The sequence below is a fragment of the Dromiciops gliroides genome, chromosome 3 (genome assembly GCF_019393635.1).
Source record: "Dromiciops gliroides isolate mDroGli1 chromosome 3, mDroGli1.pri, whole genome shotgun sequence".
NCBI lineage: Eukaryota > Metazoa > Chordata > Mammalia > Microbiotheria > Microbiotheriidae > Dromiciops > Dromiciops gliroides.
Genome location: NC_057863.1, coordinates 386,271,206 through 386,343,294, shown reverse-complemented (window position 1 = coordinate 386,343,294; position 72,089 = coordinate 386,271,206).

Here is a 72,089-nt window from a genome sequence, read left to right as displayed (position 1 = left end):
TTAATTTGAAGAGCCTTCAGGAGTTCTCAGAATCTGAAAAAAAATCCATCAGCTTGAAGTCAGTTGGTGACAAGCTTCTTCAAACTTAGTGAGGCTGGTGCTTGAATATTAGACATAAAGTCCATCACCTGAACAGTCCTTGAAGCCCATCGCACTTTGTAAGGCCTGACAGAGCTTGAACTCTGCTTTGACTATCCATATAACAATCAAGAACTAGAAGAGCATCTTCTAGTTCAGGAATAACAACAATGATATCAGGAGTAGCCTGGATTCCCTCCAAATGTACTATAGAGGATGTCTACTTTGCTAAAATCTAGTGGAAAATCTCTGGAATCAGAGAACCTAGGTTCAAATACCTCCTTGTATACTACCTACCCATGTGACCTTGGGCAAGTCACTTAACCTTGATATTTTTTGATTTCCTCATCTGTAAAATGAAGAGTTTGGCCTGGATCGGGGGTTCTTAATGTAGGTACACAGAGGCCCTCACTACCCCCAGCACACAAAAGGGTCCTTGGAAAGATTTGGAGAATCTGTGAATATGGATGGGAAAATAGTACTTGTTAATTTCACCAGACTGCTAACGGAGTCCATGATACAGATAAAAAGCTTAAGAACCCTTTAACCAGAGGGTCTGTGAGGTCTCTTTCAGCTCTAGGCACAGAATCCTATGACATACTTCCACGTAAGACTGGACGTTTAAGAGGCCAGCCTACCTCATTCCATTAAAGGCAGGACTAGTTCAGAGCTTCCACCAAATACAAGAGTGTCTATTGTCACCCACTTCACACCTTGTCATCAGAAAGCCCCAACAACACATATGAAGTCTGCTTTTCTGACAGAGAGTGAATCAGGCTAGTCTGCTTCTCATTAGCTGCATTGCACCATTGCTACAAAGAGATCAACAGGGTATCTATCCTCAGAAACACAGCTTCTTGCCTTTGCTTTGTAAAGAAATGCATGGCTCCAGGAAATTCGTCCTCTAGGCCTAGCCTTTGATGGGCGTTGGTGCCCCATGCAAATGAGACTGAGGTTAGCCAGCACCTTCCATAAATAATTTTCACTTTGCAAATGATGTGATCATATGTGGCTTCCAGAGCCAAGGGCCCAGATGTAGGAAGTGAGTTCGATGCCAAAGACATTCCTTAAGCACATGGTGTGCAGAAGCACAATGTGCTGGGCATTCTTTGGGAGATGAGTATATCACACAGCTCTCTATCTTCACTCCTAGTCTATGGTCAGTCTAGAGAGAAAGGAAAGCAGGAAGTCAGTACTAGCTCAGTAGGACACCTTGAGACCATGGCCCTGTATCCTGATTTCAATGCATCCCAAAGGGAGTGGGGGGGGGGGTATCCCGTGGACCAGAGATGATCATTACTACCATTAGTCCTTTATTCAAAATTTCTTGCCTCTTATCTTTACCTATTCAAGTAGAACCAATGATATTAATGTTATAAATGAATTAGTTAGTCAATAATCATTTATTAAGCTACTACTAAAGTTCCAGGCACTATGCTAAGTGATAGGAATACAAAGAAAGGTTTAAAAAAAAAAAAACAGTCCCTGCTTTCAAGTTCATAGTCTAAAGGAGAGGCATGTAAAACTATATACAAACAAGATATATGCAAAATAAGTTGGCAATAATCAACAGATGTAATGTACTAGCATCAAGGCGGGTAGGAAAAGCCTTTTTATAGAAAGTAGCATCTTAGCTGAGACTTTAGGAAGGCTAGGGAAGCCAAGAGGCAGAGATGATGAGGGAGAGTATTTCAGGCATCAAGGGAAGCCATGAAAAAATGCCTGGAGTCAGGAGATAGAAGCAGCAAGAAGACCAGTGTCACTGGACTGAAGTTTGTGGGAGGTGTAAGGTGCAAGAGAACTGGAAAGGAAAGGGGGTAGGTTAGGCAGGGTTTTGAATGCCAGAGGATATTATATTCGATTCTAGAGGTGACAGGGAGCCACTAAAGTTTATGGAGTAAAGGAGTGACATTGTTAGACTTGTCCTATTAACAGGAAAGGGATTGTTACTTATCTAAAATTTTTTACTATCCCAGAGTGCCTGGAATAATAGTGCTCTGCATCCAATAGGTGCTTCTGTTTGTTAAATGGAAGTCTCACTGAAGCTTCATTACTCTTCCACACCTGAAAATCCTGAACTTCAAGTCAGGAAGAACTCTGTCAAAATCCCATCTCTGGTTTCTTGTGTGACCGAGGGTACGTCGCTTAATGTCTCTGAGACTCAGTTTTTCACTTGTAAAATGAGGATACTATGACTAGGGAGTACATGACTTAAGCAGTTGCTAAGCCCTTGGCAACTCTTAAAGCACCATGCAAATATTAGTCATCACTATTATTCCCATTCTCTAAATAACTAATAGTCTTGTCCTCTTTTAAGTCGTACCATGGGCCACCTCCATCTGCTACAGGACTTCTATCAGGAAAATAAATAATTATGGAACTGATTCTAATGAAAGTGTACAACAGAACATAATGCTTTGTTATATTCTGTCTCTCATTGTTCTCAAGTAGTTTCACCTGTGTAAATCTCATCTTTCCCAACTAGATGAGAAAGAAAAGGAGAAAGAAGAAGAGAAAGAGGAGGAGAAAGAGGAAAGGAAGGAGGAGAAGGAGGGGAAGAAGGAAGAGGAAGAAGAAAAAGAGAAGAAGGAGGAGAAGAAGGAGGGGGAGAAAGGGAGAAGGGTAAGTGGCAGAGAAGAGGAGCAGGAGGTGAAGGAGGAAGAGAAAATGGAGGAGAAGGAGGAGGAGAAGCATCTCTTTAAGTTTTACAAAGTGCTTTACAAATTTCACTTTATCCTGGACTTTAAGTTCCTTCAGACTAGATCATATAGTGAAAAGAGCACTGGATTGGGGGTCCTAAGATATGTTTTAATTCAGTTTCACCACTTATACTTTATGTCATCTCAGTCAAGTCACTTAACCTCATCTGTAAAATAAGTAGGTTTTGCTAAAGTACTTCTAAGAACTCTCCTAGATATAAATTCTATCATCCTGTGATCATTTACATTTCTCCTCTATCTACACGGTCCAGAGCACTGAGTTTGGCTATTTTGTAAACAGAGGCTCCCATGTACCCAGTTGTGTGACTACTTCATTGAAGTGTTGTAAAGGTGAATAAGAAAAAGTATGCCATTTCTCTTTCCAGTTGATAGAACTCTGGACTCACAGTCAGAAAACATGAGTTCAAATCATGATTCAATCATTTGCTAGGTGTGTGATCATGGCCAACATCTTTAATTTTTCGGTCTGCTTCAGTTCTCTCATATGTAAAATTGGGATAATAATAGCACCTACCTCAACAGCAATGTTGTATGCACTAGTTGTGTGACCCTGGGCAAGTCACTTCACCCTGTTTGCCTCAGTATCCTCATCTGTGAAGTGAGATGGAGAAGGAAATGGCAAACCAATCCAGTATCTCTGCCAAGAAAACCCCAGATGGGGTCACAAAGCATTGGACGTGACTGAAAATGACTAAATAAAGAGAGATACATAGATATAGATCTGTGCAGTACATAGGCACACATATATGTATGTATATCTTTATAGACATATATCGCTTTGGAAAAACATAAAGTGCCATTAAAATCCTAGCTATTGTTATTTTTAATGTTTTAAAAAGATGAAATACTGATCCTGCTTCCAGCTAGAGACTTCTCAAAGAGTGAGAGATGACAAAAGGTATTGTTGGATACCATAGGCCTCACTTTGGTCTATGATTCTCTTACATAATTGAAATAAGTCCCAGGGTTTCTTGCTTAGGAAAGCTCCCTATCATGCAAAAGATCAATGAACCGTTCTCTCTTCTCCTCCAGAAATTCCCATTAATTTATGTTGCTGATTTCCTACTGAAGTGTAACTCAGTCTCATTAATTTTTTTTAGATGACTCCTTCTCTGCCCTCCCCCTCTCCAGCCCAACTAAGTCCCTCCCTTTCTTCTTTATGTTATTTCTTTTCTTTCCTGTGTTGGAACACAGCCTTTTCAGAGAAGGTATAAAAACTGTGTCTGTGTTTAAACAAACAAACAAGATCTGACCTGATGGATTCAGGAGAGAGGCAAGGGGTCAATAATCTCTAAAGGTCCTTTCCAACTTTTCTCACTCCTATGAGGACCTAAGTAATAAAATACTAGAGTGAAAGTCAGGAGACCTGGGTTCAAATCTCAACTCCAACACTTACCAACCAGCTGTGTGACCTTGGGCAACTTACTTCATCTCTCTGGACCTCAGTTTCTTCTTTTACTAAATAAAAAAAAAGGTTGGATTAGAGAACCAGGATTTAGCACAAGTGAATGCAGCTTAAGAGTTATTCATTAGCTTGTCAGTCACCCAGTCACTCAGCTAACTGTCAAACTGATGCTCCTTAAGCACAAGCCTGAGCATCACCTTACCCTTCACTCCAGTGGCTCCCTATTACCTCCAGTGGCTCCCTATTATTTCCAGGATCAGATTTTAAATTCTTTTTTTGACTTTGAAACCCCTTCCTCACTTTTCTAGGCTTCTTACACCTTATTCCCCTACCCTATCCGTTACCTCCTCTTCAATGCAGTAACACTGACCCTCTTGCTGCTCCTAGCCCACATCACCCAATCTCCCAATTCTAAGAGGTTCTTTTATTGACTATCTCTCTTGTCTGAAATTCTCTTCCTCCTCATCCCTGATTTCTGACTTCCCTTGCTTCCTTCCAGTCTCATATGAAGTCTCACCTACTACAAGAATCCTATCAGCTCTATTTAATCTTAGCGTCTTCCCTCTGAAATAAGCTCCAGTTTATCTCACATTTATTTTGTTTGTACATAGTAATTTACAGGCCAAAGCAGCTAGATGGCTCGATGGGAGACAGAGGATAAAAGTGGATAGACCGCTGAAAGCAAGACTTGGGCAAATCATTAACCTCTTTGCCTCAACTGTAAAATGAAGATAATAAGAACTACCTCTCGGAGTTGTTGTAAGGATCAAATGAGATGATATTTGTAAAGAATTTAGAACAGAGTCTGGCACAAAGACAGCTTGATATAAATGTTTATTCCCTTCACTTTCCCTTCCTCTGTCTCCAACACACACACACACACACACACACACACACACACTCACAAGATTATGAGCTCCTTGAAAGGAGGGATTATGTTTTGCTTTTCTTTGTATTCCCATGACATAACACAATCCCTGGCATAGAGTAGGCACTTAATAAATGCTTGTTGATTTACTGGCTGACAACAACAAGCATTTATCCAGCACCTATTATGTGTCAACTGCTATTCTAAGCACTAGGGACACAAAGAAGAGCAAAAACTGATCCTGTAGCCTGGGAACTCATATTGATTAAAACCATTAGGGAGAGACAATGTATCTCCATACATATAAGTATATACAAGGCCTATACAGGGTAATTTGGAAGTAATCTCAGAAGGAAGACACTAGCATTAAGGGGGACTGGGGAAGATTTCTTAAAGAACATAGGCTTTTAGCTGATTCTAGAAGGAAGTAAGGGAATTGAGGAGAAAGAAGTGAGAAGAACATTTCAGGTATAAAGGCAGCCAATGAAGCAGTGCAGAGTCTGGAGTAAAATATAAGAAGACTGGCAAGGGAGGCAGGTAGGTGATACAGTGGATAGAGCACCAGCCCTGGAGTCAAGAGGATCTGAGTTCAAATCCAGCCTCAGACACTAGCTACATGACCCTGGGCAAGTCATTTAACCCTAATTACCTCCACCCACCCACCCCCCAAAAAAGAAGACTGGCAAAATAGGAATGGGTCAGGTTGTGAAGGGCTTTAAGAGTCAGAGAGGAGTTTTGATTTTTTTTTTTGATTCCATCAAGAAGAGAGAGACCATCACTGTAAAAGGCTACAGAGAGGTTTTTAAAAAAAGGATTAGGATTAAGAAAAAAGTTGATTAGATTTGGTAGTTAAGAAGTCATTAGTAATTTTGAAGAAGGCAATTTCAATTGAATGATTAGGAGACCAGACAAGCCGTTTTTAAAGGATTATTATGCTCTAGGCATTGTACTAAGCCTTGGGGATACAAAAAATGGTAAAACATTGTGGTTGCCTTCTGGAAACTTGACACTCAAACAATTGAAACAGCATGCAAAAACTATGAGCACCCAAGTTGCATATACTATACACTGAACATAAATAGCCTTGTATTTTGAAGGTCTTTATCCATTAAAGCCAGGAGGTTTGGGGGTCATATCCTAATGACCAAATTTAAGGAGTTTTTGGAAATAATATGACTCTAATTTGAATACAGATATGATCTTTAAAATTTCATTCATTTATCCAGAATGACTTCACCTACTGTCTCATTGTGTAAAAAAATTATTCCAGAGCAACAAAAAGTTATAAGACCTGAGTTCAAATCCCAACTCTGCAATTTTTTTTTGTGAGGCAATTGGGGTTAAGTGACTTGTCCAGGGTCACACAGCTAGTAAGTGTTAAGTGTCTGAGGCCAGATTTGAACTCAGGTCCTCCTGACTCCAGGGCCAGTGCTCTATCCACTGCGCCACCTAGCTGCCCATATGTAATTTATTTTTAAATAGTATTTTATTAGATGTAAAGACAGTTTTCAACATTCATTTTTGTAAAGATTTTGAGCTCCAAATTTTTCTCCCTCTTTCCCTTCCCTCCCCACTCCTGAAGCCAGCAAGCAATCTGATATAGTTTATATGTTACAATCATGTTAAACATGTTACCACATTAGTCATGTTGTGAGAGAAAAATTGGAACAAAAGGAAAAACACTAGAAACAACAACAAAGAGCAAAAGTGAAAATAGTATGCTTCAGTCTCTGCAATTTATTAACATGTGAATTCAGACAAATCGCTCTCTGTAGACCTCAATTTCTTCATCTGTAAAATGAGGGGTTATAGGATTCTATTCTATATTTAGAGCTGGAAGAGACCTAAATTAACCCCTTCCTTTTACAGATGAGAAAATTGAGGCCAATCGAGATTGAGTGATAGGCCAACGTCACAAAGATAGTGAGGTACCAGATCTAAAGCTAAGATTCTGCCCCAAACCTACCTTCCTCTGAGTCATGACTAAGTAATGGGAACATTTAGGACTACCTGCTGAAAGAACCCTGCTTAACTCATCATGGGGAAAAAATGAGATTACAGCCTTTTTAATGATAAACTTATTTTATATAACAGTAAATGCTCTTCTAAGGAGAACTAGCCAAGATAATAGTTTTCTTTTAGAAATGGAGTTTCTACAGCAAGCCATGCATGAAGTTTGCTAAGCTTTGTGAATTTTCTATCAATTCTGGGAGTAACACATTTTAACCTAAATAAATATATCTGTCTCAATAGCAAATGAAAACTAGACTCATTTATAAGCTTGCTTTTGGAGGGGAGGTGCAGGTAGGAGCAAATTAACTTTAAGACACACACACACACATAAGCTTTCAGTTCATTGCAAAACTCTGAACATAATACAATTTGTGTGTATCTAAGTAACAACAGTACAATGAAGCAGTAAGGAGGGCAAGATCACACACAGTGCCCCCAAAGAATCTGTTTGCTCCATGTTTATCCACTGATACGAAGTGCACTCTCATGTCCTCCTTATACTGTTTCCCCAAACTAGATTTAGACAGGAAAGCATGCGTGGCACAATCCAAGTTCATCCCCACTACTACAGAAATAAAGTGTATATTTTCTAATGACAGAGGATGACTGTCTATGCTACATGGGAAGCCATATATACCCACTCCACTACTGCAGAAGCCTCCCTGCTATACTCTCCATCTCTTCCTGCACCTCTACTCCACTGTGCACACCACCTCTAGATTAGTCTTCCCAAAATGTCACTTTCATCCAGTCAACCTCTGCTTTAAAAACTTCAGGGGCTCATTTACTTGCAGGACAAAGTCCAAATTCCTTAGCGTGAGCTTCACAATCTGCCTCAAATTCTTCTGGGATGATGGTGGTGTCTTTCCATCTTTAGTTACCACTACTCTCCAATATAAATTCCTCCACCTAATCCAAATCATTCTCTTTTGATTTCACCTTTCAATGTTCTGCCTCCATGCTCTTGTTTCCCTGTCTGGAATTCTTCCTCTTCTTATCATCTTTCCAAATATTACCCATATTTCCAGGCCAAACTCTACCCAGCCTCCTTCATGGAATCTTCCCTAAGCTCTCCAATCCACAGAGACCTCTGCTCTGTCCTTTCTGACTCTAACCTTGAGCCCATACATTTCATCTATTCTGCTCATTAGATTTGTGTGTGTGTGTGTGTGTGTGTGTGTGTGTGTGTGTGTGTAAGAGAAAGAGAGAGAGAGATAGCCTTGTGCCACAAGTTAGGATTAAACTCTCAGTCACAGGGCTTATGTCTTATATCTCACTGTATCCCCACCAGCACCTTGATGGTGACAAGCATATTATAAGCTCCTTTTAGGCGTAGATCATTTGTTTTGTTTTGTTTTATCATCATATCTCCAGATAAAATGTGACTTGCACATAGTAGGCGCTTAACAAATCTTTGTTGAATTCAATTAAATTGAAAAAATGTTCAATGACTTGATTCATACTTAACTCCCAATCCTTACCAGCTGCGTGTCAATGAAAAGCTCTCAATGGTCAAACTTGATGAAATGCATTTTCCACAAAAGAAGTTGCACGTGATCTGAAACATATATGACCTTTTTTGTATGGGCAAAATAGCTTGTAGAAGCCAAACTGAGGAAAAGAACCTTGAGAGTTCATCTAACCCAGTAACCATGTGAGCTCTAGCTATAGCCCTGCTTAGCCTACTTAACACAAGGAAAAAGCTAGAGAAAGAAGGTGGGAAATTCGGGGATGCTTCCTTCTCTTGATTTGTGTTAGGCTTGGAAAGGAACAATGAAAGCTAAATTTAATCATTCATTTTATCATAAGATGAGCATAATTAGGAAGCAAAGGGGAATGACAGCTAATAATTATCCTCTTTTTTTCCTAATTAAAGTTTAATGACTGTATTTCCTCAGTTACTGCCCAAAGTGGCAGTCGGCTCTATTTGTTCGTTAGGTTAACATTAAAATGCTGCCTAATTTCATATATGGCTGAACACAACCTAGATCAGATATGTGATTTATCAATAGACATCTCTGCCATTCTAGCTTCTACCACTAATAGAGCAGTGAGAGATAAATTTGGATTACGTGGATTTGGCTATCAGAATGGTTGAGGGGAATGAGTTCTCTATCTAGAATCAGAGGTTCTGAATTCAAATCACGCTTCTGCTATTTATTATTCTATGTGACCATGGACAAATTACTCTCAGCCTAAGTTTCCTCATCTGCAAAAGGAAACTTTTGGACAAGATGACCTCTGAGGCATTTTTCACCTTAAAATATCTGCTTATATAAAATGATATGGTTACATCAATAATAAGCATTGTGGGAAGTATTCAAATCCAGATCCTCTGTCTCTAGGGCCAAAATTCTTTCCAATAAAGCATTCTGAACCTGGAGTCAGGAATACCTGAGTTCAAATCCAGCTTCAGATACTTACTAGCTGTGTGACACTGGGCAAGTCACTTAATCTTTTTTTTTGCCTCAGTTTCCTTATCTGTTAAATGGAAACAATAATAAGACCTATTCTTGGTGTTGTCGTAAGGCTCAGATGAGATATTCATTGTAAAGCACTTAGCACAGTGCCTGGCACATAATAAGCATGAAATGAATGGTAGCTATTATTATTAGGATTACATTACCAAAGGCCATGAAGTTAGAGAAGGTTGGAATTGATACTGTAGGAGGCCATCTTGGGATCTTAAACAGAGGAATAGCAGAATGAAATCAGTGTTTTAGAAAATTAACCTGGAAAGAGGGTTTAGAAGAGGCTGAAGGGGGGGCAGCTAGGTGACGCAGTGGATAAAGCACCAGCCCTGGATTCAGGAGTACCTGAGTTCAAATCCGGCCTCAGACACTTGACACTTACTAGCTGTGTGACCCTGGGCAAGTCACTTAACCCTCATTGCCCTGCAAAAAAAAAAAAAACCAACAACAACAAAACAACAACAAGAAGAGGCTGAAGGGAAAAGAGACTGGAAGCCCAGAAACCAACAAAACTAATTTTGTACTAATCCACACAAGAAATAATGACATACTGACTAAGAGTTGGAAAATGCAAGAGGAAAATCAAATGCAAATGACATTTCTAAAGGAAAAGAGAAGAAAACTACAGATAACATTGAGTAAATGAAAGACAAAAGATAAAGCTAATTCCAAAGTTTCTACCTTGAGGCACTGGAAGAATGTTAGTATCCCTGACAGAACCAGGCAAATTGGGAAGGTCACATAAGATGAAGAATTCAGTTGAAGGGGGTCCCCTACAGCTGAGGGCCATTTTGATTTTTACTTTGATATATCGATTGCCATGTCCAAAGAATTACTTACCAATAGGCTATCCTAAAGGTGATTCACTTTTCCATACTCAACCAGGCTGATCCTTGGAAAGTAGATTGAGTTTGTCACCAAAACAATATACTTGAAGACTGGGAGTTTTCTTTGGCAGGCTCAACTTGTTCTCAGTTCTTTCAAGAAATCATCACATGGCATAATTTCTAAGCATTCCACTATTCTGGTCACTTTCCTCTCCGTATCTTCAAGTTTGTCAATGTCCAAAACTGTGACATCCAGAATGAAATATGTTTCAGATGTCCTCTGCCCAAGACAGAGTGATCATTCTAAATTCAAGTATTTTACCACCATGTTGGCTGACATTGTATGAACAGACCAGTAAAACAATCAAAGATTTTAAACATGAAATTTTTATTATGTATACTTTTCCCATCCAATACTTGTGAAACACATATTAAAAATCCATACAGAACTTGACATTTATCCTTTACGTATGCATTTATCCTATGTTTTGGAAAACAATAAAGGCCATTGAATTCTTAGCTCTTCAACTGAAAAGACTTAAGAGAAAATTAGAGGGTGGGTCTGACTAGCTATCCACAGTCATGCTTGTAGAACATGTGATGATGAAAAATTGTTGAGGTCCAATTATTTCCCATGCTAAATTATTATAGACTAAACTTTGTTCTTCATCCCTCATCAGACTCTTTCTATAGCTTGTATTCCTGATTTTGACCCCTTCACTTTCACTTCAGACACCACCTGCCACCTCTGATTCTTTCAGCTCCATAGCTCATCTGCCTTATTATTCATGATCTTCACATTATTCACTGCAACACAGACTGCTATTTATACAGGAATTTCTCAGTTATAACAGTTGGGAAATGCATATTAACAATTAGGTAGCAGAAACAGAAACAAATTGTCCACAGATGGAATTCTCAGGACATGGCCACATTTGACACTCTTGGTATCTCAAAAAGATAATTCTTTGGCAAGTCCAGGACCTGACATGCAGTTTCAAGTTGAGCAGTAAGTTGTGTTCAGTATACCTGGGTAGAAAAATGATGTTAACAGTGATCCTATGACAACTGGACATTGGGCACAAGAAAATGAATGAATAGAAAAGGTAGTGCAATGGTCAAAGGATGAGGTTATAGATCCACAAACTAATGAATTTTAGAGAATAAGCAGCAGGAAATATAGAGAGAAGTAAGAGAAACATTGTTCCAATATCTAACACAAAAAACAAAGAGTTGTGAGTTAAATTGCACATCATGATGAGATAAATAGATCTAGGAAGTCAAGGACAGCCAAACAACCAATCAACAAATATTTATTAATCACCTGCTATGTGCCAGAACTGCGGATGCAAATACAAAAAGTGAAAATAATCCCTATTCTTAAGGCAGGGAGACCAATTAGAAGGCCACTGAAATAGTCCAGATGAGAGGTGATGAAGGTTTGAATTGTGGTGGTTACTGTGTGAGAAGAGAGAATACTGCTATAAAAGGAAAAATGGCAAGATTTAGCAACTGATTATATATGCATAGTGAGGTGAAATAGGTAGTAAAAGAGGTTAGGAGCCTGAGAGACAGAGTGGTGGTACCTTTTACAGATGTGGGAAGTTTGGAAAAGGATTGATTTAGAGGCAGATAGATGATGAGTTCTGTTTGGGTTATATTAAGATGTCTCCAAGACATCCTTTTGGAAATGTCCAAAAGGTAGTTGAATAATTCAGGATTTAAGCTCAGGGAGAGATTGAGGTTGAATATATAAATATGTGTCACCTACAATGGAGAGAACAATTAAACCTTTAAGTACTGATGGGGCTATGAAGAAAGTAAAAAAGAGGGGAAAGAAGAGGGTCAATGAAAAACCTTAGGAAAAGCCCACAGTTGACATTATTATATGGATGGTGAAACATAAAAGAAGATGGGGGAGTAGTAAGATGGGTAAGAGAAAGCAGTTTATCAAAAACTCAGAGAAGAGACAGTATCCATGAGAATAGCTCAAAAAGGATGAGGACTGAGAAAAAACATCAGTTGGCAATTAAGAGATCACAGGTAACTGGAAAGTTTCAGTTGAATGATGACTTTGGAAGCCATGATGCAAAGGGCTGAGTAGAGAATGAGAGGGCAGGGAATGGAGGCAGTGAGTATAGATAGTTCTTTAGGACATTTACTGAGAAAGAGAGGAGACATGTAGGGAGATAATTTGAGGGGAAGATAGACTCCACTGGAGGCACTAAGGAATGAACCAGTAGATAAGGAGAGGTTGACAGAATATAACTTAATGAGAAATTTATATTCTCACACACTGACAATTTAGCCTTTTTACAGGTGCATTGACTAAACACATGCTCACATTCCTTAAGAAGAAAATGTTTGTTGACCAACTGATTCACATGTAATTTGGAATAACTGCCAAGAAATACTAGGCATCATAATATAATTGCCAGAGATTTGTCAAATACTGTCCCATATTGGTGATTCTAATCATAATACTAGAAAGATCTTTAGGGATAACTCCATTTAACCCTCTCCATTTACATATTCATCCATTCAATAAATAACTATGAAATATCAAATTAGTACAAGATCCTCTTAGGGACTGTGAGGTCTAACAAATTGAACAGATGTGTTCCCTGCCTTCATGAAGATTACAGTCTAGTAGAAGAGATTCCTTATCTCCAAAATGAGAGACTAGACTAGATGACCTCTAACATCTCTTCAATTCTCAATCTATCATCTTCTGATTATATCACATATGTACAGAAATATCATAAAAGAGGAGTTGTATTAAGAGAAGAAGGAATTAAGTACTATGAAAATTAAAAGTAATGTCTCACTTGCTACCAAATGGAAGGATGAAGGAAAGACTGATGGAAGAGCTATGCTTCATTCTGGGCCTTGAAAAAATGGAAGGAGTCTTAAGAGTTGGTGATGGGGAGGAAATGGAGTTAAGTGATTTATCCAAGGTCACATTCACAGCCCTCCCCAGAATGACTCCAATTTAACTAAATAATATTATCTCATCTCCCCATCTCTCCCTTCATATATTATACACTGTGGCCAAACTGGTTGTTCTGTCCCCCATTATCATTTTGCTCTCACTTTTCTCCATGGCTCTGTTCACACTATTTCTCATATCTGGAATGGACTCCCTGAACTATCTCCTATCCATCTATTGAAAGTCTTTGAAGTCCAACTCAAGCACCATTCTCTCCATGAAGCATTTTCTGATCTCCTATGATAAAAGTATTCTCTTCTTGCACAAATGTCTCATTTCACTTTATTTGAACCTCTTCTTTACACTTATCTCACCCTCCCTTGGAGCATAGTTATTTGTGAGCATATCAATACCCCCATTAATTTGCACTTGAGAGTAGGATCTGTGTCCTGATCTTTATATCCACAGTGCTTAACACAATACCTTGCACACTGTGGTGTCTATTTAATAAATGTTTGTTTAACTTAATTTCCTAAATCTTTGAGAATCTTAATGCTGGTTCTAATGAGTGCAATGTGCATATGTTCTTGACCACCAAACATCTGACCAGCCCTCATATAACTGAATGAAAGGCTTCAGATGAGTCCTGGAGGAGCTGTAAAGAGGGAAATAAAATTAAAAAGTCTAGACATCCTCCTCATGTTATAAATGTCATATCACTCTGGAGCTTCATCAACAAGGGGACACATTAGCATTGTTTTAATCATTCTCCTATTGGAGCACAAACATTGCATGTATAATTATACTGCTGTATTGTATTGTACAAATAACCATGTAATGACATCGCTGGAATTTCGTGGTTCTTCATGGTAACGCCAAGTATAATTACCATGTAATCTGCCGAGAGCAAACAAGGTTGTAATTATTCTGTAATCCAATCTAATTATGGGGCAACTAGATTGTTATTTGTGCTCAGGAAAAGATACATGCACAGAAAGGGAGTCAGAGCAATACATTAAACCCATCTGTGGATATGATGAAGTGGGGGGACTTGGTCACAGAGATCTACAATCGGCCAGTGTTATAGTTAGCTTTCAGAAACATTGACAGAGATGATAAAAATGCACTTTCCATGAATTTGCACCATGAACGTATAAAAGGTTGGGATGCCATCCTCTATGCTGACCTGGTTTTCTTGGGTGACTAATCACAAAGGAGCAAAGCAATAGCTAAGAAAACAGAAGCTCGAAAAGTAGCCTACCAAAACAGAAATGCAAGTAAAAACAGTACCTAGAAGTATATTAAGTAGAGGGCTTTCCTCATGTTGTATTTTGAGGAGTAGAAAAAGGTCTGACCTGCTAGGAAATATTTTCCTCACTATGAGGCTACTATTTTACATGACAATTTTATAGTTAGGCCTCCTAAGGTCTTCTACCTAAGATTTATTATTTTATGGGGTGAATCTTGGATTATTCTAGGCTATGCCACAGGAAGGCAAGTTCTGTACAGTCCCACTAAGGTAGAAAGAGCCAGCTTTGCTAAATTGGAAGTAACTCATCACCAAGTTGGATATAGGCTACTGAATTCATTGTTTGGCCCAAGCAAATTTCAAAGACTATTTACTGAGACATAGAGCAGTGGTAATCAGAACTAGTGGAGACAGGATCCATACCAATGAAATTTTGAAACCTCAAAGAATTGAAGAAAGCATTATCATTGATATGTTATGCCAATTGGCATGGATTAATTCATAAATTCTCTAACAAGACCTGGGGCTTATGAGATGTGGAATAGAGCCTGAAAAGTTTCTGTTACTTGGGAAGGGTAATGTTCGTTCATTCATTTGAGTCATAAGCAAGTCATTTTATAGTCTTGACCCTGAAGTTAGGTCAAATATACATTACTCGGGGCAGCTAGGTGGCGCAGTGAATAGAGCACCAGCCCTGGAGTCAGGAGTACCTGAGTTCAAATCTGGCCTCAGACACTTAACACTTACTAGCTGTGTGACCCTGGGCAAGTCACTTAACCCCAATTGCCTCACTAAAAATATATATATATATATATATATATATATATATATATATATATATATATATATATATACATTACTCACTACCCTTGAATCTTTGTCATTTCTGCCATGCCAATCTTTAAATCTGGATCATTTTTACCAATTGTCTTTTGTAATTCTATGTCCATATTACAAACTGTCATAGAAAGAGTCATACCAACTGCATCTACTGCAAATTCAAATTATGTAATCTCAACTGGGTCCTCACTACTGCACAGCAATCCTTTTAGTCTTTCATGAAATAGCTTCTCCAAAACTTTTCCTCTCTTAAGCCACCTATGCCTTCTCTACTTCATACCACACCTCTAATCTCTGCAGATGATAGCAATTCCTACTGTGCTAAAAAGATCAAGTTCATCTGTCATGAGCTCCCTCATTTCCTTTCCTCCACAGTTCTTTTCCTTTAATCCCATCTTCAAGGAAGAGACTCTTCTCCTTGCAAAAGTACTTGACATTATTTTCCCCTAGTTCCTATAGGAGGTCGTCTGAGCAATTATTCCCTCCCCATGAAGAAACTATAATCTAAAAAAACAAACTATAATCTGATCTAGACTGTAAGGTACCTGGCTCAATTAACTTTTGCTTGAGTACACTACAGAAATAAGTCAGGGGATGATAGATTTAGAGCTAGAAGGGATCTTAAAAATCACCAAGTCCAAACCTCTCATTTAAGAATTGAGGGAGGGGCAGCTAGGTGGTGCCATGGATAGAGTACCAACCCTGGAGTCAGAAGGACCTGAGTTCAAACCCAGCCTCAGACACTTGACACTTACTAGCTGTGTGACCCTGGACAAGTCACTTAACCCCAATTGTCTCACCAAAAAAAAAAAGAAAGAAAGAAAGAAAGAATTGAGGGAGCTGAAGCCTACAAGGGGTAAGTGAGTAACTCAGCTGTTAAGTGTCTGAGGTAAAAGCTAAATCTGGGTCTTCCTAACTCCAAGTCCAGTTACATACCCACTATATACTTCTCTTCTGGCTCCACTCCTGATTCTCACCCTAGAGATTCTTCTACCCCTATGGACCCCTCCACTGAATGACAAACTCCTTCCAAGAATAAAAACCATATTTGAAATTAATTTCTCCATGTGTGCTTGATTTTCAATTCTAGATATGGAATGAAGGGGATGTGTTTGGGGTTGCATTTTAATATCGAATTAATATCTACATACCATTTTCTCTTAGGGAAGAAGTCTAAGTAAAGAACATTTTAAATGGATTGTAGAAAAAGGTAAGAGAGGTAAATTGGCAGAATAGAGGATTTGAATAAGAAACAGAGAAAGCAAGAAGAAAATCTGAAATAAAATTAATTTCAGTGGAGCAAAAGTAGTATGAAAGTTGAGCTATAGATAAAGAGAGAGGTAGAGTGGTAAAGTGAAGAATTCACTGGTCTGAGTGAAGAATCCACATGTGACCTAGGCTTGATTCTTGGACTCTCACTTCTGCCATGAACCATGTATGTGATCTTACACCAGTAAATTTACCTTTCTATAACACCATAAACATAACTTTAGATTTAGAGCTAGAGGGGCTATTCAAAATCATTTTGTCCAAAACTTTAGATGAGAAAACTAAGACTAAAAGGAAGTAAGTGACTTGCCCAAGATCATACATTTACTAACAGCAGAGACTGTATTTGAAGGTAGACCCCCTTGACTTCAAATCCCAAGATTCTTCTACTACACCATGCTTGTGTCTGGCCAAATTACTTTTCTAGTCATTGATATCCCTGATAATATATGTTGTCCCTTCTTACATACAAATTGTTGGAAATATTCTACAGCCTACTTAGATCTATTGTGCATATTTCTAATTTGGACAATAAATTCATAAATGTAGAGCTGAAAGGGACCCTAGAGATCAACTAGTTCAAACCCCTTGTTTTACAGATAAACAAGTCCCAAAGAGGATAAGTAACTTGTCCAGTTCACACAGATAATAAGGAATGAAGCTAGGATTTGAACCTGATTCTTTTAAGATCATTGTGATTTGCTACCTAATGTCATTGTTCAATATAACTAAAGAGTATCATTTATAGAATATTAATGTAGGAGAAGGTTTCTAATAACACCAAAGCTGCTATAATATATCTAAATTGCAAAACTGGAAGATTAATTTTTAGATTTGTCCACCTATAACTGATCCAACCATTCTGGAGAGCAATTTGGAACTATGCCCAAAAAACTATAAAACTGTGAATATAATTTCACAGAGCAATACCACTACTAGGTCTGTATCCCAAAGAGATGAAAGAAAGAAAGAGAGAGAGAGAGAGAAAGAGAGAGAGAGAGAGAGAGAGAGAGAGAGAGAGAGAGAGAGAGAGAGAGAGAAAGAGAGAAAGAAAGGAAGGAGGGAAAAGAGAGAGAGGAAGGAAGGAAGGAAAATGAAAGAAAAAGGACCTATGTAGACAAAAAATATTTATTGCAACTCTTTTTATGGTGGTAAAGAATTGGAAATTAAGGGGATATCAATCACTTGGGGAATGACTGAACAAGTTGTGGTAAATGATTATTATAAACTACTATTGTGCTCTGAGAAATGGAGAGTAGGATGTTTTCAGATAAACCTGAAAAGACTTATATAAACTGATCCAAAGTGAATAATCAGAACTGGAAGAACATTGTACATACTAACAGCAACATTGTGTGATGATCAACTGTGAATGACTTAGTTGTTCTCAGCAATACAAAGATCTAAGACAATTCTGAAGGCCTTATGATGAAAAGTTCTATCTACCTCCAGTGAAAGAATGGATAGAGTCTGAATGAATAATGAAACATACTATTTTTCACTTTGTTTTTTTATGTCTTTATTTTGTCTGTTTTCTTTCACAACATAACTAATATAGGAAATATTCATACATATAACATATCAAATTGTTTGCCTTCTCAATAAGTAGGGAGGGGAGGGAGAGAGTAGGGAATTTGGAACTCCAAATTTTTTAAATGAATGTTTAAAATTGTTTTTATACATAATGAGCAAAAAAAACCCCAAAATAAAGTAAATGCTGACCAAATAAATAAATAAAATTGCCCACCTAAATACAGTGTTGTATAGACACAGTATTTGAAAACAATTAGAAATGGAGAGCAAATGGATGCTATGTAAAAAGAGATATTTCATTAGTTTCAAAACAAGGACACTAGAATGGGAACATACTATTTTGAATAAATTCATCCCTCCTATTATATTGTTAGATGTCCTCAACCAAACTTGACATTTTCAAAATATTGTGTTAGTGATTTATTAAATAAAATTATGGCTCTGGGGGCAGCTAGGTGGTACAGTGGATAAAGCACCAGCCTAGGATTCAGGAGGATCTGAGTTCAAATCCAGACTCAAACACTTGACACTTACTAGCTGTGTGACCCTGGGCAAGTCACTTAACCCTCATTGCTCTGGGGGGAAAAAAAAGCCTATGGCTCTAGGTTTTTTAAAAATGTGTCTTGGTTTAGGTTTAGGTATATGGGCTGCAAGCTGTGGAAAAACTGTTTTCTCTAGATAGAGGAAACCTTCATAGAGGAAATGGGACTTAAAAAGACCTAAAAGATAGGAAGGGATAGAAAATGTAGAGATTTCAATAGATAAGAGCATTCCCATAATCCCCAGCTTTCCTTTCCCTGGTGAACTTGATGACTAGAGGTGGAGTATCAGCCCCCAAACTTCTGGCAACTTCCCCATTTTCAGGTAAAATACTCCTGTTTGATCTCCATGCTAATGGTAGATGCCGGAGATGATGGCCTTAAGTGAATTGGACATAACGCAAAAGGACTTTACCAGTGAGTTCAGGGTAAGGCTCAGTGTGCACCCTGACTGATGGGAGAGGGCTTTGCAAAAAAGGCTTTGAGGTTGTCTTTAAATCCCAAGTTTCAAACCTGAGGGAAATCTTGATCTACCAGTGAAGGAGAGGGCACTTTGTTTTGGTACTGACAGAAGAATGCCTGAGACAAAACATGGAGACAGAGATATATAGGCCATGAATGATAGTATTTCCTGGGACAAATTTATGTTCATGAACAAACACCACTCTCTTATTCCTTCAAAATAAATTATAAATAATATTCTACTTCCTAAAGAAAATGATACAGAGATCATCCTATTAGAATTATGAATTTTTATAATTTTATACCTGGAAATGGTCTCTGAAGTCCTCAAATCCAACTCCACACCCAATGGATCAATCCTGTCTACAACCACCCCAACAAGAGGTAAAATGGAAGATCAAGCAGTAAGCTAGGTGGTGCAGTGGATAAAACACCGGCCCTGGATTCAGGAGGACCTGAGTTCAAATTCGGCCCCAGACACTTGATATTTACTAGATGTGTGACCCTGGGCAAGTCACTTAACCCTCATTGCCCTGTACCCCCCCAAAATGGAAACATCATCCCAACTATCCTGCTTGTAAGTCAGATGGCTCCCCTTGTCTTAGATCCTGTTAGGCTGGTCTTCCCTAGTGGTAACTACCTTTCTCACCTAACATTAGATATTCCCCACTGCTCTGAAGTTCCCTTTGAGAACAAGATGAAAAATCATTTTATGAAGCAATATTTAAAGGCCAACAAACAATAACAAGCCTACACCATTGCTTCAATAATTTCTATTTCTGGAAAAAATGTTTAAAAATCTATTTAGGAGGATGGATGTGAAAAACTTTTTATGGCTGATATTGCTGGATGATACTTTTGATGAATAATGTAGAAATGTCTAAACTTTGGGATAGAGGGCTTATAATCAAGTGTGTGCATACATCAAATATGGTGTAGCTGAAGACCATCCTGGGCCTATAATTCACAACAAGGGAGGGTAACCAAGTAATTCAGTTATCTCTGTTTACACATCTATTTATAATCTTCATCCTTCAGGCTAATTATTGGTTTATTTAAGGAAGAGATGCTGTCTTGCCAAGAGAATGTATCTTTGTACTAATATATCAGAATTGCACAGTGTCTTAAGGGATAAAATTCTAGCTAAACTGTCTAAAATATCTAATGAGTGGTTGCCAATAAATTATAAGCTTTAGCAAGAGTTAGACTTTTAAGCATTTATTAAGGAGAATAAGAATTTGCTAAAGAGAGAGAGAAAGGCCTAGATTCCTATCTATTAAAGGGAGAGCACATTTCTAGCTCCCCTCTCCACCAGAGTCCAGAGGAAAGAGCCCGAGAGCGAGCGCCAGTCTCTTCCTTCCTCCTCCCACTAGCCCGCGTCACTTCCTGACGCCAAAGAAAAGACTCCTGGTCTTGCCCTCAAAGACCTTCGCTTCATGGGCAGAACTCTTCTACAGTAAGTCTCCAGCAGGTGGCGTCATTCCAATCGTTACATGTATTTTTATAAAGGAGCGAGGATAAGCCAATATCTTCATATGCTCACAGGAAGGAGCCAGGATGAGCCAATACTTTCATGTGTTTACAGTCTCACTAAGGAGTTTGAAGTTAAACTAAGATAAGCTATTATGAGCATATAAAATTTATTTTTGCTTAAATAGTGGGCTACTTGTTTGATTACATTTCTCCCTTCAATTTTTTTCATAGCATTTTTTGCTTGTGTATTTATATCATAGTTATTTTTTTGTCCTTTCTTCCATTAGATTGTAAATTCCTTGAGGTAAAGAACCTGTGTACTATCTTTGGATCCTAAATACCTATTCCTGTGCTTCACACATAGGAAACTCATAAGGCATTTTGAAGCAAATTAGACAATAAGATGACATCAGTAGTTTAACCAGCATATCACTATGATCAGGCAAGGAGGGCAAATGAAATGTAGGTGCTTTTGTCAATAGTTCAAAGGCATCAACTTCTCTCCCACTCTGAAGCTGTTTATAGGCATGGAGGGCCTGACCTCTGGGCTAATGTTTAATGTAGTCTACAGTAGGAGAATTCTAAGTATTGAAAAGAGGGAACTCAAGAGATTAATCTGAGATTTCTTGCTAGCAAATCAGATGAATGGAGGAGGAGAGAACATTTTATAAATACTATTCTTATTTAGCTGTTTCAGTGAACAGTTTTCCTTGGAGCAAAGTCTATCTATTTATTGATTATTGAAAGCATATCCATGAAATTTCTTATCAGAAAAAAACAGAATGGAAAATAGATAAAGGAAGATTTATTTAAGAATTATTAGACTTCCTTAAAGCCATGATCAAATAAAAAGCCTAAACATCATATTTCAAGAAATCATCAAGGAAAACTTTCCTGATATCCTAGAACCAGAGAACAAAATAGAAATGAAAAGAATCCATGAATTGCCACTTGAGAGAGATCACAAAATGAAAACTTCCAGGAATATTATAGTCAAATTCCAGAGTCAAAGGAAAAATATTTGTAATAGCCAGAAAAAAGCAACTATTCAAATACCATGGATCCACAATCAGAATCATATAAGATTTAGCAGCTACCATAGTAAAGGAGTGAAGACCTTGGAATATGATATTCCAGAAAACAAAAAGACCTAAGATTACAACCCAGAATAACCTATCCACAAAACTGAGTATAATTCTTCAAGGGGAAAAATGGATACTTAATGAAATATGGGACTTTCAAGCATTCCTAATGAAAATCTCTGAGGTGAATATAAAATTTGACATTCAAAGAGAAGACTCAAGGGAAGCATTAAAAGGTAAACAAATAAGAGACATCATAATGGACCCAATAAAGTTAAACTATTTACCTTTCTATATGGAAAGGTGATACATATAACATCTATGAATTTTATCATTAACTCAGAAGTATTCTACATGGAAATATAGTATGATAATAAGTTGGATATTTTGTGATGATATAAAAATGGATAGGTAAGAACAAAAGTGCTGTGGGAGAAGAGGAAAAGGAGAGGAAGAATGGGGGAAATTATCTCACATAAAAGGTTGTATAAGGAAGAGCTTTTTAGTAAAGAGAGAAATGGGGGGGCAGGCAATGCTTGAGCCTCACTTGTATCTAAATTGGTTCAAAAAGGGAGGAAATATACACTTACACACACATTCAAGTGGTAATAGAAATCTATCTTACCTAACTGGGAAGTACTAGGGAAAGGGGGGAAATAAAAGGGAAAGGTGATTTTAAAAAGAGAGAAGATAAAAGAAGGCAGTGGTTAGATGCAAAAGAGACTTTAAAGGACAGTATAAAGAGAGAAAGATAAGGATAAGCAGAAGAAAATAGAATGGAGGGAAATGCACAGTTAATGATCATAGCTATGAATGTGAATGGGATGAACTCACCCATAAAATAAAAGCAGATAGCAGTATGGATTAAAAACCAGTATGCAACAATATGTTGTTTACTAGATACATATTTGAAACAGAAAGGCACACACAGCATTAAAATAATGTGCTAGGACAGAATCTATTATGCTTCAGCTGAAGTAAAAAGACAGGGGTAGCAATCATGATCTCAGACAGAGCAAAAGCAATTAAAAGAGATAAGCAGGGAAACTATATCTTGCTAAGAAGGAAAATAAATAATAAAGTAATATCAGTACTAAATATATACATCAAATGCTATAGCATTCAAAATCTTAAATGAAAAGTTTAAGGAATTACAGGAAGAAATTCTGGGGCACATCAACTTTCTGTTCTCAGAGTTTGATTAATCTAAGCATAAAACAAATAGGAAAGAAAGATATAAATAAAATTTTAGAAAAGTTAAATATGATAGCCCTCTGGAGAAAAGAAATAGTATACTTTTTTTCTCAGCTATACATGGCATCTTCACAAAAATTGACCATGTGGGGAGCAGCTAGGTGGCACAGTGGATAAAGCACCGGCCCTGGATTCAGGAGTACCCAAGTTCAAATCTGGCCTCAGACGCTTGACACTTACTAGCTGTGTGACCCTGGGTAAGTCATTTAACTCCCATTGCCCCGCAAAAAAAAAAAAGAAAAAATTGACCATGTGTTAGGGTCTAAAAACCTCACAACCAAATGCAGAAAAGCAGAAATATTAAATGCACCTTTTTCATAATGCTACAAAAATCATATTCAATGAAGAACCATGGAAACAGATTAAAATTAATTGGAAACTAAATAATCTAATACTAAAGAATGAGTCAAAGAATAAAATATAGAGACAATCAACAATTTCATTAAAAAGAATAACAATGAAAGAACAATCTAAAATTTGTGGGATGTAGCCAAACAATACCAAAGAGAAAAGTTCTATCTCTAAATATGCATTTCAATAAAAGTAAGAAAGAACACATCAATGAACTGGACATACAACTTAAAAAAAAAAAAAAGACTAGACCCAGCAATTCCATTACTAAGCCTGTATCCCAAAGAGATTTTTTTTTTTAAAGAAAAGATACTGTTTGTACGAAAATATTTACAGCAGGTCTTTTTGTGGTGGTAAAGAATTAGAAATTGGTGACAGCTAGCTGGCGCAGTGGATAAAATACCAGTCCTGGATTCAGGAGAACCTGAGTTCAAATCCGGCCTCAGACACTTGACAATTACTAGCTGTGTGACCCTGGGCAAGTCATTTAACCCACATTGCCCCACACAAAAAAAAAAAGAATTAGAAATTGAGGAGATGCCCATCAGTTGGGGAATTGCTGAATAAGTTGTGGTATGTGATTTTGATAGAATACTATTGTGCTATAAGAAATTATGAGCAGGGTCATTTCAGAAAAAATTGGGAAGGCTTATATGAATTCATGCAAAGTGAAGTGAGTCGAACCAGGAGAACATTATACACAGTAACAGCAATATTGTAAAGATAATCAACTGTGAAAGAACTACTCTGATCAAGATAATGGTCCAAGACAATTCCAATGGACCCAGGATGAAAAATGCTATCCACCATAAGAGAGAGAACTGATCAACTCTGAAAGCAGATCAAAGCATACTTTTTCACTTTCTGTAACTTTCTTGGGTTTTTTTTTTTTTTGGTCTGTATTTTCTCTTACAACATGGCTAATATGGAAGTGTTTTGCATGACTTCACATGCATAATTGATATCAAATTGAATGCCTTCTCAAGGATGAGGTAGGGGTGAGAGGGAGGGAGAGAATTTAGAACTCAAAATTTTTAAAGTGGTTGTTAAAAATGTTTACATGCAATTGGGAAATATTTAATAAAATAAATGAAATATTTTTTTAAAAACTACAAAAGAAAGTAAATCCATCAGTGAGCACTCACAAGCTGTAGTTTTAGGAGTACATACACATTTATGTATCCCTGAACTTAAAATAGAGTTAAGTTCTTCATCCCCCTCCCCAAGAACCAAGCCTGAAAATCCATAAAAGTTGAGTTAGAGATAGCCCACAAGGGGTCCTACACATTTATTAATAACTTGTGACCCTGAGTCAATCACTTTACTTTTCTGAACTTCAGTTTCCTCATCCCTGAAACAAGGGGGTTGTACCTAACGGCTGCTAAAAAGCATTTCTAACTCTAAATCTATAATTGTATTGGTATTTTTCTCATTTCATTTGGGTGAGGATTTATTTTCTCTTCCTCTCACCTCCTTCTATAGAAAAAGGAGAGGAGAGGAAAGGAGAGGAAAGGTGAGAGGAAGGGAGGGGAGGCGAGGAAGGGGAAGAAAAGCAAATCCCCACATTGTCCACATCCAAAAAATATATGTCATATTGACCATATTGAGTCAATAACCTCTCTGTCAGGAGGTGGGTAAGACTTCATCACTGGCTTCTGGAATCTACAAGACTATTATAACATGGAGTGGCCCTCTCTCACGTTGAGTCAATATGAAGTGGAGAGCACATGGTGTAACAAGGGAGTAGCCAAAGAGATCAGTCCTTTTGAATAAGCTCAGAGCTTCAGTGATGTAATCCACCATGTGGAAGAATCTGAGGAGTCCACTTCAGAGAGAGTCATCATAATATGTAATGGAAGTGCCTTGGAGAGATTTGGAGCAAACACAGGCATTGTGTGACTGGTTCTGGCCTGCTAACCACATGGCGAATAGGAGCTGCTTTGATTGTCTGTGGTTGTCTAGCCAGTGCTGGGGGCGGGGGGACTCAAAAGTTGATCTCATCCTCTCCTCTCTGTTTGACATTTTTTGGATGGTGGCATTCTAGTGAAAGACAGTGCCATAAGTGGAGTTAGGACTTGATGTTTGTTGTTTTGTTTTAGATTAAAGAAGTTGGAGATGACTGTGGCCTTATGAGCTTAGAGGGATCAGGAGAGATCTGCTACCATCAGATCAGGGTATGAAGTTCATGAAAGGGTTTGCAGGCAGCTGGCCCAGCTTTAAGGCCCAGAGGAGCAAGGACTGATTTCCAGGATCCAACCCAGCTGTAGCTAAGACAAGAACTTATTCAGCATCAATACCACATTGGAATTGTATTGAACTTAGTGAGACCAATGCTATGTAAAAGTTGTTTAAGACTGAGTCCAGTATCCCCAGAAATCAAGGTGTAGGGGAGAATGTGCCCCAAGGAGTAGTGGATAGAACTGTACTGTATCTTCAAAGTAAATATCTTTCTAAAGACTAATTGATGTTAATGGGTTAAATGGAATAAGGCTAGTAACTGGTGGCTAACAGGGAAAAGGAAGGTATACCAGAACTGAGAATCAAGCTGATAATATCATTAGAGAACAAATACCCCAATTCCTCAGGGGTACCCCTAGATCTTGAAGAGGAGCTGTAAATGGCCATACTCTGGGAGGGTATTCATTAAACTATGATCTTGATTATTTATTCCATCACTGTCACAAGTGAAAAATCAGATGCAATTCTATAACCTTGATGCTGAAACATCATAATAACTATTCATTTCAGCAAAGAATTCAGTATAAAGCAGGTGTGTTTTAAACATGTCCTACCCCTATCCCAGGAAGATTTTTTTAAAAAAACTTATTATCAAAGAGATTCTATGATAATGTTGACTCATCAGTTAAGGTATTTGAGAGTACAGACAGTAAGGATTTCATTGCAGTGAGAATCCAACATATCAGTGGTTGAAAAATAACAGGTTCCCCAAATCTATACTCTTGAATTCGTGATGTAGTTACAATGGAATCTGGCCAAGAAATATCAAATGTTCTATTTCCAATTTAATGCACCTTTAGGAAGCTAAAAGTCAGTAAAGAGAATTAGATTCACTCCTTCAATAGACCATTATTTAATAGCTCATTATTTCCCTTCCTAGATCTCTCTATCTTCTCCCATTTCAAGAATATATGTACATCTCACAATTTCAGACTCAGACTGAAGAAAACTTCTCACACCTATTTTTCCTATAGCCTGTTTTCTTTGAAAGAAAGAAAAAAATTCCCCTTGCTCTCTTTTTTTATACATCCCAAAGGCCATTCCCTTCAAATATAGATTATGGTATAATTTTATACCTATATATTACTTTAAGCTTTTCAAAGCATTTTCACATGCAACATATTATTTCTGAAAAGAAGGTAGGGCAAATATTCTTATACTCATTTTACATGTTAGGAAACTCAGCTCCAGAGAGGTTGGTTGAGAAATCAAAAAACTAGTTATATTCAGAGCTGAGGCCAGAGTCTTAACTAGGTCAGGGTGTTGCTGGGTCTTTGATCTAGGGCTCTGATATCGATAAGATTTTGATAATACTTATATTCCTTTGACAGTATAGAAACAACTGAGCTTACACTAAATTAGCAAGAGCAGTGAATTAAAATTAGAAACCACCAGATGCTGCTAGTTAGTCTTCTCTTAGCTTGCTCCCAAAAAGCCTCCCCAAGTGCCTGAACAAGTTGTGGTATATTATTGTAATAGAATATTGTGCTATAAGAAATGACAAACAAGATGATTTCAGAAAAACCTGGAAAGATTGACATAAACTGATGCAAAGTGAAGTGAACAGTAGAACATTGTACACAGTAGCAGCAATATTGTATGATGAGCAACTGTGAATGACTTAGCTATTTTAAGCAATACAATGATCTAAGACAATTCCAAAGGACTCATGATGAAAAATGCTATCTACCTGAAAAGAAAGAACTGATGGAGTCTGAATGCATATCAAAGCACACTATTTTTCACTATCTTTATTTCTTTCATAGTTTTTTTGTCTGTGTTTTCTTTCATAACCTAATATGGAAATATTATTTTGCATGATTGCACATGTATAACCTGTATCAAATTGCTTACCATTGGCAGGGAGGAGAAGGAGGGAGAAAGAAAATTTGGAACTCAACAATTTTTAAATGAATGTTACAATTTGTTTTTACATGTAATTTGGTAAAAATAAAATATTATTCAAAACAAGTTTGATGCCCCCCCAAAACTAAAAATAAAACCTCCCAAAAAGTAGCCACATTGTCTCTGAGTCTCTGCCCAGAGGGTCCTTGTGCCCTAAGGTTTCTTCTTGCTGAAATAGATTTAAGCTTAAAACATTGATTGGAAGATATCTTTCATATTTCAGGTGTTTTTCCTGAAACTTGCTCCAAGTGTCAAAATTTGCTAGATAAGAGTCTGGCTGGGACAGGAATCAGAGACTTTTGATTTCCAGACCTGGGTTCTTGCCATTGCATAGTGTTTACGTCAATGAAAAGTTTGTTTTTTAAGCAAATATTAAAGCAGTAGTGTCTATCTTAAATATAATACATTACCATGAAAATTAATCATTGTTTACCACAACTTTGTGGACATGTCAAGATTTTTTCTTTTCTTTTTTCCCTTTCTACCTTTCTTTTTTCCTCTCTTTTCTTCTTTTCATCCTTCTATCCTTCCTTTCTTCCTTTCTTTTTTCCTCTTTTTTCTTCTTTCCTTCCCTCCATCCTTCTTTTATACTTTTTTTTTTTTGGCAGGGCAATGAGGGTTAAGTGACTTGCCTAGGGTCACACAGCTAGTAAGTGTTAAGTGTCTGAGGCTGAATTTGAACTCAGGTCCTCCTGAATCCAAGGCCAGTTTTAATCCACTGCGCCACCTAGCTGCCCCCTTCTTTAAAAAAAAAAAAAACAACAAAAAATCAGATCATTGTCTTGCCAGGGCTAGAAGTTCAGGGTTTACTCACAGACCCAATCCTCCTCTTATTAGCATAGGAGTTTTGGCTTGCTCCATTTCCAAACTAAGCAATGTAAAATTTAGTTCACACCTTCAATTGTCTTAGTCTTCTGTAGCTCAGAACTCCTGAGCTCAAGAGATCTTCCAGCTTCTGCCTTCCTGGTAGCTGGGATTACATGTATGTGCCACCATAGCTGGCAACATTATCAAGATTTTTCAAGATTTTTTTTTGGAAGTGTTTATTTCTGGCTAGGGAATTATCATCATTATCTTATATGTTTAGGTTAATAAGGTCAAAGTTTAAAAGATAGTTTATTTCCTCCAAAATACTTTGTCTAAAACCATGGTAACTACTAACAGTTAGTAGGTGGTGGCTTATTTATCAATTACTCAACCAAAAAGTATATATTCCCCAGACATCGTGCTAGGCACTGAGGATATGACAAGAGCAAATGCTGACAGTGCTTTTAAAAAAAGACCCTGCCTTCAAAGAGCTTACTATGGATCAGGAAACACAATGCAGACATTTAAGTAAAAACAAAATATATACAAACTCCAACATAATTTGTGGGGAGGACACTAACAGGAAATGCTTCATGTAGGAGGTGGGAGGCAAGCCTTGAGAGAAGCTAGGGATTATTAAAGAAGGTGATGAAGGAACTTATCCCAGATATTGAGACAGGCTATGCAAAAATTCAGAAACAGAAAATGAGTTGTCAAGTATGAAGAACAGCAAGTAAGCCTGTTTAGATAGTGCATAGAATGTGTGAAGGGAAATAATGTATAATAATGGTCCAGCACCTTGGGATTTAGCCAAAGGGATGGTTAGCTGAGATAGATATTTACCATGTTTTTCCATTCAATTATATTTAAAGTAGTTTAATCATATCACCATCATCCCTCCTCCCCACTCTACCCCCCACCAAAAATGCATATGTAACTAACAGTCTATAGCACACCTAGGCCAAGTCTAGACCAGAAATTTTTTTCATAGGGTTCCCTGAAGTCCCAATTATCTAACAATAGATTTTGCTTCCTACAAGATCATTCATCCAGAAAAATCAGCCATTGTTTTCCCAAGAAGCTCCTGCCAGAAATAGATTTTCCAGAGAAATTGAGGTCAAGGTGTTTGGACTGATAACAGGTATCACTGAGTCCACTAAATATGGATTTCCCACTCACATCTTCAAGCTAAGAATTCTCACTGGATAGACACCATCCCCCAACCTAATACACAGAAGGAAATCTCTGGCTTTGCTCCAATCCTCCTAAGAAGGTTCATAATGAAGATTGTAGCTATGATATGGGCTTCACTCCTGAGAACTGGAGAGGAAAAACACAGAAGTGAACGGAGACCAAGTGACAAAAATTCTCTCTCCAAATAGAATCATAGAAGAGGGAAACTTTCACTTGTCAGATAAAAGTATTTTTAAGTTCCTGCTGTGTCAGCCCCTGTGCTAGGTGCTGGGGATACCAAAAAAAAGTGAATTACTCCTGGTCCAAAAGGAATTCATTACTCCCTCTGAAGTCACTGGCTGATTTACTGCCTATGCCACCCCGGGGCAATCCTGGGCAAAATTGTAAAATATGAGATAATAATACATCTTCTTCCTTCTCTCCCTCCCTTTTTTCCTTCCCTCCTTCCTTCCTTCTTTCTTTCCTTCCTGCTTTCCTTCTTTTCACTCCTCCTCTCTTACTTCCTTTCACTTTTCTTTACTTCCTCCCTTCTTTCCTAACTCCCTCCTTCCCTTTCTTCATCCCTCCCTTTCTTCCTTCGTTCTTTCCTTCCATTGTTCCATCCTTCCTTCCTTCCTTTCTTGCTTTCTCTCACAGTCTTTTAGGAAACAAGATTTCAGAGCCTCCAAAGAGTAATGAAGACAACATCAAAGAGATATGATAGGGAAAAGAGGTGGACAGATAATTCAACAAAGTGAGGGACACCAAATGGACAACCTGTATGTTGCACTTGTGCCCATATGATGTAAACAGACCTAGATCAAGGTTCCTAACATGTTGTGTGAACCCTCTAGAGATGATTTCTAGGAAAGAGGACTAGAGAAGACATAAAGGATAAATGAACTGCTGTCTGTTCTTCCGTGGTGAGCACATGCATTGATTTTTATGAAAGATCGATCTGTATAATGGGTTAACTTTTTTCCTTCCACCCACAACAGGGGAAGACCTCATCTAAAAGAATCTGATTAAACCCAGCTTCCTTGGCATAGCTTCCTGGTCACCTAAAGGCATAAAAACATCCTAGCCACATGTAATCTGGATAGCAAGGTAGTGAAGTGGATAGAACACTAGGCCTGAAGTCAAGAAGACCTGAGTTCAAATCCAGTCTCAGATACTTACTAGCTGTATGACCTTGGGCAAGTCACTTAACCCTGTTTGCCTTAGTTGCCTCATCTGTCAAATGAGCTGGAGAAAGAAATGGCAAACCACTTCAGTGCCTTTACTGAGAAAACCCCAAAAGGATTCAGAAGTAATCAGACATGACTTAAAACTACTAAACAACAACAACAAACATTTAATCTAGGTCCCTGGGACTTGATGAATTTCTGAAGCCTATGACAGTCAGCTTCCCTTGTCTTGCTTCCCAGAAGTGTTTTCTTATGGAAAAGATGTGGTCTGCAACCAGAGAAGGTAAGCATCCTTGTATCCTTCTTGCATATCTTTACTGTGCCAAGGAAAAATAAACCTCCTGTGTTAACTGTTCAATGATTTGTGAATGTCTTATTTCACCAAATCTAAACCAAAAGATTGTTGGTGTTAGAGTTGTACCTCCCACAACTGGAATATCGAAGGTGCTGTCTTGATTGCTGACTTAAGGGGCCAGGAACCCCACAGATTTCATGGAATGTGGGAAGCATCATGGTATAACAGAAAGAGCATGGAGCTCTGGGGTGAAATACCAGCTCTTCCACCTACTGTTTTTGTGACCTTAGCTAGGCCTTCATTTGCTTATTTGAAAAATGGGAGGGTGGAATGCAATGATCTCTAAGATCCCTTTTCTACGTTCATGAGCCTATGAATTCAATTCAAATGGTATTTGGTAGTACGAGAGATTAAAAATTTAGATAAGGTATGTTCCTTGTCCTCATGGAACTTAAAATCTAGAAGCAACACAAATGCACTCCACTGATAGCTCTTTCTTGGCCTATACTTCTGTCAGAGGCTTTGGAAGCTTAGTTCCCTCCCTAATGGCTGCTGCTTATCTTTTCTCTGTTTTGTCTCCTCACCCATCTTTTAAAAACACCTTGGGGGGGGGGCAGCTAGGTGGTGCAGTGGATAGAGCACCGGCCCTGGAGTCAGGAGTACCTGAGTTCAAATCCGGCCTCAGACACTTAACACTTACTAGCTGTGTGACCGTGGGCAAGTCACTTGCCTCACTAAAAAAAAAAACACCTTGGGATCCTTCACCAATTTCCTTCCCTAAGCCCTTTTCTTCCCTTTCCTAAACTAAAGTCCCTGGCAATTGGCTAAATCCTCCATTTCCCTGCAGATGAGCTCCATGCCCTCAAAACAATTCCATTTGATACTGTGGTACCCATTTTGAACTAGACCAAGCTACAAATTGCAGGGCTGACTGTCATTTATGACACATTTCTCCCTATCCTATTCAGTTTGCCCTAAACTGATTCACTCACCAGATTTTTACAGTTAGTCCTACCATTTGGAGGATCTCCACTTCTATTATTCTAAGAGAACATCTGGGCATAGTCTTTCTGGGAGGCCATAATCACCTTGATGTTGGCAACATCTTCCTATAGGATCTTTGTGCATTATGCCAAGTCCCTTCAACAGAATAAACAATTTCCTTTTTTCCATTTTCAAAGTATGTACCTTCCCTCTAACTTCCTATTTACTATCTATAGGTTGCTTCTAGTTCTTAGATGATTTGCTTTTCTGGTTATTAAATCTAACCACTTCTCTAGATTCTTTCTAATAAATCATCCTTCAGTGTTGCCCAATCCACACCCAAAGAAGAATGGTCTTTCTGAATCTTCTTGCCAAATATTTACTATGCCCCAAATGCCTTAAATATACAATAACAAATGGAAGTCCACATGAAGGAAAAAAGTGTCAGCAATGAGCAATCAGATATGCCACACTGGATCATTCTCTGGTTCTTTCCATTAAGGAATATGACCCAAATCAGATCAATACTGGACTCTACCATAGATACAACCCATGAGGCACCAAGGAACTTTTGGAGGGGGAAGGCTATATTTGTCTTCTTTAGTATCAACTTCAAAGGTAAGAGACTTGATTCTAACTACCCTCAATGGCTCTTGGTAATATTGCAATCTGTAATCTACAAACCTGTCTTTGTAATTTGGCAAATAATTCCTAATGGAAAAATGAGGGGGGGTGGAGTTGGATTTTGAGTCCGGGGACCTGAATTCCAATCTTCCACTTATTATCTGTGTGATGTTAGGTAAATGACTTCATGCCCTTTTTACTCCAGTTTCCATATCTGTCAAAGGAGGGAGTTCAACTAGATAATCTCTAAATCTACATTCCTTAATAATCTATCTACTGGGCACTTTGTATCCACTAGTAGTCACCACCATTCATTTCGTGCCAATTACCATGGATATACATATAATACTTCCATAGGGTGTGATCTGAACCCAAGCCTGCTAAGTAATGAGTCACATCACAGAAGGTCTCTCTTTTCACTTGCATTATGATTGAGCAAATCACTCCCCCTCTCTTAATCTTAGTTTCCTTATCCATAAAATAATGAACTTAGACTAGATGACCTATTCAATGCAATATAATCCAAAAATAAATTAAAAAATAATTTCTAAACAGCAAGTACATTCAAGGCATCATGCTAGGGTATTAGGAATCAACGACAAAAGAAAAAAAGAAAAAAGTAGCCCTCGGGGATATTAATTTTCCTGAGGGGGAGGGTTCAAGATGTAAATACATATAAGTATATACATAATGACTGGATAAAAGAGAAAAAGACAGAAAGAACCAGCAACTAAAGAAATCAGAAAAGGCCTCCCATAGAAGATAAAAGGTAAACTGAGTCTTGAAGGAAGTTAGGGATTCTAAGAGGCAAAAGTGAGAATGGAATGGGTTCCAGACAGGGGGGAAGTTCTGTGCAAAGGCACAGGAGCAGGAAAAAGAATGTCACATTTGGAAAACAGCAAGCAGAGTAATCAAGCAATAAGTCTAGAAAGGGTAGGCTAAATTGAGACTGTGAAGGGCTTTCAAGACCAAGCTAAGGGGTTTTCATTTTATCCCTCCTGCAGTTGGGAGACATTGAGGTAAAGTGATTTCCTGGTCAGGCTTATTGTGTTAGGAAGATTGTTTGGGCAACTCTGTGGAAGATGGATTAGAGAGAAGGGAGAATGCAAGCCAACAGTGTAATTAGGAGAATTTTGTACTATTCAAGTTAGAGGCTATAGTTGGGGTGAGTTGTAGGAGTCATTGGGAAGGGACAGCAATGAAAAAGAAAGAAAGAAAGAAAGAAAGAAAGAAAGAAAGAAAGAAAGAAAGAAAGAAAGAAAGAAAGAAAGAAAGAAAGAAAGAAAGGAAGGAAGGAAGGAAGGAAGGAAGGAAGGAAGGAAGGAAGGAAGGAAGGAAGGAAGGAAGGAAGGAAGGAAGGAAGAAAGAAAGAAAGAAAGAAAGAAAGAAGGAAAGAAAGGAGGAAAGGAAGGAAGGAAGGGAGGAAGGAAGGGAGGGAGGGAGGGAGGAAGGGAGGGAGGGAGGGAGGGAGGAAGGAAGGAAGGAAGGAAGGAAGGAAGGAAGGAAGGAAGGAAGGAAGGAAGGAAGGAAGGAAGGAAGGAAGGAAGGAAGGAAGGAAGGAAAAAAATTAAATGACATCAATAAAACATAAAAAGTGTTGGGAGGAAAAGTGGATAGCCAGTCAGTTAGCCTGAGAGCACTGACTGTAAGGGAGGCTCAGGATTTTTTAGCTCACACGACAGGTGCCAGGCCTCCTTCACTCCCTCCTCACCTCTCTAAGTGACTCCAGCTTCCTGGTGAGAGGCACCCTCATCCCCAGACCCCAAGAGTGGGGCTGGTTGATTGCTGTGACTAGAGAGACCTTAGCAAGGCAACACAGCTGCTCACAACCTGGTCCACTGTTGTTTTGAAGCACAGCCCAGGACTCAGGCTTGCTTGCTGAGCCAGCAGATTCATGTGGGTCTTTTTTCCAGCATCCAGTTGCCCTGTGGTCCATCACCTGGTATCTGCATCACCAGCCCAGCCATTGCAGCTCATAGAGCCACACACCCCTTCCCTGTGGGCCGTTCCGCTTAAATAGTTACCAGATGCGATCTCTAAAACACCCCCCCCACCCGAAATACTCAAGGCAGATAGGAGCACAGAGCAGGAGGGAGGGCAGTTCCTCCTCTCCTTACGACCCTCTCAGACCACTAAGTGTCCATCCCTTATTCTCCAAAGGCCTGATTTATAATATGCCTTTACTCCACATCTGCAACCATTTGTTTATTTAACCAAGAGGGAGAAAATATGATGTTAAACTATCAGGGGTTTGACTTATGATTAGGAAACAAGGACATTTCCGAGGAGACTTCCCCTCTTCCCTTTGTCAGTTGTGTTTACAGGAATTAGAGGGTTCTGACATCCATGTACTTTGTGCTGATCTAGCCACAAACGACCATGTTTTAGCACAATGAAAGGGGAAAAGCAAGGGAGAAACAGGGAGGCAAAAGGTTGCATTGAATTCTCTTGATGTGAAGCGCTTTTCAACCTTTCAAGCAATTCCTCCTTTGATTGCAGTGTTTGGTAGTGTTTTGTTTTGTGGGCATTTTTTTCCATGTGGGTTTGAATAGAATTATCTCTGCTATCTCATAGGGGACAGCAAAAGAAAGAATGAAACCACATCAATGGCTGGGTTTATAATCCGCCAGTCATTGACTTGAAGACAAGGTCCAACTGGCCCTTGAGAGGCTAGATAATCTGCTGCGTCAATGTGAACTAATAGTGTCCCTAAATTGATGGATTATTGACAAGAAGGACTCCTTTAAAGTGGCTACAGTCTTTGCTATGAGTGCCTGTTTAAGGAGATTTAATCTGTAAATTATTGAGACTATAGAATGCAAAGGTTCCTTCAAAGGCATTATCTGGCATTGTGTTCAGGTCAGGAGAGCACCTTCAGAAGGATTTCCCTCTGCCTACCTCAATTTCTCACCCAAATTGTATTCATTTTTCAAAGCTTATGTCCCACCTTTTTTTTTCATGAAGCCATACCCAGGTATCCCAGTCAATGTTGATGTCTCCTTTTTCTCAGCTCCTGTATTGCCTGTAACCAGTATCACACAACTGAACACAACTCTATCTTGCCCTGAAGGATTTTCTAGTTCACTTAAATGAATAAATCTTGTCTTTTGAGCTGACCTCTAAATGCTCAAGGGTGGAAAAGAGGCATGTCTCTTGCTCCACCTGTAGCATAGTAGATAGAAATCTGGCCTGAGATGCAGGAAGAGCCAGTTTGAAGTCCAGCCTCTGACACATACTGGCTCAGTGACCCTAGGCAAGTTAGACGAAACTACATCGAAGGGACTTCTTTGAATGGATGGAAGGGGCTTCCTTACTCAGGAGTTTCCCATGCCGATGAAAGCACAGGTACAGTTCCTCTTCTTATCTGTCCACCCAACGCAGTGCTGAACTCTAAAGTACATAATAAGTAAATACTTTTTTGGTTTGATGTGGATCCTGGCAAACAACTGCAGGCTGTGAGCACAGCTGATTTGAGACCAGGCTCTTGTTCAGAAATCAGCAACCTCACAGTTGCCAACCTCTGTTCTACAATGCTGAGAATGATTCATGAGAGGAGAAAGACAAAAACACAAACAAAAACACCCACTATTGTGGAGGGAGGAAGGAAATAGATCAAATTCAATCTTATAACAGCTGATGGTAGTAACAAATTATGGGGATAGCAAGAAGGGTAGAATGGCAAGATGACATAGTAAATAGGGCACTGAACTTAGACTGAAAAAGTCCTGGGTTCAAGTACTTCTTCAGACCCCAGGGAAAATTCTTAATCCATCTGTGCCTCAGTTTCCTCATCTGTGAAGTGAGAGGGTTGGAACTCCATGTCTTCTAAGATACCTTCCAGCTCTAAACCTATTATCCTATGTACACCTAAAATTGTTCTTTGACACAGACCCATAGAAATTTATAGCTAGAAGAAATCTGAGAGATCACCTAGTCCAACCTGCTATCTCATGCAGACAAGTTTTTATGTGGATTCCACTTGAAGATTTCCAATGACTGATTTCTCACAAAATAACCATTTTGTTCCACTTTAGGATATATTCCAGTCTTAGAGGATCTATAAGACTATAAATGGAAGAGAATGTGCTGACCTGCAGTGGTAAAAGGGCTATCCCATCCAGCCTGGAAATTTCCTATATTAATAAAACCACAGGTCCAATCCCCATTACTATCTTTTGTATCTGCCTAGAATTGTGTCTTGCATAAAGGAGATTCTTTGAGTCCATGGATCATACTATCCATGGGGTTTTCTTGACAAAAATACTGGAGTGGTTTGCCATTTCCTTCTTTGTTGGATTAAGGCAAACAGAAGTTAAGTGACTTGCCCAGAGTCACACAGCTAGTAAGTATCTAAGGCCAGATTTGAACTTATGTTTTTCTGACTTTAGGCCCAGTGCTCTATCCACTGAGCCAACTAGCTGCCTTCTTCTTTAAAAATTGAATTGCCTTCTAGGCAATAGGGAGCCATTAAGTTATTGGCACAGTAGAGTTCATAGAAATCCCCTACTTCACCCCCACCCCCACTGTTGCCCCTACTTTAACAGCCTTAACCCACCCCCACACCTTCAGGCAAGAAAAAAAAATGGATAGGACTGAAGGGAAACTGCTTGGATGTTCCTACAAATATTTCAACCAGGTCAATAGCCCATCATATCATTTCTGAAAAGAAGTAGCTGGTAGTACAATGAATATAATAATATTATTCCCACCCATCCTCAGATACTTACTAATTGTATGACCCTGGGCAAGTCACTGAATCTCTGTTTGCCTCCTTTTTGTCAACGGTAAAATGGGGATAATAATGGCACCTCCCTCCCAGGGCTATTGTGAAGATCAAGTGAGATAATATTTGTAAAAAGTGCTTAGCCCAGTGCCTCACACGTATAAATGCTTATTCTCTCCCTACCCTTCCTCAGTTAACTTCCTTCTTTGTTCTTATGAAGCTCAAGCAACTACATTGCTCTTATCAAAATCACACTATATAGCACTGAACTTCAAAGTAGGGTCACTTTTTAGTGGAAAATATGCCCCATTGAGCTAATCCATTGCCGAGCAATCTGTGGGCCTCCCTGCTGGCTCTGAGCCTTCAATATCTTCCATTCCACTCCATTCTGCACTCAGCAGCCAGAACAATTTTCTTCCAACACCATTTTTATCATGGCATTCCTCTATTGCCTGTCATATCAAATCTAAACTTTTTGGCTAGACATCTGAGATGCTCCATCCACTAGCCTGACCCCAGGTTGGAGTCCCCCACTCCAGCCAAACTAATCAGCAAGCTATTCTTCCAGGGCCAACCTTCTCATTCCCATCTCCAGGTGTTTGCACATAAAAAACAAAAGCTCCCATTTATACAGTGCTTTACAGTTTATCAAGCATTTCCCCCATAGTAATCCTGTGAGGTAGGTGATTCAAATATGATTGTCTGAATCTTACAGATGAAGAAAATGAACTCAAATGAGTGAAGTGAATAGCTGTCCAAGGTCACACCAGTACATGGGAGTTTTGAACTGAGGTCCCTTGACTCCAGGTCCCTTGCTTCCTGTCAGCCTTAGCTGGACTCCCCTCTTCCAGGAAATCTTTCCTCACTGACTGACTCCACCTTACTCTGTTTCTTTATCAGCTCTCATTTCCCCTAGGATAAATTTGCATTTTGATAATATCTTCAACCCCCTTTGGAGACGCTGGCTGGGCAGCAGGCAGTGAAGCTGTGAAACAGGATTAGGGGAAGAAGGAGATGGAGATACTTAAGGGTCTATGAATGGAGAGGAGAGGAGAGGAGAGGAGAGGAGAGGAGAGGAGAGGAGAGGAGAGGAGAGGAGAGGAGAGGAGAGGAGAGGAGAGGAGAGGAGAGGAGAGGAGAGGAGAGGAGAACTGAGAGCTTGAATATATGGGTTCTGACCACCTGACCATGTCTCTCTGGATCTCAATATCCACATTTGTAAAATAAAGGGCTTGGTCTAAGTGACTTGTCAACTCTAAAAAATTATTCTTCTACACCTCTGTTAGGCAGCTAAGTGGTGCAATACATAGAGTTCTGGTCCTTATGTCAAGTACACCTGAGTTCAAATATGACTTCAGCCCACTTATTAGCTGTGTGCCCTGAGCAAGTCACTTAACCTCTGTCTTCCTCAGTTTACTTAATTGTAAAATGGAGATAATAATAAAACCTACCTCCCAGGAGGTTGTGAAGATCCAATGAGATGTTTTTAAAGCACTTAGCATAGTGCCTGGTACATAGTAGGTGCTTAATAAATGTTTGTTTGTTTTTCTTCTCCTTCTTCCTACATTTTCTAATGGTGATCTCTCTGGCTAGTCTTGACCTTTTCTAAGAGTGAGATTCCACTGTGAAGTTTTCGTTCCCCTTCTTTATCCTGATCTTTGGTATCCCCTACTTCACTTATTTCCTGTATCTACTTCCTTTCCAAATACCTCTTTTGGATTTCAGAGTAGTAACCTGAACCTGTTTGTTCCTTTTGCTGGACAGTAGGGCTACATCATTCTGGAGCTTGTACTCTCCTCTGACTGATCAACCAAATCATTGAAGGTCAGTCAATGGAGTTAAAAGTAGAGAGGGAGAACTGGAATTTTGCTTAGCAATGAAATCTAGTGGGGGCACTGAAACACTAGAACTGCTGAAACATAAATAAAAACCAAGCTTTGCTAAAAGTTTAGTAGCTAAAATAGGAAGCTACAAGATAGCAGCTTCTAGATTGGTCTTCCAGGGTCTCACTTTGGAATCCCAGAGTTCCTCTACCCCACCCAAATTGTTTCAAGAACCAAAATTGTTAGTTATTATACTGTCAGCAGGAAGTGGCTAATCCCCTCCCCTTGACAGATATAATGTTCTATATAAAGTCTTGTCTCCTTTTATGTTACAGATACATGTTCTATTTTTCAACAAAGTTGTTGATTTCCCTAGGGGAGGCACAATATCTTCTATTTCTTTGATATCTCCACCAAGAGCAGCCAGGAGAAAGCCCTTCACATAGTGAAAATTCCACCAGTGTAATAAACTCAGGTGTTACAATGACACTTGAAAATGACCCATGGAATAAGGGAGAGAGCATTGTGGAGGAGGACATGTAATAAAAAGAGCATTGGATTTGATGTCAGAATCCATTTTTCAAAACTTGCAATCAGTGTGACCTTGGTTGGATATGTGATTTCATGTCTTAGTGCCTTGGTCATTTCATCCATAAAATGAGGGGTTGGACAAAATTATTTCTATGCTTTCTCCCAGCTTTAAAATGCCCTGATCTACAATATTTCCTATGTACTCTTAAAGAAACCATGTTTAGAAAATGGAACCTCAGGATGAAATGTAATATTTGAGCATCTGGAGCTCTGCTATTATTCATATTTCTTTTCATCAATTGTTCTTGTAAAGTCAACACTAAAACAAGTTTTTGAGAAAACCTGCAAACTTCTGCATTTCATTTTTAAGGCTATAGGGGGAGAAAAAAAAACCTAAATATCTGTTATTTATCTCCCATCTCTTGTTCTCATCCATTGTTCTGAAGAGGATTTGAAGGTTTTTCCCCTTTGTAAATAAAAATTGAGTTTACACTTTACTAATTTTTAACTGTTAGGAATGTTTCCTTAGTCAGAGGTTCTGACTTTGTTCAAGACCAGTTCTAATTTGGAGTTCAAGTAGAAAGGGATTTGGTATTATTGGAATGCTAGAGAAGTTACTCAGTTAATGGCCGTATGGTAGCTGAATGGTTACAGATGTGGAAATTTAAGTGGAAGCAACAGTTTCAGGGATGGGCAGACTTCAAAGTCTTGGCATTTCAAAATGGATATAATTTGGCAGAATTGTGATATTAAAATTTATTTTTCTGATACTATTATCTAGTAGCAAAGCTATCACTTTGTACACAATAAGGTAGTGCTAATGAATCTATTGAATCTAATCTTCATAATCATGGTATCTCCAAGGTAGAAAATTAATTGGATGAAGTTAAATATCCCCTTTTCATGTCAACAAAATTGGTTTTTCTAGGGATTAAAGGATTAACGTGGTGTTAAGTCCCTAAAGAGGCTAAAATACTTTATTATTCATTACAAAACACAAAGATTGGGCCGTTATTTTTTTCCTGATGTCACTTCTTCGGGTTTTATTAAAGAGAAGAAACGAACAATGCTGTTAATGATAATTTCAGAACCTCCTCCCACACTTTGAAATTCATACAACTCTGTTTACAAACTCATTCCCTTTAAAGTTGCAAAAACATTTGGAATGTGTTGATGCTATTACACAGAAGGAATCCTTTCAAATCCTGTTCTCAGAAGTGAAATGACCAGCAGAGCAGTGGCAAACTTTCAGTTAAGTGACTGGAGCTGTAAAATATAGCATTCTATATTGATGTTCAGCCAGCAATAGACCAGAAGAATACAATTTCCAGCAATCAACAGGGAAGAAAACTTCTGGTTAGGTCAGAGAACAAAGGAAGATGGGAGATAAGGCATCACTAAAGAAAGGGAGAAGCATCTTTTTGTTTTATTGTCAAACTGGTCTGGCAGGTACATATGTCGTCTTTCATATATGACTGCAGACTATTGATCCACCATGCCAATATAGGCTATTGACCCACTATTGAAGGAGAGCATGCTTTGAATTCTATATTCAGCAGCTGAGAATGGGTTCATAAATCATATAATATTAGAGTTTTAAGAGATTTTAAGTTGAAGCCCTTCCTTTTTCAGATAAGAAAATCAGGGCTTAGAGATAGGATTTAACAATGTCCACACAACTATTAAGGGTCAGCTTGAGGATTTGAACTCAAGTCTTCAGACTTGATGAGTTCCAGAGCTCTCTCTGTTAAAATATGCTGCATCAAATCAATCATTCTTTTTCAACCCAGCCTCCTTGGGATAAAGAGCACATGTTTGTATAATAACTGGCTGGAATTAGGGGGTCTGTGAAAATGGAACAGAAGAAAGATAACTGGCTCACAGAGGGAATGAACCCATGGCTTTGGCCTCATTAGCATTGGCACCTAACCCATTGAGTTAATCAGCCAAAGATCCAATTCGCCATGCTCAGTTAGCATGGATGCAACTCCCATCCTAATTGGCTTGAGGTTGGCCTTGAACTTCATAGTTACATCTACAGAAGAAAAAAAATTGGAAAAGATGAAAATTTGTTAAAGGAAGGGGAGTATTTCTATACAGGAAATGTTTTTGTTTGTTTGTTTGTTTGTTTGTTTGCAAATATAACAGATTAAGAAGGCCCTGTGGTATATCCTTGCTCTGTGTGTGTATTTATGAATGCATACAGAGAAGAGGTGCTGCTTTAATCATTTAATATTTTAGCAATGAAATTTAATAATATTTAAATATATATGCATGACTTTTGCGAAGTGATTTTACATCTATTATCCAACTTATCAAATGATTTTGAAGTTAAAAGGAACCTTAAAGATCACCTCGCCCTAAATTCCCTTACCTCCCCTCTCCTTGAGGTCCAGAGTTGCTAAGTGATTTACGTAAGATCATACAGATAATAAGTAGCATATCTAAGGTTCAAATCCATGTCCTCTAAATAATCCAGAACATTACCCCAGGCTGCTTCCTTAGCAATCATAGGAACACAGATATAGAGCAAAAACAGTTCTAAAAAGAGGAAACTTCAAAATCCACATGTTGCAGGGCGGGGGGGTTCTATTCACCTTCTCTGAAATTTACATTTTGACAATAACTTTGCAATATTCAAGAAACTTTTGCAAAGGAATTATATTGCATAAATAAATTTGTCAAGGTAATGGTAAAATACCCCAATAATATCCCAATGTTTGTAATAATGAGCTACTTTTGGTGATTAAAAAAATAACTATAAATGAAGGACACTGGATTTGTCCCATCTAAAAAGAGAATGTCCCTGCAAGGAACCTTAGAGAACATCTGGGCAAAAGCCTTCATCTGCAGATTGGGAAACTTTAACTTTCTTACGGTCACACAGGTAGTAAGTTCCAGAGCTAAGATATAAACCCAGACCCTCCAACACCAGAGTCAATGCCCTTTCTGCTGCACTGCTGTGAAGGCAGATGGGCTTTATCTCCATTTGAGTAAAGCTAATGTATATAGAGAGAACTGCTTTGCTCAGGGTCACAGAGAGAACTAGACTTAAAACCGAATTATTCCCACATGTCTGGATGTTCCTTATTGGATTAACATGTTGAATAGACCTGTGAACAGCCATTCATCTTGTTGGGGGGGGGGGAGATTTGGATATCATTAAAGGTTTGGAAGCTGCCACTTTCTTTCCTCCAAGAGGAAAGGGGAATTTCCATTTAACAAGTGTGCCTTTAAGTCAGTCTGAGAGAAGGGAGACTGTTTAGTGAGGAGAGAAGAATTTGCTGGAAAGAAATTCCAAAATGTTTATAAGTAGGGTTTTTTAAAGCCCCTCCCTACTATAATCCATGACTACCAGGGAAAGGAGAGGAAATTCCAGGAATAACAGAAGGATCAGGAAAGGGAGCTGTATTCTTTGTCTTTCTGAAAAGAAAATGTTGTCTCTTGCCACTTCCAAACTTGAAAAGTTCTATCATTATTGTCAAGTCATCACAAGACAAGAAGATAAAATAGAATTCTTACCACTTTGGGCTCCTACTCCAGAATCATAAAGCACATTTAAAATATGAAAAGTTTTGTTCCAGATTCAGGTAAATCCAGAAAAGCAGAAATTGTAATCATTCTGTCACACAAAGCAAAAATTAAGATCTCACACTATTGCTAGAGACAAAAAGGGCAGTGACATTGTCTTTAAAAGAAGCATTAGACAATGAGCCAATATAACCATACATATAGCAACAAATGGCATACCATCTAAATTCATAAGAGAAAAGTGAACTAATTGAAAACAAAAAGATAATAATAGTAAAACAAAAATAGTTGGAAATAATAATGTTGCCTCAGGGGTAGGCAAATCTAACCAAAAGAGAAACAAAAGAAAAAACATAGAAGATAAGAAATATATCTTTAAAAGTAATATAAAAGGGACACCAGAGGCAGCTAGGTGGCACAGTAGATAGAACACCGGCCCTGGAGTCAGGAGTACCTGAGTTCAAATCTGGCCTCAGACACTTAACACTTACTAGCTGTGTGACCCTGGGCAAGTCACTTAACCCCAATTGCCTCACTTTAAAAAAAAATTTTTTTTAAAAGGGATACCAGCTTTTCAGAGATGAGCATTATATAGTTATAGCCACAGCAGTTACCTCTTAATCTGCCTTCCCATTGCTTAATAAAAAGAGCTCTTGAAAATAGGGGCTGATTCCAGGAAAGATCACTGGTGTTTTTCACCTTAACATTCTGTTTCCGGGCAGCTAGGTGGCTCAGTGGATAGAGCACTGGCCCTTGAGTCAAGAGTACCTGAGTTCAAATCCGGCCTCAGACACTTAACACTTACTAGCTATGTGACCCTGGGCAAGTCACTTAACCCCAATTGCCTCACTTTAAAAAAACAAAAAAAAACATTCTGTTTCCACAGCTATTGAAACTAGCACTTATCCTAGGCATCCAGTAGATAGACCAGTACCCTAAATCAACATGATCTTAAGGAGAAAATACTAGGCAAGGAGTCTATGAAACTGCTCAAAAATCAGAATTTCAACCCTGGCTCTGCCACTAATCAGTTATGTGGCAGTTGGAGAAGAAGGTGATTAGAAAGAGATAGCATAGCTTCATCAAGAACAAGTCACACTAGACCATTATATTATTTCCTTTTGTTGACAAAATTATTAAACTGGTAGGTTGAGATGACTTTGTTAATACAGGTTGACTAGATTTTAGCAAAGTTTTGCATAAAGTCTCTTGAATGGCTGTTATGGAAAATATGGAGAGATATGGATTAAGACAAAAAACAATTAGATATATTCAGCATTGGTTGAAACGACTAAAAAAGCAGTCATTAATGGTTCAGTGTCAACTTTAATGGAGGTCTCTAGTAGAATACTCAAGATCTTTGATGGGTAATGTTTTTATTAGTGACTTGGACAAAGAAATAGATAACATATTGATCAGATTGTCAGATTACACAAAACTGGGAAGAATAGCAAACATTCTGGATGCTTTCCTGACTTCTGTGGCTTCCTTATAGTCCCAACTAAAATCAATTTTCTCCAGGAAGTATTTCCCAAACCCTCTTAATTCTAGTGCCTTCCTTCTCTATTATTCTCTATAGAGCTTGTGTGTACACCTTTGCTTGCTTGTTGTCTCCCCCATTTGACTGTGAACTCCTTGAGGTCTTTTGCCTCTTTTTGTATCTCCAGAGCTTAGCACAATGCCTGGCATATAGTTGACACTTAATACATGTTTATTGATAGATTGATTCATTGATTAGATGACAGAATCAGGATCCAAAAATATCCTAATAAGATAGAGTATAATACAAACTTCAACAAGGATAAGTGGTAAAGTGTTATACTTGGGTTCAAAACATTCAACAAGTCCAAGATGGGAGAGATATCATTACAATAAGAAAAGTATAGATTTCCGATTCTGTCTTCATGAGACCACAACTTTAATATTATGTTCAATTATAGGCACCACAGTTTAGGAAGGACATTGATTAGCCAGAACCAAGGTCAACTAGAAAGAGGAAGAATTCCAAGTTCATATCATATAAGGATCACTTGAAGAAACTGGGAAGATGGCCTGAAGAAGAAAAGACCCAAAAAAAATCATAGATGCTTCAAGAATTTGAAGGTCAGTTAATGGAAGAGATATTGAGCTTGTTTTCTTGATTCCTAGATCGCAGAAACAGAGGCAATGAGTGGAAAAGGGCAAAGAGGCTGCTTTAAGTATTCAAATGGATGTGTGATATCATAGATTTCTATGTTACTAAAGATAAAGACAGAAATACATCTGGGCTTGCCCATCCTGTGTGATTCAGACTCATGCTTTGCCAGAAGTTCACCCTTAAGATTCAGCCTATTGTAATGGACGCCTTCCTCCCTTTCTTCCAACATCATGAAGATAATGTTGAAGCATGGAGGCTAATTATCATCATTCTTCACTCTTATCACATTACCAGATCATCTTCTCTTGCTATGATATATTTTCCTGGTTTTCTTTATGCTACTTCCCTGCCAATTGCTCTATTAATAGAGCAAATAGCAACCATGGTATTTGCTCTGGGACCATCCTTTTCTTCTCCCTTCCACTGGAACCTGGCACTCCACCCTGAGTACCCTGGCTCTGAGAGCTAAACTTTTACATCATCTTGCCAGGGTCCTTCAGGCCACTTCCTCACCATCGTGCCATTTTGTTTTACCCCCAACCTTCCAATACTTTAATGTGTTCTCTTGCCCCGTTTTAATGTAAGCTCCTTGAAAGAAGGAGCTATTTTATGGAATTGTATTTGTATCCCCAGTAAGTACTTAACTTTCTATCTATCTATAATGATATCATTTATTTCTATTCATCTTCAAAGCTCCTCATTGGTTACATGTTACATCCTGTTCACCCACCATTAACCTCTCCATTGCCTTCTGTGTAGTTGTAATTTTTAACTCTTCAGAGACTATTGTGTTCCATGTGTCACAGCCAGACAACACTGGTAGAAGGTTGTTATTTAAAAGATGGACCTTTGTATAAGAATGCACCACTCTCCATTTTTGAAGAGGTAGGTGAAGAAGTGTGGAATATTGCCATTAAGGGCAAACCTGTTGCCCAAACCCTGTTTGTTCAGGCTCTGTGTAAAATGAGGCTCAATGTTTGGACAAAATAAGGCATTTGAGCAATCTGGACTAATTAGGCAGATGGTGACACAATGGATAAAGCACTGGGCCTGGAATCAAGAAGATTTGATTTCACATCCAACCTCAGTTACTAGCTGTGTGACTCTGGGCAAGTCATTTAATCTGTTTGCCTCAGTTTTCTCAACTGTAAAATGGGGGTAATAATAGCACCCATCTCATAAGGTTGTTCTGAGGATCAAATGAAATATTTGTGGAGAAGAAAACATACTTAGCACAGTACCTATAAGCCTGAGATTCATTTGGACAAGTCTGCTTCTTCATCTGGAAAATAGGAAACTAAGATGATCTCTCAGCTTATTTTCAACCCTAAAACTGGATGATTTGGTCAAAGTAATACATCTGGTTAGTGGTACATCTCAAACCAGAACTCAGGTCTCATGATTCCCATGGCTAGGTGTTTTTTCACTTTATTGCACAGACTTCTTTGAGGGGAAAAGTTATAGAGGGAAATAAATATAGTATAAAAATTATGTTATTCCCTGAAATTATTGTTAATTAACAGCTGGTTTTCACAGTTTGGATTAGACCTGTTTGTAGAGGATAAGCAAAAATAATTATTAATTAAATAAATATTTATTGAAGATCTACTATGTTCAAGACACTGTTGATGTTGGAAATACAAAATTTTTTAAAATAGTCCCTGCTCTCAAGGAATTTACCTTCTACTGGAGGAAGGGATTGGGGGGGGGGTAAGATAGAGGAGTGGGATAAAAACAAAATCCAAATAACTAAGTAAAAAGTAGTTCAAAGAGGAACAGGGGCAGAACAACTATATGGATGAAGAAGGACTCACACAGAAGGTGGAAACTTATAAGAGGCATGAAGGAAGTTAAGATCCTAAGAGGTGAATATGAAAAGACACAGGAGGGAGATGGAATGCTAAATTCAGGGAAGAGGAATAATTTGGAGAGTCTAGAAAGGCTGGTTGTAGCTGGATTGTATAGGGATTTAAATGCCAGAATAAAGACTTTTTTATATTATTTCATAAGCTCTAAGGAAGCAATGAAGATTTTTTTTTTGAGCAGGAAAGTGACAAAGATCAAACCTGAGACTTAGAAAGGAAGATAAGTTTAGCAGCTGCTGTGTGGAGAATAGATTAAAGAGAGTAGAGCTCAGGAGCAAAGAGGTTAACTAAGCTTACCTCATTTTGGTAAGAAGTGATAAGGGTCTAAACTAAAATACTTAGTATGTGAACCAGTACATCTAGGTGGCACAGTGGATAGAGCACTAGTGCTGAAGTTGGGAGGATCTGAGTTCAAATCTCACCTCAGACACTGCTGTGTGACCCTGGGCAAGTCACTTAACTCCAATTGCCTTAAACATCAGGAGCCATCTCCAGTCACCCAGATATATATCTTGTCACTGGACCCAAAGTGAGGTTGGTGACCTTGAACAGGCCTCCCTCACTTAAATCCAATTCACTGCAGGTCATGACATAACCCCAATGTCATGGTCCTCTTTTAGAATGAAGGACAAACAACAACAACTATGTGAATAGAGACAGGCAAGAGATTGCAAGAGGTGTTCAAGATAGAATACTTAAGGCATGACAACTGATTGGATTGGGGCAAAGAAATAGTCAATAGATCATTCAGTCAATAAATATTTGTTAAGCATCCACTATGTGACAAGCACTTTGCTAAACACTGGAGATATAAATTGGTACCTTCCCCCAACGAGTTTACAATCTAATAGGGGAAGATAAAACACAAAAGGAATATGAAAGGGGGTGAGAGGGAAGGAAGTGGAGACAACAGATAAAGAAGAGGATGGAGTCTAGTCCAAAAGCATACAATCGGGGAAAATGAAGAGATGTCAGGCTTGGAATATCTCTTTAAATAAAGGCTTTTGGAGGAGATCTTTGGTCTTCCCTCAAGTTCTCCAATGAGAGGGCCAGAGGATACTGAGAATACTAATGAGGTGTGAGTGCCAAAGCAAATGCAATCGCACAAGACAATGTATTTCTTGATAATGAGGTTCCTGGAGGCATGATGGAGTCCAGTCCAGAGGAATGTAACTGTAACTTCCAGAAGCTGTGGATGTAGCCGGTGTGGAGAAATCTGGAAGATAGTTGAGTTTAATGTAGAAAATAATGAGCTCCACCTTAAGCCATGAGTTTGGGCTATTGATGAGAAATCCAGGCAGAGATGTCTAATAGTCAGTTGGGAATTCAGGACTGGATTTCAGGAGAGAAAGGGTGGATAAATTTGGGACTAATTTACACAGCAATGATATTTGAACCAGTAAGAGATGATGTCACAACCGTTAAGACAATGATCTCACAAAGAAAACAAGTAGAGAGAAGGAAAGGTCTACTCGAGAGCTTTGGTAGGTACCCATATTTAAGGAATTACTGGTTGTTCACTCATTTCGGTAGTGTTGGATTCTTTGTGACCCCATTTGGGTTGGGGTTTTTTTTTGGCAAAAAATATTGGAGTGGTTTGCCATTTCCTTTTCCAACTCATTTTTACAGATGAGAAAACTAAAGCAAACAGGGTTAAGTGACTTTCCTAGGGTCACGCAGCTAGTAAGTGTCTGAGGCCAGATTTGAACTCAGAAAGATAAGTCTTCCTTAGTCCAGGTCCAGCACTCTATCCACTGTGCCACCTAGGCAGCCCCCAATTGGAATCACACTAATTGGACAAGAAGACAAGGAAGTCAACAATAAATTACTGAATACACATGGCTCTGTGAAAGTAGATTTTCATTCATGAAACTACTGAAATTGACATTCATGTATTAAGCATACAAATAGGTTCCTGATCATATGGTCCACCAATGAGAAATTTGGGTATACCTGGTCTATAAGCAGAGAGAAGATATGTACACAAATATTTACAAGCCAAAATAGAATGTGATAAATGTCATAAGATGCATAACCACACATTGCCATGAGGACTCAGAGGATGGAGAGATCACTTCCAGATGGGTGGATTAAGGAAGACTTCATGGAAAAGGTGGCATGTGAGTTGGACCATGAAGGATGTGCAGGGCTTTGATAGGCAAGGATAGGAAGGAGGGCAAAAGTTCAATTTTCTCTTTTAGTTCCATACAGAGAAAACAAGGGAACAGTGAGTGGGACAAAGGCAGAAAAATTTGAAGCATGTTTAGAAAACAGTTGAGCTATAGCACAGGTGGATAGGATAAGTTTGGGATAGGTCATAGAGGCCCTTGAATGTCTGAATAAGGAGTTTGGTCTTTTTCTGGTAAACACACCAAAAACAAGATTCAACATAAAACTCACATCCTAATAGCAATCACTGCCAACAGTACAAGAAGTTGACTATTTCAGTCATACCAGAATTCACAAGGGAGATGTTCTAGAAATCCCTGTGAATAGAGAATTACTTGAGTATTTGTTACAGGAAAAAAAATGCTTCAGACAGCTGTACAATTTTGTCTTTTAAACTTCCTCTCCTATATTCTTTAACTTCTTCGGCTTACAAAGAGGTAGTAAAATCTCTTGAGTTGTCACTAATTTATTTATTTATTTATTTATTTTGTGGGGCAATGGGAGTTAAGTGACTTGCCCAGGGTCACACAGCCAGTAAGTGTCAAGTGTCTGAGGCCGGATTTGAACTCAGGAACTCCTGAATCCAGGGCTGGTGCTTTATCCACTGCGCCACCTAGCCGCCCCCTCACTAATTTATTTTTAACACCTTTTAGTTTTTTATTATTTCCAATTTGATACTATTCAAAAAACATTTATTAAGTGCTTTATGCAAATCCTTGTGCTAGGAACTAGGGATAGATACAAAGACAAAAATGAAATAATCAGAGAATCAAGGAATCACAATCAACCAGTAAACATTTCTTAATTTCCTTCTCTGTGCAAGGCACCATCGTAGGCATTGGGCATACAAAGGCAAAAATGAAATTGTTCTTCTCCTTAAGAAACTTGCATTATATGGGGAGGGGATAGGAGGGAGGTGCAGATGTGTACAGACATATTATACATAGATGTGTACATGTTCATATGTATACATGCATGCATTACCCACATACATATACATCCATTCTGTGTCTGTGTATGTATGCATGTGTGTCCATACAAATGGGCATATAACTATCTATATGTATAAGTGCGTGTATCTACACGCATATGATCTTCATATGTATTCATGTGATCTGTGTATATATAATATTGTGTATATACATATATAATATTGCATAATATATATCATGTACATTGTCTTTCTTATATATGTATATGTGTGTATAGATAGATGTAGATAGCAAGAGAGAGAGGAGAGAGAGAGAGAGAGAGAGAGAGAGAGAGAGAGAGAGAGAGAGAGAGATTGAGATTCTGGGTTTGCTCATCTAGAACAAGACTGGCAACAAATCTCAGGATTTTAGGGGTATTCCTGAAGGGCGAGGTAGCTTTCTCTAATGCTAATGACTCCAGCCCTATTCTGCTATTTTTCTCCCCATGATAATGGGCCGATTATCATTTAGTCAGACAGACTCAACAAGTTTTTAGAGAAGGGTATTTAATAAGGTGCTACACTTGTTAACTAAACACCTCCCTAAAACTCTGAGGCATTCTACCATAAGTACAGGGTCCAGGGGGAAAATAGGCTCTGGTTTTGAGATCACAGAAGATAAAAGTATAGCACAGCTCCTGGTTACTTAAAGTCCTTTTCCCTCCCCCTTCAGGAGGTGTTCAAAAAGCTCCCCTTGGGCACAGTGTAGTTTCTTTGCTACTGAATCTCTGCGTTGGAAGGGGCCATCTGGTCCAACCTGGACAAGGGTCCCTTCTACAACATTTATTCAATAAGTTTTTACCTGAAGATCTCTGATAAAGGGGAATCTACTTCTTTCTACAATCCTACTTGTTGGGAAGGCTTTCCTTACATCCAGCCTAAAGGATTCAGAAGGACCTGAGTTCAAATCCGGTCTCAGACACTTAACAATTAGTAGCTGTGTGACCCTGGGCAAATCACTTAACCCCAATTGCCTCAACCCCCACCCAAAAAGAAATAGAATGTTAAGTTCCATGGAGTGAATAAAGGGCAATAGTATGATATGTCTTAAAAAGTAGGTGGGAGTCAGATTGTAGAAGACTTTAAGTGCCAGTCTGAGAACTGTTTTTTTTTAAATCTAGAGTTGAATAAATTGATGAATATTTTTTGAAGAATGACACGATCAGACATGTTGGCAACTGTGTGGAAAATAAATTGGAGGGGGCAGCTAGGTGGCACAGTGGATAAAGCACCGGCCCTACATTCAGCAGGACCTGAGTTCAAATCCGGCCTAAGACACTTGACACTTACTAGCTGTGTGACCCTTGGCAAGTCACTTAACCCTCATTGCCCCGCCAAAAATAAAAAATAAAAACTTGGAAACCAAATTAAAGGCTACTATAATAATCTAGATGAGAGGCTCCAAATCAGTTTGTAGAGGCCTTAGTAGTGGACAGATGGTAACAGGTGTGAGGGATATTGTAAAGATAGAACTGATAAAATGTGGCAAGTGATTATATATGGTAGTTAAGGAAGAAAGAAGAATTAAGGATAATTTTGAGGTTGTAAACCACTGTGACTAGGAGATTAACAGAAGTAGAGAATGATGGATAATGTTTAGGTTTAGAAGGGCAGATGAGTACCACTTTTGCCATATCGAGTTTGAGATGCTCATCAAAAATTCAAAAGAGATGTCCAAAAGTCAGTTAGTAATGCAGGAGTGTAATTCAGGAGAGGAATGAGGTTTGTATGGATAGATTTTTTTACTCATCCAAAGTTAATTAGAGAAAAGTTAATTAAGTACATCAAGAAAGAGGAGTGTAAAAAAGAAATGAAGAGGGCCCAAGACAGTCTTGTGTGGCTATCTGGGTCAGAAGATGGATGAGGATCCAGCAAAGGAAACTTAGAGAGAAAAAACAAAACAGGTAATGAAAGGGAAAAAAAAGAAAACTCACTGAAGCAAAAGGAGAGATTATAAAGGAAAAAGAGGTGATCCATAGTGCCAAAAAACATGAAAAATTCAAATAGTATAGATTGATAAAAGACCATTGAATTTAGCCATTCAAAGATCACCAGAAGACTTTGAGAGAGTGGTTTTAACTTTGTAGTGCAATTAGAAGACTGATTATAAGAATCTCAGAAGTAAGTGGTAATTGAGGAAGTAAGAACAATAAATGAAAATAACTTTTTCCACAAATTTGGCTGTGAAAGAGAGAAATTATATAAGATGACAGTTCAAGGGGATAAGAAGTTTAAATAAAGAGTTTTCTTGTTTTTTTAAGGACCCAGACATATCTGTGAACATCAGATGAGAGACAAATAAAAGAGGAATGATGAAAGTGGCAAGCTTCCAGGAGAAATAGAAGAAAATGTATTCAAAGAAATGGGTAGTGAGGTTAGCCTTAGAAAAGGAAAGAGTCACATCTTCCTCAGAGCTAAGAAGAAAGGAAGAAAGAATGAGGTACCATATAGGAGTTTTTGATGTGTAGAGTATGGTCCTAGATAATGACCTCAAGTTTCTCTGGAAAGTAGGGATTAAGGTCCTTGACTGAGAAGTGAGGTATAAGGGTTGATATAGAAGGCACAAGGAATGAAAATCACAGCCTCTATAAAGATCATAGGATCATAAATTTGGAGCCGAAAGGGAATTTTAAGGTCATCAAGTCCTAACCCCTTATTTAATAAATGAAGAAAATAAAACCTTCCAAAATTATTTGTCCAAAGTCACAAGAAAATATAATTGTTTATATTTATGGCATTTAATGATTTGCAAAAAATATATATATATACAAGTAGCAAAGTGTAGTTGATCAAAGAAGAATAACAGAATTGACCAAAGTGAAATTCCAACTGAGAGTGGAGAATAAATTTGTAGCAGAATCAGTCAAGAAGATTGTGTGACTTTTTCTTTTTCTTTTTTTTCCCAGGGCAATGGGGGTTAAGTGACTTACCCAGGGTCACACAGCTAGTAAGTGTCAAGTGTCTGAGGTCGGATTTGAACTCAGGTCCTCCTGAATCCAGGGCCAGTGCTTTATCCACTGCACCACCTAGCTGCCCCGTGACTTTTTCTAAGGAGGCTCAACAGCACTCAAGTAGGAAGGGAAAAAATAAATGGTGGAGATAGTACAGTTTGGAGTTCAGTAAGGTGAGAGGAGTACTACAATAAGGGATAAATCTCTTTTAAAAGAGTGGATGGGAGGGGCAGCTAGGTAGCACAGTAGATAGAACACTAACCCTGGAGTTAGGAGGACCTGAGTTCAAATCTGGCCTCAGACACTTGACATTTAGTACCTGTGTGATCCTGGGCAAGTCATTTAACCCCAATTGCCTCACAAAGAGATAGACAGAGAAAGAGGATGATAGATATCAAACTAGCCAATTAGAGGGTCATGGTTGTGAAGAGAGGAGAGTAAGGTCCAAATATGGGTGACAAACCAGAAGAACAGGGAGATATGGAGATTCTATGTGATGAAGATAAAGATCTCAACCACAAATCTACTGATTTTTTTCCCAATTCTCATTCTTCTTGACCTCTTTGCAGGATTTGATATTGTTGACCACACTCTTCTCCTGGAGGTTCCCTTTCATTGGGTTTTTGTGATAATTTTTCTTCTTGGATCCCCCCTACTTGTGAGACTACACATTCTCCATCTCCTTTGCTGGATCATTATCCATATCAAATTCCTTAAAGGCATGTACCAGGGCACTCTTTTCTCTCTCTGTCACTGGCCTCATCAGCTTCCATGGGGTTAATTACCATCTCAGTACAGATGACTTACAGATCTATATATCCAACCACAGACTCTCTCTTCTAAATGCCAGTCTCACATCATCAATTGTCTGGAGGACATTTCAAGCCAGTTTACCCACAGAAATCTCACACTCAATATGTCCAATACAGAATTAATCTTTTCCCCAAAACCTATCATTCTTCCTAACTCCCCTATTTCTGTTAAGGGCATCACTATCGTTTAAGTCACCCAGGTTCACAATCTCCAAGTCACACTTCACTCTTCACTTTCCATCATTTCCCTATCCAATCAGTTGCCAAATTCTACCATGTTCTACCTCCACAATATCACCTTAATCTGCCCCCTACTCTACTTGCATAACCACCATACTAATTCAGATCTTCATCACTTTTTTTTCCTGCATTTCTGTGCCCTATTACCCCATTATTTTTTATTTATCATGTATATATTTACATAGGAATATGGCATAAACAAGTAGGTATTTACTAAATGCTTGGCTGAAAAGAGGTATCGCAGAGAGAGATGGAAACCCAATATATTATCATCAGAAACAGAAATATTATATTTTAGTATGATGGAAATGGCCAATAGAGCTAATAGTGATATCTAAATTGAGCATCCTCATGGGTGACAGAGTTGGAATGAAGGTGTAAATCATGGTGATTGAAGAGATAGATGACTTGGTATGCTAGTGTATAAAAGGGACCCATCAATCTGTACCCTGAAGTCCCTAAGTATGAAGTCAAGGGTTGTCAGGGGAGAAGAACACTGCGAATTAAGTAATAATGGCTAGCATGTATATGTACATTGAGGTTTGCAAAGGGATCGACAAATATTAGCTTATTTTGCTCACAGAGGAACCAAGGGAGATAGATGCTATTATTATCTCAAACCAAGGAATACAGAGTGGTGATGGGTGATGATGGTTGGTTGGTTTTTGTCCTTTGTTCTTGAAGAGGACAAAACTGACATCATGCTGTTGGGGCCAAGCTACAGTGTGTCCAACTGCAGCTGATCCGACAAATACAAGCTTGGAAGGCTCTATCACAGGTCAGGCACAACCTAGAGTGTCTCTCTCTCTCTCTCTCTCTCTCTCTCTCCATATATATATACACACACACACATATATATTCCATATAGTGATGGTGATGGTAGTCATGGTCAGTCAATCCATTAGTGGTGGTGGCGATGATGGTGGTGATGGTGATCACAATGGCAGGGATGCTCAACTAGTATTACTTCATAGCATTTTTTTATTTTCTTGACATACTTTCATATCTATGCTCTTATTTTACCCTTACAGCAATCCTATCAAACAGCAAGAGCAGATATTATTCTCATCTTACAGGTGACAAAGCAGTTGCCTAGGTTAAATGAATTGTCCAAGGTCACTGAACTGGTTCATGCCACATTCTGCTTGACACATGCATTTAGATTATTTTGTGAGGTTTTTTTTTTTGTTATATCATGTGTATATGTCATTTCTCAAACTAGACTATAAAACTTACATTCCAGATCACAACATGTGCATTTGCAAAGCTATTCCCCATGCCTGGAAAATGCTCTCTCTCCTCACTTCTTTCTCTTTAGAATCCTTAAGCTTCCTTCAAGGCCCTGTTTATCCGATGTCTTCTAGGGGAAGGTTTTCCTGATCACTTTAGTTATTACTCTTTCCATCTGCCTCAAATCACCATAAATATATCCATCTGTTTACATATTATATCCCTCGATCCTCTCACAGTAGAGTATACTTTGCTTGAGGCCAGGCACTGCCTTTCATTTTGACTTTGTATGCCCAGTGCCCTGCTCAGTGCTTTGACCATAGTAGGCTCTTAATGAATGTTCATTGGATTGAAAGTTTGCTATTTGTTTTGCATGCTTCTCACCCTCACCTGAGTAGCTTCTATTTCTGGTAAGTGTTCCCTAAATTCTCGCTAACTAAATGTCTGACTATAATTCATACTAGGGAACACTGACTTCTTCCAGGGCAAGTTGCAGTTGGGATTTGGGGTGAATTATTCAGACCAACAACGAGTCCCCAAAGGGTTTGCCATGTAAGTGCTGATGTGCCCCGAAGGCCAGCACAGCTAACAATGTTGCTGTAACAAATTGGACATGGTGGAGTTGCTGACAAAAATGAAATTAATGTTAAACCTGATAATCGCCCATGCATTTTACCCATGTTGCCTTTGAATGGGCTGTTGATAATGGTAAAATGCATCTGCCCTGAAAACTTTAAGTCAAGGGGCTATTCCCTGGGCAGACTCTTATTTAGTTCCTTGTCAGGGAAGGAAGATAGTTAGAGCATCTATAGAGTACAGGGAGGAGTGGGGCACCAGAATACTGTATAGCTAATTTGTTCTAAAATAAAACAAAAACAAAAAGACAAAGAAGAAAATTCTTTACTATAAGAATGTTGACATCAGCATTTGAATTTGGAGAAATGTCAGGCAGGCTGGCCAAGAATCCAACTTCCTGAAACTCTGAGAATTGGGTGGGCTCTGAACCTTTGGCAATACATTTAGCAAAGGGGAGATCAGTCTGGTGTGGGGTTCAAAGTCCCCTGGGCACTGTTGATTCATTCACATAACTAATCAAAGATGGACTTTGCATTTTTGTCAAGGCAAAATTGGCCAGTCAGTTCAATTCAGTAAGAATGTATTTAGGACTAAGCACTGTGTATATGGGGGGGGGGGGGGAAGGAGGGTGGGGAAGGGGCAGAGATTCACTTAAGTGTTATAATTTTTTATTCATTCGTTCAATATTTATTAAGTATCTACCATGTACCAAGTATAATTAAAATAGCTAATTATAGGATTATCCTTAAGTATGTCCTTGATGCAAGTTTGGTATAGAATTAATCATAAGCATGTAGGGAAATCATTGAGATTTGTGCTAACTAGAATGCAACACAGAAAGACCTAGCTTTTGCTTTTGGAAGATACATATATTTAAAACAGGAAAAAATGATGGCTGCCTAGGACCAAATACCTCTGCACCAAAAGAAAGACAGTCAAAAAAATAGACTTTATCATTCTGCTGCTAGTTTCTGTTGGCTGCCTAGTTATACAAGGGCTAAGATTCTTTCGCCCTGTCTTATGTATATTTGCCAGCAACAAAAGAATTAGTCCTTTTATGGTTTTTTCCTCTTTTTGCAAACCTTAATAATCTCTGTCCTATTCTTAATCAAGCCAAGCAATTCTTCATTCCCCTTGCTTCTCCCTGCATATAATGTGCTCATTCCTATTTCTATCATCCATGTTATTCTGACCCTTCCATACTCATCAGAAAGTTTCTTATTCTTCCCATCCACCTAAACCAAACCCTAACCAGTCTTCAGGATACCAGATTATGTCCCACCTTCTCCAAGTATCCTCGCCAGTACTAGACTATATTATTGTCTCTCTTCTGAGTTCTCACTACAGCTTCGCATACTTTAGCATTTAATTGTTTCAAGAATTTTAGCTTTGCCCCTCCAACTAGAATATGGGCTCCATGAGGGCAGGGATCATCTCTTAAGTGACCATGTTGCTGAATGATATTATTCCATATTTATGTAGCAATTTATACATATTTTTTCAGTGATTTGTTACCCTGTGAGGTAAGTCTAAATGATCATATATGTACATATATAGACATAGAAATATATACACACATATATTACCCTCATTTATCATGTATTATTATGGTGTATGTAATTTATCATTAGAATATAATATGTTACAAATAATCGTCTTCATTTTATGAGTAAAATGAGGCCCAGAGAAGGGATTTGCCTGAGGTTGCAGTCAATAAATGATTCAGCTGGGATAGAAGCTACATCTTCAAATCTAGTGTTCTTTATACTACAATTGGACCCTGTAGTGGGCCCTAAGAGTTGGGATCTTAAGAGAAGATAAGGAAAAAGTCATGAGCAAATAAGTCATTTTGAAGATTAAAAATACCCAAATTAATTATAAAGGATATATGAAGAAAGACATTATCTGTGTCCAGAGAAAGAACTGATACATAGAAACATGTATAGACAGGTCTTACCTTTATATGTAAATTTTTTTTTAATTTTTAAAAAATTATTTATTTTATTTTATTTTTAATTTATGGAATAAAACAAGCAATTCCATAACAGGATATAATAAAAAGATGATTGTACATGACACTGAAAATCTATTATGTACACCTTGCTATTCCTTTTAAATATTTAATAAAGTTATCCTGTAAATTTCTTTTTCCCTTTTTTTCTTCCCTCCCCCAACCCCAACTATGGAATTGCTTGTTTTATTCCATAAACTAAAAATAAAATAAATAATTTTTTAAATAAATAATTTTGGGGCAGATAGGTGGCGTAGTGGATGGATCACCGGCCCTGGAGTCAGGAGGACCTGAGTTCAAATCCGGCCTCAGACACTTAACACTTACTAGCTGTGTGACCCTGGGCAAGTCACTTAACCCCAATTGCCTTACCAAAAAAAAAATTTTAATTTAAAAAAATTTTTAAAAATAAATAATTTAAAAAAGAAAAGCTGATTATTCATCATTAGAGAAATCATCAATAAAGCATCCAATTTGTTCAGTCATTTAATATTTTTTTAAGAAGTCATGAAATTAGGAACAATAGCAGAAGCTACAAAGTATCCTGTCTTCCCCCAAACCCCAGCTTAGTTGCCTCACCCTCTATGAAGCCTTCCCCCTACCTACAGCTGTCATTGCTCTTTCCATCTTTAAAGTACTTTGTACTGACTTCTTTAGGGGTGTGTTATAGCCCACCTATATTCAATCTTAGAATGTAAGCTCCTTGAGGTCAGGGACTATTTCATTTTTGTTTTTACTTTCCCAGTGTCTAACACTATGCCTTGTATATCATAAGCATTTGCTAAATGTTTGCTGAATTGAATCTCTAAGGTTACCTCTCTTTCACAAATCCCAAAATCCTATAAAACGAATTTCATATACCTCTACTAGGCTATAGAGTGCACAAGGACAAACATATCATCTTATTTAATCTTTGTATCTCCCAAGAACCTAGGGAGGTATGTTGCAAACAACAGGTGCTGAATAACTGTTGATTGAAGTTAAGATAGGATTGACAAATATGGCATTTTATCAAGGATAAAGACAGTAATGACTACACTACTCAGGGAAGGTGCGGGCTAAGCAAAAAATCACTAGGTTGGAAAATGAGGGAAGGAAGACACACGAAAGGTCTTCCTGAAGGAGATGACTGAACTCACAGGCTCTCCCTCACTTCAGAGCCTCTCAGACTTATGAATGTCTTGGCTATGAGGCATCAATGTGAAGCCATAGCTTTTAAAACATAGTTTCAAAAATGTGAATAAGTTTTGCTTTGAGTTTTATTCAAGTTTCTGGCCATATATCATGCTTTCTATTTAGACCAGCTTAAATTCTCTCACAGCTAGGTGATATAGTGGATAGAGTGCCACGTCCAGGATCAGGAAGACTCATCTTTAGACACTTACTAACTGTGTGACTCTGGGCCAGTCACTTAAACCTGTTTGCCTCCATTTCCTCATCTGTAACGTGAGCTGCAGAAAGAAATGGCAAACTTTGCCAACACCAAATGGGGTCACAAAACATCTAACACTATTGAACAACAAAATCATCTCATAGGAGGTAATTTGTATGGAAATTATCAATCTTCAGTATCATACCAAGTTTCTTATTTTATATTTCCACAAAAGTAACATAAAGAATGAATGACCAGGGCAGCTAGATGGCGTAGTGGTTAAAGGGCTGGCCCTGGATTCAGGAGTACCTGAGTTCAAATCCAGCCTCAGACACTTGACACTTACTAGTTGTGTGACCCTGGACAAGTCACTTAACCCCCATTGCCCAGCAAAAAAACAAACAATAAAAAAATAAAAAAGAATGAATGACCGGGGGCAGCTAGGTGGCGCAGTGGATAGAGCACTGGCCCTGGAGTCATGAGGACCTGAGTTCAAATCAGGCCTCAGACACTTGACACTTACTAGTTGTGTGACCCTGAGCAAGTCACTTAACCCCAATTGCCTCAAAAAAAAAAAAAAAGAATGAATGACCAAAGTTAAAATAGGGCCAATGAGTGGATGCAGTGGTTATTTAAAACAGCTTTTCACAGCTTTCTGTACTTGGTGAACCCAGGTCAGATTGATTAAATCTATGTAGGTGTTTTAGAATTAATTGTAAATAAAAGAGTGGGTTAGTTAGTGGATGTCATGTAAGGCTCTAAGAAATATGAATGGGGGGGGGGGGGGCTAGGTGGCTCAGTGGATTAAGCACCGGCCCTGGATTCAGGAGTACCTGAGTTCAAATCGGGCCTCAGACACTTGACACTTACTAGCTGTGTGACCCTGGGCAAGTCACTTAACCTCCATTGTCCCTCCAAAAAGACAAAACAAAAACGAAATATGAATCAGTTTGGCTGAGGTAGCCTGTGATTTTCCAAGTTCCTTTATTATCTGCTGTTGTTGTGTATGGCCCTATATGCAGTATATCTGAGAAAGCAGTCAATCAAGCACTTGTATAGCTTGGTTGTGTTTCCATAGAGGGCTCTTATGGCCCATAGTCAGGTAAAGGGGAGATATGAGCATTGGCTACATTTCTGAGCCAGCCTGAATTTGGCTCAGAGTCACATACCTGGTCATTCATACATGGGACTAAGCATTGAGCAATGAAGCCAGTAGTGTGAAGTTCTGAAACACACACTTTCATGGATAAAGCAGGGAGACAGAAAAAAGATAGAGAAGCTGAAATCAGGGAATGCGTGATAACCCAAGGTCTGGTAGAAGCTAGGTAGATACCAGAAGAGAATCAGGAGGATAGAAATACTAAATGATACCAACATACATGATCAAAATGTAAGGCAAAAAGTTGGGAGACAGGAGATCCACAGGAACCAAAGGGAAAGGACAGAAGAAGGCAGACAGAACAGGTAGGAAGCATCAAGTAGAGAGGTTTTGAAAAAAAAAAAACCTTCTAAGACCTTATAATTCATTTCCTATTAGAGGAGGAAACAATCTCAGTATGGACAAACCAGAGTATACAAGAACATAGCATTTAACACCACCATTCTTTGGTGCTCCCAGTCCCAGATAATCACTTTATATTTGCAACCCAAAACCATGCATTGTCTCCATGCTAGCATTACCTAAAGGCAAATCTACACTCTTTGATATTCTGGGTTGAGAGAGGGCAGGTGAGGGCTATAAGAAGAAAGATGCTGGAGTTTTAACCCTGATATTGCAGGGATTTGCCTAACCTGGATTTTTGGAGGTAGATCACCCTGTCTGAAGAGTAGATATGTAAAAGGCCTTAAGTACATATCCTTTAATTCACCCACTCATTCAACAAATATTTCTTTAGCCTCTATCTACCAGAGGGCTCCACTGCTATTCAATTCTATACAATAAATATACAATAACAATTGTGGAATATTAAATTTAAGAGGAAAAAGGTCTTATACCCTTTGTCCTAAGGTTCCTCTGATTGGAGAGAGGAGTGGATGGACAAACAATGGAGAACTCCTCCCAGATCCTCCATTTGGCTCTAGGTACTTTCCCCTCTGTCCCTCTCAAGGAACAGTCTTTTGCTTTCTTTGTATCCCCAGCACATTGTTTGTCACATAGTACATTTTTAATAAATGTTTACTGATGGACAAAACAAGCAAATTAGCAGCAGGATACCTATATAGAAGTGGATACTCCATCTAGAAATTCAAGAGAATGAAAGCAACAAGTACCAGGCATAGTCAGACACACCCCCTGGATTTAAGAAGAGCAAACTGCAACAAGTTCAGAGAAAAGATAAGATCCAATGGCCTTATCTTCTATACAGTCAGTCCAAAAAGAAAGTACACTCTCAAGAATGAAATTCTGAGGATGAAAATAGTGATTAGAGGAGGGAAAAGTGAGCTAAGGAGAACAAGTACCTTACCAATAAAATGTCTATATGCTGAATGTAGGCTTTTAAAATACAAGTGTAGATGGAAATAAGGGCAGATAATTATGGACAAATACAAAATAATAGCACAGTTTTATTTAAAAACGCATCTGAAATGCTAAAACTTAGAATGAGTTGAGGCTGATGGCGAATGTTAGGGACATTACAAAGAGCCTTTAACAAACTATATTGAAGAATATGAAGGAAATCAAAGAATGACTATAGATTGCTATGTAGAGGTAGATGAAATGATGAAAGCAGAAGAAAGAAATCAGAACAACTTTTATTTTGTTGTTGGTCTCTCCAGAAAAGTAAATGATCATCAGAATGGAAAAGATAAAAGAAAAAATTAGTTAACAGGGAGTTGAAACTGAAGATAAGTGAGGAGATTCTAAGAGAGAACATTAATGGATTCATTGCCAGGCCTAAAAATCCTGCAACACCACTCCCCTAGGAAATGACAAATGTAGTTGCTGAGCTATTACTATCAGTGATCTTTGGGAAAGCATGGAGAACAGGGTAGAAAGCACAGCACTGGAGATGTGCAGATGGCTTCTAAATTTGCATAAAAGGAAGAGATCAGAGTCTTTAAACTTTTGGCATATGGACTTGACTTTGACTCCTGGAAAAATTCCAAAACATTATTGAAGGGATGTTTTCTAAGCATTTAGAAGGGATGCAGTTGTCATCATGAGCCAGCCTGGCTTCATCAAGAACAGTTCATGCCACACTAATGTCATTTCCTATTTTTGACAAGGCAGTTTCATAAACACAGTATACCTGGATTTCATCAAACCATCAATGAAGTCTCTCATCAAAACCCTGTGAACAAAATGGAGTAATACAGGTTTGACTATGGTATAGTTAGGTGGATTCAGGAACAGACTGAATAACATGTCTCAAAGAATAATCATTATTGGATCAGTGTCAACACAGAGGGCTGTCTTTAATGTCAAGTCCATGGAACACTCCAGTGGAGCCATCCCTCCATGTTGAATACTCTGCAGCCAGTCATTCAACCAGTTTCAAATACACCCAACTGTACCATTGTCTAGTCCACAAATCTCCATTTGACCCACAAGGATAGCATGATTTTTTTCAAAAGGTTTGCTAAAATCTAGGTATACTATATTTATAACATTTCCTTCTCACAAAAGAAAATTATATTAGTGTGGAATGACATTTTTCTAATGAAGATATATTACCTCTTATTGATCATTTCTTCCTTTCTAAATGCTACTCCAAAAAAATCATGTCTTAAAAAATTTTAAAGCAGGTTCTAAAATTCTGCCAAGTTCATTAGTCTGTAGCTTTCCTCCTACACTTTTTTGGGAGTGTGTTTGTGTAATGGGAAGGGGATGAGACATAAATGTAAATAAACACAATGTAAGGTAGCCATATGAGTGGCACAGACCAAAAATTCCAGAGGAAAAATAAAACTCTTTGGGCTGGGGATTAGAAATGTCTCAATAATAGGCTTCAGCTAATCCTCATAAGAACTCCTATGGGGTAGACAACAAGACTTAGATTTAAAAGAGACCGAGAAGATGATTTAGAGCATCCCCCTCATTTTATAAATGAAGAGGGGAAAAAAGATGCCTAAAGAAGTTAAGTGACTTGACTATGGTCACACCAAAAGTAAATAACAAAGATAAGTATTGAACAAAAATAATCTAACTCTTTCCACTATACCATTTTTCTGAAGTGATCTTAGAATTGTTTTTACATATAAAGACACTTGAAATCAAAATTGCTTGCCTGTGGCCTCAGATTAAGTTCATTAGCTACCCTCTTGAGGAGAGAAGCCTGGGAGAAAATAGGACAAAGATGAGGGCTAAATTTTAACTTAGGGAAGCAAGAACCAGAAAATGAGGTATGTCCTAGCTGGAAAGAGCAGAACCAGAGTGATGCCAAAATAATTGGGCAGGGGGTGCTCTAGGCAAAAGGAAGACATCAAAGATGGGGAAAGAGAAAATGAAGGGGCATTGAAATAAGTTTTAATACCATAGTCTTTTACTAAAAAAGGCCACAGATGGGGATAATAATAGCTTCTATCTCCTAGGGTTGTTGTAAGGATCAAATGAGATAACATATGCAAAGCACTGAAAAATTTAAGGCTCTATAAAAGTTCTGTATAAATTTTAGCTTTTATCATATTTAATATTTTGTTATAATAATAATGTTAGTATTATTCATTATTACATGTAATGAAGAGATACAAAATACTATCTACAAACTTCCAAACACAATATATTCCTAACCCCACCTTATAAACACATATATTACTCTGTAAGGGCCAATCCTGCAATCACCTCTCAATTAGGCATTTCCTTAAGGTTCATATTAGAAGCATTGGTCCACTGGACTCTTAACTGATCATTCTGCATCTGGAATATTGAATTTCAATCCTGGCATCACATTTTAAGAGGGACATTGACAAACTGGAGTATATAGAGAGGATGGCAATTAGTTTAATACAAGGTTTAGAAATTATGTTATATTTGATCATTAGCTAAGCCAAAGGAAAAAAAGACAAACTTTGATGTCAAATCTCTGATGAGCTCTCAGGTAGAAAAGAGATTGGCCTTATTCTTTGTATCTCTTCAAATTGGAAGTAGGACCGGTGATGAAAGTTTTAGGAAGTGAGATTTCGGATTCATATAAGGAATAATAATCTAAAACTTAGAGCCATGTCAAAATAAAATATACTTTTCAGAGGTAACAAATTTCCTGCTACTAGAAATATTTGAAGAGAGGTTGGATGACCACCTCTCAGGGATGTTGCAAAGAAAACTCCTGAATTGGGTAATATGTTGAACTAAATGACATCTAAGATGCTTTTCAACTTTAAAGTTTTATGATCCTTCTGTAGGTAGCTAATGGGGTGGGACCTAGATACTAGTAGCTTTCAGAATAAAATACAAATTCCACAGTCCAGCATTTGTGATCTGAATACCATCCTAACACGGGAAGACACAAGTTATGTCTTTACAACTGTGACTGAATGGGAGGGGCCTGCAAAAAGTAGTCAGCTAATAAGAGCAAGCAAGACAAGGCAGCAAGAGCATAGGACTTGGAATGAGAGGACCCCAAGTTTCCAATCCCAGCACTATTCCTCCCAATGTGGTGTTTGGAAAATGTCTTTACCTCGCTGAGACTCCTTCTATGGAACATGAGGTGGTTATATATTATAACTGGTAAGAGCTGATTCATGTGGCCTCTACTTTGACACAAAATGCCTATAATCCTCTTTACAAAGCCAGAACCTGGAAGTTTTCAGTTAAAAGATTTGAATTGAGATTATGACAATGCCACTGCCTGTATGACATACACATGTAAGTCATTCCACATCTCTGAGACTGTTTTCTTACTTGCATTGTACCTAGATGATCTCTAAGGTCCTTTCCAGCTCTGATCCTGAGCTCAAAAAAAATTATCCAGGTTCCTTCCAACTCCCAATCCGCTGATCCTAAATTCCAGTCCAAATGCTTATATGTCAATAAAACAGTTACATGGTGGGGGGCGGGGCATGAAACCAATGGATTTGAGGGATTCATCATGAGCTTTTACTTGGTTAGATGGAAAAGAACCTTCTGTTGTAAAGAGAGCTATCACAAGATGCCTATGTAAGCATCTTCTGAGTGTAATGACATCAAAGAGGGAAGCCAAGTTTTAGGGCTAGCAGTTCTTGATTACTCAAGGGCTGATGATCCAATTTGTGGATTAGATCAGCCTTTTTGGCTTTTGATTTTCTTTTTCTTGATTTCATTGCTCATTAGCCCATAACCCTCTTGGGCCAGGAAGATAAAAGGAGCTTAAACTCAAAGCTGGTCCTGTAGCTTCTTTGGAGAACCTTTGGTTTAAAAAAATTAAGGTGGGGGAGGAGTTTGTAACTAATGGGGGAAATGAAGTTTGGGGATTATCTGGATTCCACTCAGCAGCCCTTTACAATCTCCCTCTTCTGCCAGCCCCTTCCCCCCAGTATCCTGGATAAGCAACGGTTGACTCAATCAACCTTCTTAGGGAAGAATATAATTTTACAGTAAGAACTCTAACTACCAGAGCCACCTCATCTGGGAAGATTCCTCCTTACCCTACAGGAATTCCTAACACACCCTTTCAACAGGATTTTAAGAGATGGAGTTTCACTCCTCTTCTTCTCCTCCATTTCCTCTTCCCAATAACATTCACTAGGCACTTGATTCTCACATTGAAATCCAGGTCACCATTTCCACACTATTCAGTTGGAAGGGGGTCCTTCTTACATGAAACATCAGATAGCCTTCTCAGCCAAGGAAAGGCAAACCTTTTCATCCCTAGAAAGGGAAGATTTTGTTCTGTTACATAGCAATTTCTGGGGCTCAGAAAGCTGCTACTTTTTAAATGGCATTTATTTATTTGTTTATTTATTTACTTACTTTTTTATTTCTAATTTACAGGGCATCCTCAGGATGGTTTAGAATCCCTAAAGAGCTCCTGTGACCCTTCATCCTCAGTGACTCGAGGGACCTAAAAAATTTTTTTAAATTATCAACATTTCAAAGCCAGGCAGCTAAGGGGGTCTGAATCAAACAGGGAGTTTTGGCCTAAGGATCAAGCTCCAGCTCGCCCCACCCAAGACTGATAGTAGAAATTCCATTTTCCTGAACATAAAGGGGTTTTATAGTTATACTAAACAAGATCCCCAGTACCTAGATTCCCCAGGGTCTCATCTCCCTCCACATGCTGAATTTCTCACTGCCTTTGGAATACCACTTACAATTTCTGAAATAAGTCGGGGAGTCAGGGAATAACTATAGCTATTAGAATCACAGGACTACAAGAGACTCTAGGGGCCAACTAGTCCAACCCTCTCATTTTATAGATGACCAAACAGGGGCTCAGTATACTTACCTGAGTTCATACAAGTAATGAGTGATCAAATTGGGGCTTGAATCCAAGTCCTCTGTCCACCATACCACAGTTGCATAGGGTGAAATAGCAACTCATATTTCCAAGACATGCAAAATGTTTTCCTCATGACCACACTGTAAGATACAGCAGGTACAGCTTGTCTCCCAAGTTCAATGCTCTATCCATTACACTGTACTATGCTTTCTGCTAAGTTACCAAGATCACTAATGATGAAGCATACTATCCACCTCCAAAGAAAGAATTGATATTGATTGAACACAGACTGAAGCATGCTATTTTTTACTTTCATTTTTTCTCTTAAGTTTTCTTATACAAAATCACTACTATGGTAATATTTTACATAATTACATATTTATAACCTATATCTGATTGCTTACTGACTCAGGGAGGGAAGAGGGGATTGAGGGAAGGAGGAATAAAATTTGGAACTCAAAATCTTAAAAATATTTATTATTTTTTAAAGTTACCAAGATCTCATAATTGGCAGATTCAATCGTCATTTCTCAGCACACATTTTTTGTGTTTGTTTATTTAACTTCTGTAGCACTTTACACTATTAAGTAGCCCCTTCTCATATATATATATATATATACTCTTTCGTCAATGTTTTGATGACATTGCTTTCCCTTGGTTCTCTTCTGGCCTCTCGATTTTGCTGAATCACCATGGAGGTACTCCAAGACTTTGCCTGCCCCCCCCACCCCATAATATTTGCTCAATCACTGACTTCTAAAATGATCTTAGTAAATCATTAGATTTCTCAGGGTTTCACTTTCCTTATCTATAAAATGAGGAATACGTGTTTTAAATGAATTTTAAAGATATCTCTTTTTTATATTGACCTACATTTCCCAGGGTATCATTTCCCTTTCCTTTTTCCCCAAAGAGATGACCCTTATAATAAAAAATATATATTAAAAAAATTCAGGAAAATTAATTAACATATTAAAAAAGTCTGACATAAAAATGCAGTGTTCAACACCCATAGTTCCTCTCTGCAAAGAAGCAGAAAGGGGTGCCTTCTCTCTTCTTTGAGGACAAGAATGGTTATTATAATCTTATAGCATTCTATTTCAATTGTTTAATTGTTACTTATAGTGATATAGTCAATTTGTATTCCCCATCCCCAGTTCTACTCATTTCACTTGGCAACATCAGTTCATATAAGTCTTGCCATACTTTTCTATATTGCTTGTAGTCATCTTTTCTTATTACACAGTAATATTACATCATATTCCTGCATCACAACTTGTTTAGTTATTTCCCAATTCTCAAACATCAATTTTGTTTCCAGTTCTTGGTTCCTTCAAAAAAAGCATAGCTATATTTTGATATCTATGGGGTCTTTCTTTTTGTCATTGACCTCCTTGGGGTATATATCTTGCAGTGCAATCTCTGAACAAATGGTTCACAAAGAATTTTGATATAAAACATGATGCAATAAGCACAGAGGGGAGATCTGGACAAAGTGCTATGAGAAATCATTTTCAACTAGGGTACCAGAGAAGGCTTTATGAAATGAGGTAGGATGCAAGCTGGGCCTTTGAGGAAGAGAAGGATTTCAATAGGAAGAGATGTGGAACAAGTATGTATCAGGTACAGGGAATAAATAGAAGAATGAAAGACATGATTAGGGAATATCTTAAGGCTGAGGAGTCTATATTTTATCCTGCAGACAATAATAAATCATTTTTAGTTTGGACTAAAATAAGTGCCATAACCATCCCTATGTCTTAGAAATATTTATTTTGGTGTAAGTAACCCTAAAAGAATTTCTTTGATGGTGTCACTACCCCACTCAAAAACCTCCAATGTCTTCTCATCATCTATGGAATAGAAAGTCTAAGAAGACCTCCAATTCAAGGTCCTCTGCCCTCTGACCCAATCCTATTTTTCCCTTATTTCATACTAACTCCTTTCATACAGAGAGGCAATGAAGCATAATGGATAGCCAGCCAGGAAGACTTAGGTTTAAGGCATACCTCTGACACATAGAGGCAGTGTGACTCTAGGCAAGTCACTTAACCTCTACCCTCCCTCTTCCAAAATCCTACTCTCATACACTATGATGGCATAGAGGTGACCCTAGGTTATCAAAAGCTATGTTGGGAGAATGCAAGAAAATGGCAGATCCTACTGACCTAGACATACAGTTAAAAGTGGACCTGATGACCAGCCTATCTAAACTGATAGAGGTTTACAGCAAGAAGGAAGGGGTAGGTGGCAGGGGGAAGAACACTAGGTAATGAGTTTTTCTTACCCAAATAGTCTTGTAAGGAAGACAGAGAGAGATTGTCATTTGTATCAGTTTGAAAGTAGCAGTAAGATCACAATTCCTCAAAGTATTAAAGCAAAGGATGGATTTTAAAAAGGAAAGACAAGGCAGGAGGAACAGCTCTTTAGATATTACAATAAGCCAGTAAGAATTCATTCACATATAGCCTCCCCAACCCCACCCCTCCTGCCTGACTGAACCAGACAGGGCTAAACAGTAGTGGAGATTGGAATGTGATGCCTAGATCATGGAGTCTCTACACCTTTCCCAACATTCCACCTCCCCCAGCCATAGTCCTCTGAATAGTTTCTGTGTCTGACCACAGCCCGGGAAAGACCACCAAAAGAAGTTCAGCTTCTGATTAACCTTTCAAAAGAGATTCTAGGGGTGTATTTTCTCTTCAGGTGCTCTGGGTTGAACTTCCTAATTCCCATAAGTGAGGCTATATTACTTGGAAGAAGAGCCACAAATAGGATTGCCCTTTGGCAAAACCAAATGAAATGAAATTATTTCTGCTTATTTTCCAACTCCCCTTTCTGTTTCTATCTTCCTTCTCTTGGTGCCCTTTCCCAAAGGCCCAGATGCCTCACACTGTCCTTAGTATGAAAGAACTCCATGCTCCATCACTATCATTCAATAGCATTTGACAACCATTAAGTGCCTACTATGTGAAGAGCACTGTCCGTGGTACCAGGAGATTTTTTTTTTAATGTGTATAACATAGTCCTTGACCTCAAGAACTTGAAATCTACTTGAGGAAATAAGACATAGACAAATAAATATGACATATTACATTTATGATGTTGTATTATACATATACACATTATATTTATTATTATATTTATAAATGTTTAAAGAGAAACTTCAGTTATATTTTATTTTTTCCCTCTACCATTGCCTATATAAAGTCAGTCATAGCGTTTGGTAAATTTTTTACTCACAATCTCATACCAATCTACTTTCTTTGCAGTGCCCCTACTCTTCTCAAAAACCTCTAAAGTCTTCCCATCACCTATCAAAGAGAAGTCCTAATTAGATCTCAAATTCATCCTTCCAGCTCAAGAAAATACTAGCCATTCTTCCAGGTCACGTTCAAAATCTTCCTTCTGGGGGGCAGCTAGGTGGCGCAGTAGATAAAGCACTGGCCTTGGATTCAGAAGGACCTGAGTTCAAATCTGACCTCAGACATTTGATACTTACTAGCTGTGTGACCCTGGGCAAGTCACTTAACCCTCATTGCCCCGCAAAAAGATCCTCCTCCTGCATGAAGTCTTCCCTGATTCCCCCAGATAGGAATGTTCTTTGTCTTTACTGACTAGCTTAAGACATCCTCTATGCTACCTATCAGAAAGTTCCTTAGAATGGAATTATTTTGCTTTGTTTTTCATCTCCTGATGGATTGTATATTTCCTGATGGAGGTTCTGTCTCTATTTCTAGCACAGCGCCTTGTTACAGAGCAGGAACTCAATAAATATCCTTTGATCCAGTTAATATTTGAGTGGAGGCTGTATAGCGTGTGAAGATTCAGCAGACTTGGGTCTTAATTGCATCTTTGCTACTTACTACCTACATCAACTTGAGCAAGCTATTCCTCTCTGGGTCATATTTTCTTGCTCTGTAAAATGAGGGGGTTGGAGTAGATATCTTTCAACTCTAAAATCCTATGAATAAATTTATTTGGGAAGGGGTAGAGGAGAAGGAATATAGGACTTGACAGTTCATTTGAAGAAGGACCTCCCAGTGAGGAAAGTTCCTCCAACAATATAGCAGAACCACTCTACAATTTAATCTTAGAATAGGGGCTTTGAACCCAGAGTCCACAGATTCCCCAAAGTTCCTTGGATGGATTTCAAGGGGTCTGCAAACTTGAATAGCAAAAATAATTACATCTTAATTTCAATGTAATTGGTTTCCTTTGTAATACTATGGGGGCTTTTAAAAAATTTTATTCACTTGAAAACATTCCTCTGAAAAGGGGTCCATAGACTTCATCAGACTGCCAAAGGGAGGGGTCTATGGAGCAAAAAGGTTAAGGAACCCCTGTCTTAGTTGTCTGGGACACTGAGACATTAAAAGACTTGCCCAAGATCATGTAGCCAATATGTAGCAGAAGTGAGACTTGGACCCAGCACTCCAAGACTGGCTTTCTAATAACTATTCCATACTATCTCTTATGAATATGTAGTAATTTAGAAAATAAAAAATAAAAAACAACAAAAAACTTTACCTTTTTAATAGGCACTGGCAGTGGGGTCTCAGTTGGATAAGGGCAAGGGAATCTCCTTGAAGTACAAAATCCGCAAGCTTCCTTTCTAATCCTGTTCTGTTTTTGGCAGATAGTGCTACCTGTTCTCAGTGTACTCATCAGGCAGTTGAGTCTTGACTAGCTATTTCCTCCCAAAAGGTGACTATAGAAATTCTATGCTGGTTTCTTTTTCCTAACAGGTTTAGCATACAAAGACCCAGATCCTTCTATTTGTAAAGGCAAGTGCTGAGTATGTTTCTGGCCCATGTGAGCTTGAAAGGTTCCCTCACCAGAAAGAAAAGCGGGAATTCAACAGCTGTGGTGACAGATGTTGGCGACAGTGATTATTCCATTCTCGTTTGCATTCAGATTTCTCCGTCATTCTCGGGTTTGGTGTTTTTGTTTTTGTTTTTGTTTTTTTTTTTTGAGTTTTTTTTTTAAGTCAGTCTCATTTAACGCCTGTTTTCCCCTGGACTTGGTAGTGAACATGAGCAGCCACCCCCCTTCCCAGCCCTCCTCCAGGTTTTTTTTTTCTAACCTGGTCCATACCCTCATCACATACACCCTCCTAATTCCCACTATCCCTCACTATGTTTCAGCCATTGATGGGGTCCGTGAGGAAAAACTCCATGTTTATTTTGGGGAGGGGAGACACTCCAGGCTCAG